The sequence below is a fragment of the Anser cygnoides genome, chromosome 6 (genome assembly GCF_040182565.1).
Source record: "Anser cygnoides isolate HZ-2024a breed goose chromosome 6, Taihu_goose_T2T_genome, whole genome shotgun sequence".
Taxonomy (NCBI): Eukaryota; Metazoa; Chordata; class Aves; order Anseriformes; family Anatidae; genus Anser; species Anser cygnoides.
The window spans coordinates 31,205,495-31,277,147 of NC_089878.1; the positions used below are offsets into that span (position 1 = coordinate 31,205,495).

The 71,653-nt window shown below is 45.0% G+C and overlaps 3 long non-coding RNA genes across 5 annotated transcripts; 2 read left to right on the forward strand and 1 right to left on the reverse strand.

Moving 5' to 3' along the window:
- Window positions 1-4,056: 4,056 nt before the first annotated feature.
- LOC106045931 (uncharacterized) lies at window positions 4,057-5,647 on the forward strand. The gene is made up of 3 exons (XR_007157910.2): window positions 4,057-4,867; window positions 5,084-5,153; window positions 5,246-5,647. It is a non-coding gene; the product is annotated as an uncharacterized lncRNA (long non-coding RNA).
- Window positions 5,648-11,006: 5,359 nt separating this feature from the next.
- Window positions 11,007-19,512, reverse strand: LOC136791110 (uncharacterized). Its single transcript, XR_010832392.1, has 3 exons — window positions 18,638-19,512; window positions 12,062-12,192; window positions 11,007-11,852 (listed from the first exon to the last, which is right to left on the reverse strand). It is a non-coding gene; the product is annotated as an uncharacterized lncRNA (long non-coding RNA).
- Window positions 19,513-19,961: 449 nt separating this feature from the next.
- LOC125179889 (uncharacterized) lies at window positions 19,962-50,436 on the forward strand. 3 transcript variants are annotated; one of them, XR_010832395.1, is made up of 5 exons: window positions 42,761-44,303; window positions 45,108-45,248; window positions 48,924-49,028; window positions 49,760-49,818; window positions 50,206-50,436. It is a non-coding gene; the product is annotated as an uncharacterized lncRNA (long non-coding RNA). The 3 variants fall into 3 exon arrangements; XR_010832394.1 differs by lacking the exons at window positions 42,761-44,303; window positions 48,924-49,028 and adding an exon at window positions 19,962-20,925; XR_010832393.1 differs by lacking the exon at window positions 48,924-49,028 and having other exon boundaries at window positions 42,762-44,303.
- The last annotated feature ends 21,217 nt before the right edge of the window (window positions 50,437-71,653 follow it).

Genomic DNA, 71,653 nt, shown 5'->3' on the forward strand with positions numbered 1-71,653 from the left:
ACGCGTCCGGACAGGGAGCAGGAGGGAGGGCTGGGCTGCTTGTAAGAACTGTGTTAGATTCCTCTTTGGAAAAGTTCGCTGTTGCTCAGGGCATGCCAGAAAACAAGGGGAATTTTGCCATGCGAAGTCCAATTTGCACGTTTTAGCTCATTCTTCTTCTGCCTCTCGCCCTGCACAAAAGTGTGTGTGTGTGGGGGGGGAGAAGTTTAAAAATAAAATAAAAAAAAGACTTTGCAGTGCTCATCCTCTGTCCTGGACAGCTTGCGGTTTGCTGCCTTTTGTTCCACCGCTGCATTCCTCAGCGTTACAGCTCTCCGGGCCCTGGTCCTTCGCACTTGCCTCCCTCAGTGCTCATTCATTGCTAGGAGTGGGGAAGCTGGAAGCGTGGCAAAGGGAATCTCCGAAATTGCCTCGTGCAGCCCGGTGGCCAGCCCAGGCAGCTGTGCGCAGGGATGTTACACCTGGAGGAGCGGCTGGGAGATCGCTCCCCAGCACAAGCCCACGGTTATCTACCGGGGAAACTGGAAGGCATCAGGCAATTCTGGGCGAGGTTCACGGGCAATTCAAGTCACCCCCCCCCTTCCACACATGCACACGCTCCTCCAGAGCCTCATATTCCCCAGGTTTCTTTTTAGATCAGGCAGCTATGCAGCTGCATTGCATGGATTTTGCCACTAGAATGCACCCTTATCTATGGTAAGAGGACGGGTGCTTGCTTAAAAACATTAACTCTTTCTTCACCAAAATTTCCCCGCTTAAGACTTTTTTTTTTTTTTTTTTTTTTTTGCACATCTCAGGTGTTCCTTGTTTTACTGCCTTCCTACCCCACGGGAGCTCTGCAGTAAGGATCAGCTCCCTGCCGTCCTTTTTTGACCCCCCTCTTTTCAAAAAAGGAGGCCACATTTCTGAACTTTTTTTTCTCTTTCTCTCAGCCAGCAGGTTTTCCAGAGGTTTTATTTGATCATACCTGAATCTCTGCTTAGATCCCAGTTAACTGCTGCAAAATAGGCACCCTAAGGTAAGAAAAGCAAACCCTTTGGATTTTATCTAGAAGCATTATTAAATGGTTTCTCCAGTTGACACTTATGACTTTTACAGCATATTAATTGCATCCTGCTGCTGATTTTTATGAGGCTCTGCTGCTGGTCTGACTGGGTGCCTTGCAGAAAATAGCACCGGGCAGAGGAGCACTCCTCACCTGGAGATTTGGAGATTTTTTTTTTGTCACTTTGCGACAGGGCAGGAGAGAATTGGCTTTCCTTTTTCTCTCCGCCACCCTGTAAGAAACAGAGTTTACCGAATAATTTCTGCTGCGGAGACTGCAAGAGCATGGAGAGGGGTGGCGGGGAGTTTTCCCTCCCACTCCAGGCTGCAGGACACGAAGCGGCGAGGCGTGTAGGGAGCTGCCTTCATGCAGCCCAGCTGCAAGCCCTGGCACAGGAGAATTGGGCACGGTTGGATCGCTACAGGGCAGGGATCCTGTGAGGCAGCCCCAGGGAAGCTGCCCTAATTTCGGGCTGCCTGGGAGCTGTCTCCCGGGCTTTCAGAGCAGGCCACATCCAAGTGGTGTGAAGTTGTCCTGAGGCCACCCTCGCTTCCCTCCTACGCTGAGTTGCGAGGCTGTGCCGGGACCTTCATCCATCACAGTGCACCTGGAAACTCTGTCAGACGCTCAACCAGGGGAAGGTAAAGTTTTAGCCATGAGACGTGCCCTGATAACAGGTTTTCTGCCAAAATATTTAAGTGGCCTTAACCATGAGGATCCATACTGCTGAGCCCACGGGTAGGGATGGAGTTGCAGATGAACGCTTGGTGTGTGCCGTCATGCTCCTCACAAGGGCTGGCTTCTTGACATTGGTGCTGATGCTCCAAAAAAACCCACTGCCCTGGGAACAAAAGACAGCAATGGGGCAGTGTACGGCTGGTCACGAGCTGTAACAGAGCCCACAGCTCATGAAGATTTCATTTCTCCTGGCTTTTTCTCTTCCAGGGGAGGTCACAATGATGTTTTATGTTTAAAAGACATGCTTTCTTATTTTGGGGGAATGAACAAGAGGAAACCAAGGTTTCTGTTAGTGTCTGCTAATATACTTCATTGCTATGGCCTCTATTTGTTACATATAGCTCCTTCTTGGAAAAAAAAAAAGAAAAAAGAAAAAAGAAGAGAAGTAGTCATTTGGAAAAGAGTTACCATTCTTTATATCTCAGATACGTCACACTTCATTATGATACTCTCTGTAATGTGCAAAAGCACTGACTTTCCTGGGCATGATAATGAAGATGAAACATGTGCTTTAATCAGTTTGGGCTAATCTGTGTGTTTTGGAGGCACTCAGAACATCAAACAAGTTCAGGCAATCTAGAAAGATTAAGGGCTGAATCACAGATACATGAATGAGATTTTTTTTTCTTCTCCCTCCAAAACCACTGTCCAGTTGGTGTAGATCTGAAACTCATTAGGAAAATAATGCTTATACAGGAGATTTTTTTTTTCATGTGCAATTATTAAAAAACACCAACAGGTTGTGAAATCAGGTGCCTCAAGCATCATTACGAAAAGAGCCGATATTTCATCCTTGGTGTAAAAAATCCCAGAGGGCAAAATGACAAGTGACAAAAGTGGAACCGATGGGGCAAGCCTTGGGGAGAAGCACAAAAAGGGAAGATGGGCAACAGCAGGCAGTGCAGATACCAACATGCTACTTCACTTCGCATGGAGACCGGGTTGAGAGTCAGGCGTAAAATCGGATTCCTTCCCAAGATGTTTGTCCATCTCTTGGATGGTGCCTCCATCCCTGCTATGCTAACCCCAAGAGGTGTTCACAGCTTCACGCCGGGAGCCCCTTTCCAGCAGGCGCGAGCAGCCCGCGCTGCAGCGGTGGGTGTAGTAGAGCTAGCGAGGGCTAGGTGGCATACTGGATTCGCTGGAGTCACCTCCAAGGACTTCCTTCCACATCCAGCAAGGGCTAGGCTGAATGAAATTATCTCTTTGCAGGCAGCTTTCTGTGTCATTAAAAAAACAAAGCAACCGATGCTTCCAGTGAAGACAGCATCAATGTTTTGCTTTCTAACATGCCTCATGGGGGTATCAATTTTAAACCGCATGTAGGAATGGAGTCTCCCCTCACCAGATCAGCGCCTGGGTGTTCTGCGTGCCTGGGTTGGCTCCGTTTCACGTTATCAAGGCTCGGCTGCCAAGATTTCCAGCGATGCCTGGTGACTGGGGTGCCTCCATCTCCCATTGCCACCCGAGTCACCTTGCAAGGTGTGGGGGACATCAGCTCCTGCGCATCGCAAGGCCCTTTCGCAAGAGCCAGAGCTTAAAGCCTGTACTGGATGTTTAAACGATAGAGGCAGAACTTGCTCAGGGGACAAATTCCTCTTGCCTGAGCACAGACAAAATTAGTTTCTTTTGCTAACAGGGAAAAGACAGATGTTTCATCACGAGCAGACAGCAGAGGTTCCCCTTTGCGCCTTCCCGGCCGGTGCAGAGAGCTGAGGCCTTTGCCTCGCTCGAAGGGCCTGAGCGGGGTCCTTGAGCGCGGGCAAGTGGCTCGGTGTCCCCCGGGCACACACGTGGGGCCATTTTCCCCCTCCCAGGCCCACGGGCACGGGCCTGCGTACGCGGTTGTGCTTGCTGGGGATGTCAGGGCAGCGCAGTTTGTCTCTGGGGAGGAGGCTGGCCTAGTTCCAGAGGCTTGGGAGGGCCGGGGAGGAGTTGCAAAAGCAGCTTCGTCTTCCCCTGTCTGCCACAGGGCCGGTGAGGCTCCTGTATATCAGAGGGAACCGGGTGGGTTCAGACGGCTGCCTTCGAAAGCGGTTGGGAATCTTCTTGTTGAGGTGCTCGGCAAGCTCAAAATATCCCCGCGATTCGCTCGCTTTCCACCTCCACCTTCCCCCGCTCCGTGCTGCCCACATTCTTTTTTTGTTATTAATTGTTTTAGATTCAGACAATGCCTCTCCTTTGGCCTCAGGCAGGCGCACTGGCTGAATCACTAGAACACTTTAACACACATCTGCTGAGGCAGCAAAAATCGGTATCTCTCCTGCTCTCCTTTTTTTTTTTTTTTTCTCTCCCTTTCTCTGCCTCTCCAGTATCACAGTCAAAAGGTGACCGAGGCACAAAGTAGAGCTGGAATTGGCTGAAAAGAGAAAGTGCTCCCAGCTGAAGGGCAGAAAACACCTGCATCTAATAAAAACAAATGAGAAACATCATCAATAACCAGTAGAAAAAAAATGGCATAAATAAAAGGAAAAGTACAAATTCAGATGGTCTCTGGGAAACTTGAACAGATGCCCCAGCCTGCTGGCTTCTGGAGGTATTGTCTAGTTATTTGCCTTGTGATGCAGTGAAATACAGAGGGTTGCCATGTCTCTCTGGCATAGAGTAAGGAGCTTTAGAAACTTTGCTGATGCCACGGTGATGGGTGGCTCATAAATAAGTCAGATTGTTTCCCTGGGGGGACAGGGGCGTCTCCTGGAAGAAGCAAGCATCCTCTGAAGGGCTTTCCTTTTGTCCCCCGTAAGGCATTGCACATTTTGCTGGGAGCATTAGGAAAAGGGTTTAGGGAAGCAAGCATGCTTGGAATTGACCAAGCAAACAGAGGTTTCTTACAGGTGTGCTCACTGTGATGTGGGGAGGCACTTTGCCTCCATGATCATGTACCTGCCGCCTGGCCCCATGAACTCGTGATAAGCGGTGGTTTACCTGCAGGAGATGACTCCTGACTGTGACCATCAGCTCCCTCCAAGCCTGCTGTGTCTGCTCACTCCTGGAGAGGTGTAATTTTCATAGAGAGCCCCGGGGTGGATATCTAGCTGCACCATTGAGAGGAGAGGCTATGGATGGTTTGGAGGCTTCCTAAAGGTGAGGAGACATGACCTTTCCAGCCGGGCTCTGAGGAGAGCTCAGAAACCAGGCTGCCTTTTCTGCTGAAGTGCTGCAGAGGTTCCCTGGGGACATCCAAAATACTTGGGGTTTTGGGGATGGGAAGAACTGCCCGTGCCTTTTCATATTCCTTCTGACTAGGGAAAACTCCTTCCTTTCTTCTCCCTTCAGTTAGCGCACCTTGATTTCTTGCAGAACCTCCTGCTGTGTGATCAGATGTCCGTGTATAGCCTCCTTTATTAAAGTTGTGCCACTCAAAGGACAGGTGAGATCCTCACCAATTTAATCCAGGCTGAGGCTTAGGCCCTCAGCCTCCATGTTGTGAAAGAAAAATATCCTGTCTCCATCCCATCCCAGAAACTCACCCGGAGCCTCATCCCTGAAGGTCTGCAGAGCGCTGTAAGGTCAGGAATACGTGTAGTCTTTTGGGGTCCTGCTGAGACGGTGGGGACAGCAGCTTCTGTGACGGGGACGTAGGCTCATGCAAGACTTGATGGAGACGGACCCAAACCAGAGGGGCCCACAAACGCTGCTTGGATACATCCTCTTCTTAGCCGCCAGTAACTGGCCTGGATGTGGGCTCATGATTATATCCCTGAAGTAATTCCCTGGACTTCCCCTTGCCCCCACTCTATAATTATTCAGAGTTATTTTCTAATGGCTGTCCTGCCACTTGTTTTCTTTCTGGCTTTCTTCTTCTTCTGAGTAATGAAAACACATCAGTGGCCTTTTTCCAAGAACAGTTATTAAAGCAATCACCCCCGCCTGTCCCCCTCCCCTCGTTTAAAGCCTATCAAGCTCCATTGGATTTGTGGCCAGCGTTTGCATCGAATTACTATTTTGGGGTTGCCAAAAAAAGCACAACCAGAAAGTTTTTGGGGAAAAAAGTAAAAAAAGTTTTTTTTTAAAAAAAAAGTGGAGTAGAGAGAAAGTTATAATCTTCCCAGATCACTATTAATTACGTTTACAATAATTACACTGTTCCGGACGGTTACACTGCTGACATGCAGGAGGATCAGCTCTTGCGGGGGAACCTGTGTGTGCATCTCATCTTTGCCTTTCCTCTAGAACAAGACTCGCAGCTGATGCTGGGATGCCTCCATCCCCAGCAGGCTGGAGAGGATGATGAGGGTGAATGGTTTCACCCACTCAGAGGCAAAGCTTGCTCCCATGAATGGGTCCCAGCTCAGCTTGCCAGTTCGCCTTCTCTGAGGCCACATTTCAGTGTGATGTTTTGTTGGCCCATTCCCCTGACACTCCTGAGCATGAAAGAGGCTGGATGCAGGACTGGGGGTAACTGTCTAAAGCTGTTGTCCAAAGCAAAGAATAATTAAGGGACACCACCACCTGGTCATGGGCTGAGGTTGCCTCTATTCAAGTCTCCCAGGAATTTGCCCTTGCATGGATGGGTCTAATGCTCAACCACAGAGATTTCGAGCAGCCCTGGCGTGTCAGACCATTGCTGATTTAGCCAGAGGGGTGTAGCGATTAGGGAAGAGAGCAGAGATGTCAAAAAGCATGAAGCTCTCCTCCAACCAGCCCCTTCTCCTGATGACTTTCTGAAGCCACCATCCTCCCCAGTCTCTTGCAGTGCTGGGATCCCTAACAAGTCTCTCTCTTGCACCGCAGTGCAAGTTATCATCTCCTCTCCTTGCCTCTGCTTGACAGTTCCTACTTGAAACCCCCCTTCTCTTGTCCCAAGACAGAGGTGTGGGGATGTAAATACGCATCAGAAGCAAAACCTCAAAGGCATTAAAATAGCACGTTTTGACAGTGACCCAGTTATCTGTGTTTTCAGAGCTGTCCCACTTCAGACCCATCAAAAGCTTTGGATCCCACATATTCTCACCTGGAATGTGATATATTTCATCCCTTACACCAAATGCCTTCCCAGAAACGGCATATCACACAGACCACTCGGTGAAGAGCACAAACACCCACTTACCAGTGGGGAAACATTTTTATACAACATCCACTTCATCTCCAGCCTGTGAATGCTGATCCTCAAGGGTAAGCTAAAATAATACTGACTCTTGAACTAAAATTCATAACTCTCCTGGCTGTGACAAATCACGGCCTCAACAAGAGATATTCATTTTATGGCATATTACAGCTTCTCTTACAATTTACCCGTCCCCCGGGATCCTAAAGGCAGTAATTATCTGTCTGTCCATCCAGGACCAACAGCCTTCCCTCCTCCCCTTTTCCAGCATCCTTTTCCACTCTCCAGTTGCCGGCTCCCTTAACGCAGGCAGCTGCAGTCATCAAAGTTCTGAGCCATGTGTGGTGTTCGTAAGCCAAGGACAGATTTCTCCTGCACTCCTGACAAATGGCTTGCAGCAGCGCTCCCAAACTGTTGCCCCACTTCTGCTGTAGTAGCAAAAGCACAGAGGTCAAGAGCTGTGGGATCTGCTAGCAGGCTGCTACCTTAACTCCCTCGCCTGGCTGGTGAAGGGAGACATTTTCACCCTGTGAACAAGACGTCCTTTGCCTTGCACTTTGCTTTCGCTAGGAAACATCCCCACTCCTGTTTCTGCCCTTCTTGCTCTCCTGGTGGAGCTGAGCGTTGCTCACGGATGATCCAGCAAGTCTTTGCCACCTTCCCAACCTCTGCGTGCCCCCTGACAAATGGCCCCTGGGACACACTGGCCCAAAGTGTTGAGAGTGGCCCATAAAACCTTGTTCGAAAACCCATAAATCATTGTTTCACTCAGTATTAAAAGAAATACTAAAAATGTGGTATTAAAACATATATATAAAATTATATTTACTAATATATATATATATATAAAGGGCACATATGCATTATATATATATATAAAGTATATATATTTTTTTCATTTACAGGTATTTCACGTTAGGCTCAGAGAGAGAGGGAAAGGCAGATGCCTGTGCACTGGGTTGATGCTGACTCCTCGGAAAAGCCATCGGGAGGGTAAGCAGAGAACACAAACGCCTTGGCCAGAGCCAGCACCCTCACGGAGCTGTGCTGGGAAATGGTTACGATTCCTGCGCTTCTGCAGCCCGGGGAAATGCGGTGACTCAACACGCTCGTGCCAGTGGGCGACATCTCCGTGTCGTGATGCGTGTGAGCGCATCAGGAATCAATTGAGTATTCCCCCCGTGCGTCAGGCTGACAGGAACTCACTCAGACCAGAGGCATGCTCCGGCACATGTGACGTCGCGTCTTTGAAGGCACTGCTCGCAATGGTTTCGGGAAAATGCCAGCCAACTGTGGGCTGCTTGGCAAGAGGACAATAACGGGAACAGGGCAAGGAAACTGAGCCCTTCTTTGATAGGAAATTCCAGGAGAGCTTCTCCATAGCAGTGGGTCTCATGACTTGCTGGGATGCATGGCCCTTTGGTCACCATCCGCCTGTCTGGAATGAGTCTGGTGTGAATGATGCCCCTAGACACTGGGCTTCCTCTAGGGCAGCTAACTTGCATTTCAGATGAGAGCCTGGGGATGAACAAGTATATGCAAAAAAGGCATCAGAGGGATATGGGCTCGAGAGGAATGAGCAGCAGCTTAACAGGGTAGACGTAAAAGAACACAGTGCCATGAGGAGCAGGCAAGTTGCGAGAGTTAGGAAGAGGAGTGGGGTTTTTTCCTTTCCAGCAGCATGAGCGAGCTGGAGAGCTCTTTCTTGGTGCTGACATGTCACATTAGGAAGCTGCACAGCAAATGAGCATCCTGGCAATGGCACCAACACTGCAGACATTCATATACCAGCATGATGGATTCTTCCTCAGAAGGACAAGAACTTAATCTATGAACAAAATGAATAAATTTCAGCCAAAGGAAAAAAAATCATGCCTCCCACTTGCCTTCATTTTTATGGCCCATTTGCATGCTTTTTCCAGAGTTTTCAGCAGCCTCCTCAATCTTCCTGCAGAAATCCCTCAGGACAGCCTGATCCAATATAAACTTTACTGTAGCTGCTTTCCCAGGTGACTGGCTCCTGTAGCTATTCTCTCTGCTCTAGCTCTGCCCAAAGCCACTACTTGCTGCCAAATCCTTGATGTTTTTCTGAGGTCCCCATGAATAGCACATGTGGCTTGATTTCCCATCTTTTCCTTTAAGCCCCCTTTGTCTGCCTCTTGCAGTCTCAGGTTTTCAAAGAGTGGGCAGAGTTTTCCAGGCTTGCACTGTATGTCTTGCAGCCCACAGGAAGCCTCCTAAATCTGAACATATTTCAAGTGCAGTGGTGCTAGATGTCGGAGGGGTCCCATCTCCATCCTTCCACCACCTCATCCTTGACTTTACTCACGCTCTTCCAAGTCAGTGTTGTAGCCCCTATGCCCTGACAAACCATGCTTGGAGACTCCACCCCAGCTCTCCGTACATACCTAAAAGTTGGCTGTCTGGCTGAACGTACCCGTTGCGCTTCTTCATGGTTGAAGACAGGCGTGAGGGATCTGGGATCCAACTTTTTTTGGATGCTGAGAAATGCTGTCCTTTCCAGGACACTTGACTGAATGGTGACTGCTCCAGTGCCCTCAGGGCTAAAGCCTTCAGTCCTTCCTCCAAAAGAGTCCGACTTTTGTGCCTCGGACTGCATGGCTTTTCCAGCAGGCTCAGGAGCCCTTTGGCCAAGGGCTGCTTGGCTTCCAAGGCCAGGCAGGGACGGATGGCTGCGGCCACCTGGGTACGGCTGCAGCCTGCATGGGATGGCTTAGGCTTGCTCATGCCCACATCCATTCCAGCTGGTGGGTGAGCCAGAAAGGCTGCTCTTGTAGCTGAAAGGGTAGCTGGAGAGTGGCCGTGGACAAAGTTTGGAACGAGGACTTCTGTTCCTGGAGCGTCCTGGACACAGTTTTAACTGAGCAGGATACATGTGGCTGCCGAGTACCAACACTAATCTTTTTCCCCTCTACCATAACCAGTTTCCATAAGCATTATGAAGCTCAGGAAAAGAAGAAACAAACAAACAAACAAACAAACAAAAAGAAGAAGAAAAAAAAAAAAAAACCCAAACACAACCCTCTGTGGAGGGAACAGATTAGTTAAGCGAATACATTTCCTGTACATCAAATGGGTGAAGACATACAGGTTTCCCGGTTTCCAGGGCACTGTAAAATGAAACACAATAGGAAGGAGGAATGAGATTAATGGGAAAAACGTCACGCTCTGCTCTCAGCCAGAGCAGCCGCACCAAAAACTGCAGGACCACGCCAGTGGAGCTACGAGCAGGATTTTGCCTTGAATCTGTTAAATGAGGACATTACCAGAGTACCAGATTACACAGCCGAGTTCTCCGAAGCAAATCCTGCTAAAGCAGAAAGGATTTGTTAGAAGGCTGCAAGGTCAGGGAAGCAAGATTATTGGTTTAGCAGCCTTCTGCTGTGCTGGGGACCCCAGGCAATGGCAAGTGTGGTTCTGCCCAGCATTTCACATCTTTTGCTTTGTCATTTAAAAACTTGTGAAAAGGAGAATGAGACGTTCTCCTTTCTTTCTCTTCAATATTTGCACAGTTGGAATCACTCTTGCTCTGTGCTTTTTTTCCCCCCCCTTCAGAAAACAAGTGCTTCAATGCCCTTATTTTCTAAATAAACTGAACATGCCCACACAAGTGCACCCACGAATATTAGCAGCCCAGAGCGCATGACCACAACAACGAACCATTTTGTCGTGCAGCGTTCATGAATATCGTGTTCATACCAGCCGAGCCCCCTGCTCATAAACAGCTCCATGGCTGCTGTTAACCAGCAGCCCTCCACTAATAATCTACCCTCTTCAGCCTCGTACCCTTGGGTGACCTCCCGTTAAAAGACCCCACTATCGCTGCACAAATTGGCCACAATTAATCAATGTAGCTCAAGGATTGCAAATTACTTTCACCTTTGCCAGCCCTTGTTTTCAAGGGACCCTACAATAACAAACCAAGTTCCACTGCTGGCAAAATAGTCACATGTATATATATACACACATACACACACACTTTTTTTTTTCAAAAACACCAAAACAGCTAAATAAAATCTTATTTTATTTTATTTTTTTTATTTTATTTTATTTTATTTTATTTTATTTTATTTTATTTTATTTTATTTTATTTTATTTTATTTTATTTATTTTATTTTATTTTATTTTATTTTATTTTATTTATTTTTTTCCCAGTCCTTTCTTCAATTGAAACTTATAGCCCGAACTTTGATTAACATTAGCACAAAGACACCATATTTTTGGGGAAAAGACAGAGATCAATTTTAACAGGCTATGCGCCCAATCAGGAAAAAAAAAAAAAAGGAACTCCCAATGACATAGCTCTGACCCTATAAAGGCTTGTGCTGCTGTCCAGTCCAGGGGGATGTCACCCGCCTTATGTGTGGACATGTCCCCTTCTGGTGTGGTGCCCACCCTAAGGACTACAAGACGTTATGACAGCCGTGACGGGGGTGCTAAGCAGTTAAATAGCATGGGCAGGCACGTGCTGGTGCTTGAGCCCCTGTCCTGTTTAATTTGCTTGTGCAGCTGCAGCCACAGCCTCTGGTTTGCAGCACCCCTTTCTCAGGTGGCTTTGCTGGTGGCTGGGTCCCTCTATCCTACAGCGGGTACTTCATTTCGGGCGCTCTCCTCTGCCTGGTCACCAGTTTTCACAAAACATGTGGAAATGTTACAACCCTGAGGACCCCGCAGTGTTGTCAGTTTTGGTTACAATGCGCCAGCGTGTTGTGAAGCTATTGCAAAGTCACGGAGTGGCAGAAGCAGAAATGCCCCTACTCCCGAGTGTCACAGCGTCGTGGTGGCGTTTTATCCTTCAGAAGCCTCCGCCAAAGCCGCAGTCTGGAATTTGTCCTGCTTCACCTTGTTTTAGCACCTGGGGTTAAAACGAATTTCAAAACCAGAGGGAAGCACAAAGAGCTGGCACACAGTGGGGTCCTGGCTCTGATCTCTCCAGAGCCACTGACTCACTCTGTGATCTTCAGCAAGACTGTTGACCTGCCTGTGCTTTGTGCTACACAGCTGGAAAATGGAGAAAAAAAAAAAAAGGAAAAAAAAAAAGCAATGGGAACTTCACTGAAAAGAGCAGATGCAGAGATTTTCTAGATAAACAAATCACCCAAACCCTGCCACTCCAATTCCCTCCCCCCCCATCCTGATGTCTTCTTTGCACCTTATAGTTCAAGCAAGAAGCAGTTTAAAGTGGAAAGTCTGGGGCTGTGTTTTCTTACATGTCCTGGATCCTCCTTTAACTGTGAAAATGTTCAAAGTGAAAACTTGACCTGGCAACAGTTTCTGCATGACCTCGCTTTGGCTGTGAAATCCACTTCAGCTTTGCAGGAGCAGATTTTTATAGTCTTCTCTGGTAAAGGAACAAAAAGATTTTTATTATTATTATTATTTTTCTTCAAGAGGAAACTTCATACAGGCTGTGTGTTATGCTTTCTCCCAGCGCTCAAGGTCAAATCAGCAGTTCTCTTCTCGCTGTTCCCCACTCACTTTATATCACCCAAAAAATAAATCCCTTCCCCTCTCTCTCCCTACAGATATTCCCCAGCAGTGGCAGCAAGAAATGACAGAAGGGCGAGCAGGCAGCGTGACATTCCTGCCATTGCAGCCGCACAGGGTAAAGCCTCACATCTAGGCAAAGGGATCTCGTAGCTTTAAGTTGCTAATTATAATGCCTAAAGGCAGTGTGACAAATGCTGCCTCCTAATTCAAAGGAGAAATGATCCACGGGATCCCTGTGCTATCCAGGGCTCCCAGGCCCAAATTCCCTATAGTGCGAGTCACGGCACTGGGGATAAGCACCACTAACCTCGAGCTCGAGGGTGGCCAAAGCCACTGCTGGTGAAGATTTGGTATGAGTGCTGTCCAGCTCAGTAGTTAGTGCAGGATCAGGAGCTGTGGCTGAACATCTGGGGCTCAGCTGGAGCTAACTCGAGCCTCCTAAAGCACCCCCATGCCAAAATGGCCTCTGCTGAACACTGCTGTAACTTGCTGCAGGCCGTGTTTGCCAGGGCACTGCATGCAGCACCAGCCATGTACTGGTCGAGAAAGCTTTATTTTTTTTTTTTTTTTTTGCAGAAAAGGCTTCCTGCTGTGTGGCAGCGGCTGTTTGCATGCACAGCTGGTATTCCTCGCAGCTTGGCCAGACCCACAAGCGCTTGCAGCTCTGCAAGTGAGGATTTATGTGCTGCGGCTCTCTTACAAAGTTGAACTTTAGGTGATAACAAATTCTGAATGATGTGCTAAAAAAGCAACAGATATGCAATAAAGGCTGATCCTAACCTGAAAAGTCTTTCCCTCCTGGTCTGACCCTTGGAAAAGACAGCCTGGTCTCTAACACTGACCTTCCCCGTGGCCGTAGGCAAGGCGTCTCAACTTCTTAGCCTCATATGGTGGGGATAATAGACATTGACTTTTACTTGGCCAGCTCACACCTGTGTTTTCTGGGCTTGGCTTGGGGCACAGCATGTGCCAGGGACTGTTCCCTGTAAGGCTTGTGAAGGTGACTACTGCAGCATGGAGGAGGGAAGGGAAGGGAATTCAGCTGCGAGCCAAGCTGAGCTGGCTTGTGCCAGTCAGACTGCAGAGCACGGTCCCCGATCTCTTAGTTACAGGGATATATATGGCCTGCATTTCCAGGACTGTAAATGAGACATCACATCATCAGGGTCAAGAGAGTAACACACTAAGGAAAGCGATACAGGCCAAGGACATATTACCGTATTATCTTATTATTCCTCTACACTCTCTTTCAATCAGACTGTGTTCCCCGTGCAGCTTTTTACACGATTATGGGCTCCTTGGGGGCAGAGACCATCTTTTAGCTACATTTGTGCAGCCGCAGAAACAATGAGGTCATGTCCTTGATGACGACTTCCACACACTAGCGATGCTAATGATGCCTGGATGCTTGTGGGGAGGACGAAGGAGGGCTCCCCTGCTGAGATACTACTCGACAGCCGAGGCAAAGGTCTGCTCGCTTGCCTCACTCATTCCAAGTAGGTGGAGGTTTGGTCGCAGCCATCCAAGGAATGCCTGTATGACATTTTGCAGCCAGACAGTTCATTTCTCTGTCAGAGATGTTCCCACGCTGGGAAATGTTCACCCACAGCTCCACCTGCTTGAGCATTGCCCCTGCCACCAGAAGGGTTTGTGCCCACATGTGACTGCGATGTGAGGTCCCGGGGAAGGCTGTCAGAAGTCTCGTTGAGGCAACTTTTTATTAGGTGTTGGATGTCATAGCAAAGGGTTACTTTCCCTATAAAAGCTAATGTAGGAAAGAATCATGCTGTCAGCTCAGCCCTCCTACAAACCGCTGGCAGATTGAGTTCATGAGGGGAGCGGAGGTGGTGGGATGAACCACGCTGCGTTACTGGGCATGGCCAGGTGAGCTGCAGAGCTTGTGAAGCCTGCTTCTTGCTAAGAGTTTGACGTGTGAGGGGGCTGATGTTGCTGATCCTCCTGCACAGCTGGGGCACCTCATCGTTGCTTTGATATTTTCTCTTCCTCCCTGCTCCATCACCGTGACACTGATGGCTTTGGGAGGACTCTCTTCTCCCCACATTTGCAAGCAAGCTCTTCTGCAACACCTGTAGCATCCATGCTTGTCTTTCTGGCCCCTAGCTAATGTGCAGTGGCCCTTCCTTCTGCCCACCATTCACCCCCCTCTGCGCTCCTGGCTGCTTTAAGCAGAAAGGGGTGAAGTGGTTTAGGGAGGGAGGGAAGCAGAGCAGGGAGAAAGGAGTTGGAGAAGCCTGAAAAGGCCATTCAGAGGTTCCCAAATGGGGTCACGTCTGTGTACAACTTACTGGGCCATGCTTTACAGGCATTGGCAGGCTCTGATGGAGAGACACTTAGGGGAGGCATAAGCTACTATGAGCAGATGCCTTCCTGTGCATTTCCCCCAGCAGAGCAAAGCAGAATGGTGCATGAGTGTTACACAGGTCTGAGAAATGGGTGATAAAAACTCATTGTGCACTGGCCTGTAGCACATGCTGGGCTTACTCACCCTTGATAGTCAGACACTTGTCAGAGGGGGTGAACTGGTAGGAGAAACATAGCCATCCCTACTCTACATCCACTTTTTTCCTTGTCATGGGGATCAGAGACTCCTTGGGTTACATTTCTGTACATCCTGCATAGCCCTGCTGCCCTGTACAGATAGGGTAAGACCCTTGAAAAGCCACAAGCGTGTTTGCACAGCTACAGACCACCTGGCGGGTCATGCACTTTAGGGCATTCATGAAAGTCTTGTTGACCAACCCTTCAGTTCTGCCTGGCAGCTTCACACAAAAACCTCTGAAATCAAAGAGAAGTGCAGGACAAGCCCCAGTGACCAGATAAAAAGGAACAATCCCCAGTTAGCACAAGGTGCTGAGCCATCTGTGCTTTCACATAATCCACTAGATGTGGACCTTGGGAGTAGAGGAGGAGCTGGTGTCAGCTTCTTGTGAAACCTACCTACTGCGGTTGGCAGGGCAGCAGGAAAAATGTATGGGATGCTTACAGCTGGACGAGTGTGGCCAGACCCACATGGGTAATGCCATGCCAGGCAAAACAGGAGGGATGGTGAGGAAGGAGGTGGTGGGGAAAATTAGGAGGTATATTGGTATGATCATGATTGTGGGAGGGAATATTTGCTCAGAACAGGAGAACAGGAGAAGCTGTCACATCTACCACATCCTGGTGACCAGGACAGGAGACTGGGTGCTGGGAAGCCCATTGAAACTGAAGACAGTGACTTTTGGGGTTATATTTAGGAGGGGTAACCTCCATCGTGAGCATTAATCCTGCAGTTCAGTGCTTCTCTTTTCCTTCCCCTAGGAATCACCTCTGGAAAAAACCTTGTCCAAGGGGGCTTTGAATTCTGTTTAAGACAGAGTTGCATGTTTCACCTGCTTTATCCAAACCAATCCACACTTTGCATGGTCTCCTTTTATAACAACATTTCTGCATCACTAATCACTGGTTTTGTTGTTGTTGTTGTTGCTCAGATCTGAACTATTTTTGCTTTTCCCAGAGGGAGAAATAAATGCATAGTATTATATTGACAAAGAGGCGAGGTTTATCCTGCATCCAGATGTGCCTAGTAGACAGTTGCACAGTGTGTTGTTTCTGTCTTGCATTATCTTTCAGGCTTTGACCCCAACGGTGCAAAGCTGAGCTCCTCAACCAGCAGCACACTTTGAAAGAGGAACAGAAAAGGAGCAGCCATAGAAAATAATGGTTTCCTGCACTGAGGGCTGGGTGATTGCATGAGACAAGCCCAGGTTTGTATGCTTTTTGTTTCCAGTAGTGCCTGGAGTCCAGGCCCATTGCAGCCACCTGCACACACCCTGATCTTGTGTGCTGCACTGATCTTGGTGCTTGCTCCAAAACCTTCCTTCCAGCATTCACATCTCCTCCTGCCTAAGGTCATGCTCAGACCTGGGTACAAATATCCCACTTGTGTTTTTCAGTGGCTGGATCTACCTGAAGGTGGCTGAACACTGTGACAGATGTCTTGCTGTGCACAGAAACACTTGTGCTGATTTTTTTTATTTTTATTTTTTTTCTGTGTGGTGCTCTATGAGACTGCAGCAGAATATGCCAACCTATGGGAGGCTGGGCTCTCATGTTGAGTGCACTGTTTGTGATTAAAGCTCATAAAATGACCAAAGGCTGTCACCTCTCTTTAGTACGAGATACACAAGCAACAAGGAAAAGGTACTGACTGCTGACCTTGCCATTTTACTAGGCTATTTGCAGCCTTCTAGCTGGCTGCTACCTCTCGCAGTCAGGTTGTTCTCCAGGCTGAGCTATTAATTTACTTGAGAGACCCAGCATCAGACACTTTATTGTAACCCAAACTTGTGACAAGTAATTCATTTTGCTTTGCTGTAATTGGTAGTAATAAAAAACAAAACAAAACAAACAAAACCACCACCAACAACAAAAAAAAAACCACCACCACCAACAGAAAAACATTTCCAGCCATCAGGTATCGATACAAGAGGCAGGCAGCTCAGTTGTGACAGCCCTTTGGAGGAGGAACTGGTGCTTAAGACTTGAAGTGCTCCTGAGTTTTGGTGGTGCCAGAGCCTGGGGCACTAGAAGCAGCACAAGATAACATAGAGAAAGAGAAGCTGACAGCTCTCTACAGAAGACTTGTAAGGAAATGGGCTGCAGCTCCTACCTGAGACGATTTCAAACAGATTTCTAGCTGTACAAGGGCTAACTCCCCCAAGACTGTCGGTCCTTTTTTCATACCTCACTCTGATGTCCATTTCTCTGTCGGGTTTCTGTGCTGTGCTTAGACTTGCTGGGTTCCCCCAAACATGTGGAGCCGAGTGATTTAGCAGCGTGCATGTGTGATTCATAGTTTTTAAGTAAGTGATGAGATTTGTAAGCTATTATAAACAGAAGGGCCCGGACAAATCTTGCTGCCTGGCTGAGCTCTCAGCATCCCCAGATGTGAAGGAGAGGCCATCCTTCCTGCATGCTTGTGTATAACACAAGGGCAAAGAGGAAAGCACAGTAAAGCTTGGTACCACATAACTTACAAGAGCGGCAGCTAATTTGCATTTTATCTAACACTCCAACAGCAAAATGCAATTGCTTTCACACACGCTCCAGGATTCCTACTACATGATCTTGGACACATGGATTTGATGGACAATGAGTTTTGCTGAAGCCCATTACAAATAAGGAAGAAATGTGATGAGCCTCCAAGGAGGTTTTGAGAGCCATGAGTGTTTGTGTGCAAAGGTTTGCATTACAAAAGACTCCTGCAAAAGGTAACCCTGTCCAAGCTCAGGATTTCTTTGCTGAAAGGTTTGTTTTTTTGGCCTTCGGGAGGTGGCCAGTCAAACAGACCACAAATGCTGAGAGATGGCCAGGAGGGAGCTGGCTGAGGAGAAGACTTGAAGAAAAGCCTGACCCTGCGATGAAGGCTCAGGCAGTCAGGGCACGGACTGTGCTCATTTTACTCTGGTGGCCCTACTTAGAAACCCTCATCTTGCTGGTCATTTTAAATCTTGCTAGTCAACAACAAGTGTTTTAAAATCCGTCTTTCCGTCATATCTAGAGAAGCTGTCACAGTACTTCCTGCTTTTTTTTTTTTTCCCCCTTATTCCTGAGGACAGAAAAACTATCCTAAAACTGAGTCCTATTTCTGGCATGTTATCAGCAAAGCGTGACAGTGGAAATCTCTGTATTTCATTATCTCCTTCACCCCCTGCTACAAGGAGCAGTCTGATCCGAGTGTGCTACTGCCAGACCAGTGGACCTGGTGCCCCTGGTCACTGGTAGCCTGTATGATACTGGCTGTTGCACTGGCCCCAGGAGCTAACTTTTCCTGCTCATGACAGCTCCTTGGGCTGAGCTTCAGGCACAAGCTCCTTCTGCTGGAACAGAGCCCTGCACCTCCATCCAAGGACCATCACTTAATTGTCCTCACCCCCAGCTTATTCCAAAAAATCTTCGTTTTTCTTCCCTCTGGGCTCTCGTGAGTGCTGCCGTGTGCAGCTCACCAGCTCTCTCTGCCACCTCTCCGAAGCAGCTGTGGCAGGGACGTGCTTCTGAGGCATGAAACCCTGCTGGAGGAGGGCAGCAATGTAGACAGGTACCAGGAGGGCAGCAACGAGGACAGGTACCAGGACCAACATCCCCGCACTGCCACGCTCACACCTCAGGCAAGCCGACAAACGCCGCTGCAGGCCTACCCTCAGGCCACGAATCCAGGTTCCGGGCTGTTCTTGCAGGCCTCCCTCCCCTTCTTCCTCTCTTGCCAGATAATATGGAACAATATCAGGACTCACGCGTCTCATGCAGGGCCAGAGCGTCCCCTTTCAGCTGCCATTCCCGGGGTGGGTTTGTGTCAAGTGTCTGTCTGTCCTGGCGGGACGCGGAGGCACACCCTGCTGAAGAAACGATACGACCAACGGGCTGCACCTGGGACCGGGACTCGTCACAGTTGGATGGGTTTCTGCTTTCAGACCAGCCTGCTCCAGCCAGCTACACACATCCTCCAGGCAATTTTAATGTTCCTGGAAAGTCCTCCCAAAAACAATCACATCATCCAGATCAGCCGAACATGTGGCCTACTGAACGGCTGCCAAAATCAAATCCATGCGCCTTTGAGAGGTGCTAGGGGAATTGCAGAGACCAAAAGGCGTCACGTTAAACTCAGAGAGTGAGACACGCTGTCTTTGGACAAGCTTCTCGATGAGTCTGCCCTTGGCAAAAACCACCGAGCCCTCTTGGAGAGGAGCACGGCTCTGCAGCGCCCAGAGCCTCCACGGTGCGGGTGAGTGCCTCGGGCAGCTCCTCTGCTTGCTCATTTCTCCTTTTGCTTTTAGCACTCGGCTGCTTGGAGAAATGCCGGCCGCTCCAGCCCGGTCTCCCCAGGAGAGACCACCCAGCGGAGGGGCTGGCTGTCAGGGAGCCCCTCTCGTGCTGGGTTTGGTTACCAGAGCTGGTCTCATCCTTGTGCTGTTAATCCAGTGCTGAGAACAATGGGACCTCAATCCCTGCTTTGAGTTTTAAAATAATGAATAGCAGCGATCGGCATCGTCAGCTGAGGCCAATGGGCCCTATTTGGTGGGGGATGCACCCTAGGAAATGGGTCTGTGGGGCAGCTCAGCTCCACACCAGCAGCCTGAATACGAAACCTGTGAAACCATAACCTGTTGAAAGCCTTCATCCCCAGTCTGCTTTCCCTTTGCATGACACCCTCTGCATTGCCTTGACACTCATGAGAGATTTTATAAGCAAGAATACCAGTGAACCCCAAGGATATTTCGGAGGATGTGTCATTTCCACCTTCCTACAAACAACAAAACCAAACCCAGAATTTCCCCTAGTTGCTTTACTGAACAGGCTTGCTGACTCCTGGGAAATGCACTTGCGTGTTTCCATTGAAGTCTTAAAAGAAAAGGATGAAAAACACATGACCTGGTGTCCTTGCAAAGAACTTATCTGATAACAGTCTTCTCCCATTGCTGGTTAGTCAGACTTAGAAGCCAAAGGAATGTTAGCAAAGGGGAAAAGGGATGAGATGTCAAATCTCCATTATCCCCGCCAACCTCCCTATCCACCTAACATCTGCCAACACAGGGCTAGTGCAGAAAAAATAGAGGCTACGCCTGCCAGATGGCTGATGGATAATGGCACCATTGTAAAAATTGGCCAGAACAGCTCAGAGAGCAGCCCTGCCACCCATCACAGCATGTGACAATGGCTCAGATGGCTGTCATTCATCTCCAGCCATAAAACTGGATCTTCCCTCCAAGACCCAAAAGACCTAATCCTGCCAGGTGCAAGGCTCTCTGCAATCTCCTAATGTAAGTGGGAGTGGAGGGTTGCTTGACGTCTCGCAGGAAGAAGCATGAATTGTTTTGGGTTTGTTGTTGCATGTCAGGGGTGTCAGGAAAGGAGCAGCTCTGATTTTGCCAGGGCAGGTTGTTGTAGAGAGAAGGTGCTGAGATACCTCCTGCAGGACCTTCTCCAGGGACGTCAGCCCTGTCACATTCCTAGCTTATTTTTCTTCCATCTCTTCTGCTCATTTGTGCTTTTTTGGATTGCTGTCAAGGAGGAAGGCTTTCATATTGGTTTGAATTTATACCTGAGTGACTCAGCACTGGGCTTAACCAGAAATTCAGTTGCCCCAGGGAGATACGGATAGAAGAAACAATTGTGTGTGTTGGCAGGGGGCAACTTCTTCCCCAGCCTCAGCTATTCACACACTTTCAGTTAGGAAAGCCTGAAGAAAGCTTTCTCACTTCCTCCCCACTCGTGCAGAACAGAAGCAGGACCAGGCATCGTGCTCCAACACGCTGAGCCGTCTCCTTCCTTCGTGCTCGGCGGCTCCTCTCCCATGCGTGTGAGGAGGTCTCAGAGAACAGCACTCCCGGCCTGTTTGCAGCTCTGAAACGCGTCAGCTGATTGCTATCTTGTCTTGCATACCTGTCTGGTGCAGAACATGTGTGGAGTATTAGCTCTGCAAAAGTGAGGCCGGAGCACTGGAGTATGCTGGCCGAGGAGCTGAGCTTTAACTCTTTCACCGCAGAGGTCCCTGCTCGCTGGTCACTGCTGCTGTACGTCAGAGGTACGGGTGAAAGGGGACCCAGAGCCACCCATGGGGGTGCCAGGGGACCGAGGTGGGCACCCATGAGGTGAGCAGCAAATGGAGCTGGGGAGGCAAGGCCAGGACCAGCCAAAGGAGGCTGGGGGGTGTCATGATGCAGGACAAACTTACAAAGGGGACTGGATGAGTTCGTGACGAAGAAATTAACTGGGGGTTGATATATACGCAGAGAGTAAACATGCTTAAGCAGTCCTGGGGGAAACAGCATTTATATTGTCCTGTTCTTACTTTCCCCAGTCTGCTGGGCTAGGTGGTCATGAGGTTAGACCCAGCACAGCTGCTTTCATGTCCTTATACAATCTTGCAGCTCCCTGGCATCTGCCTTAGGATCATCTGTCAGATTATTGGTGAGCGGCAGCCAGAAGATATTTGCTGGTAGTACCCCCAGCTATACCCTGGCTGTTAGCTGGGCAGTTAGCACTGAAATGATTTCTTTTCATACTGTCAGTACTTATGACATTTTAAAGTACCTTCCTCCTGTTCTGCAAACCCAGGTAAGATTAAACTCTGAAGTCACTTGGAAATGAGGAGGCCAAAGCCCCCTCCTAGGGCACCCTGAGAGAAAAAGCTGGTGTTTCTGCTCCCACAGAGGACTTCTGTTTTCTCCTTGCTCCAGTGGAAACCCACAAGGCTGAATCTTACATAACACATTTAGTAAATGAAGCTTTGGAGGGGTCATTGTTTTGTGACCAAATGAAGTGAAAGAGTATGGGAAAGTCCCCAGAACTCCCACAAGGAGCAACAGGGACAGATGCAGGAAGAAGAGAAGACTGCTGTTGTGGTAGCATGAAACAAGGAAATCTACCAACCTGGTGGTAGGCTGTGAGGGGAAAAATATTACATCAGGAAACAGTAAAATTGCTCTGCTGTCCTGCAGGGGTCTAGCACAGTTTTACCAGACAGGGAGCGATGAAGCAGTTCTAAAAGCAGGATAAAATGGTGAGAAAGGAGCTGGTCCAGGGTCAGTCACCTATGACTTCCAAGGTTAAGAAGGACTGACTTAGTGGTCAGTATTTTTTTGCAAGGTATAAGCCAAAAGCCAAAACAATCATTTAGTCTCATCAAAGTGGGAAGTACAAGACCATGAAAACAGGAAGTAGTAACGTTGGTAACACTGGGCAATGAGGTCTGCCTATTCAGAAAAGGAGCACTTTAATAAGGATGTAGAAGTGTTGTGCATCTCATATAATCAGGCATATAATACTTGATAAAGCAGGATTAGAGAGGCCATAGCGGGTCCTTCCTCTCTCTCATCCTCTTTCTCTCACAAACATATGTATAGTTCTTGTCTTTGGAAATGTGGGAAAGGATTGCAAATATAGAGCTGTTATAAATGAATGAATTCATCTAGGGAATGCTATGGGTAATGTTACATAGGAATTCGGTCTGAACATGGGATTGAACTCATCTAGTTTTAAACTGTCTAACATTCAGGTATTTGCAAGCTGTATAGACCCCAGTTTAGGCAATGGAGAAAGATGTGTATCTCTATGGCATATTTATCCTAACCTGTCCCAGAGGTGGAGGGTATTCCAGGTTGGAAATGTATTTTTTTCTTCATTAACTGAAGGATCTAGACAGTTGCTTGATTTAGGATCCTAATTTATAATTGGCTGAAGGTGGTGAGATGAACCTCAGTGCAGATAAGAGTGAGTCCCTCCAGCCTTAGCATCTGATTTATTACATAAATATTCTCCTGCACTACATTTTGAAAGATACAAAAGTTGTTTTCCCCATGCAAGTAACAATAAGAAGTACTTGACAACACTGCAGAGGACCCCAAGGCCTTTGTCTTGTATTGAAGACAAAAGAATTACCAAAGCAGACTATTTTCTTCTTTCCTTTGCAACTAACAGAAGAAGAAACAGATTTCCAGGAATTCTGTCTTTTTAATGCAAATGTTTCAGCATTTTTATTTTTTGGAGATGACACAGCCTTTTATGAAACCAAGATTTTAAAGGCAGTTTGCATACGGAAAGTTCTCATCAAAACCAACTTTTATGTAACTTTCTACAGCATGTGTTAAGCTCTTCTGGATACAAGTACATAGCTTCTCTGTAGAAATATTCCTCATATTAATAATGGGGATCACTGTGGGGTCTGGACCGTCTGCAGGCTTTTAGATTACTTAATATAGCACAGCTAGACAGAAACATATTCATGAGCCTAAAATGCTCTTCAGGAAAGGGCAGAGACAGACACCCCCAGGTTATACATGCTGGTTCCAATGTCATAGGGATTCAACTAATCTGAAGGAAAACCAGGCACTGGTATGAAGACACTAAGGCTTCCAAGAATGAAGGTGGGATGAGTCAGTTGCTGATTTGGGACTGGAAATCATAAGTGCTGCTTTGCTGTCCATGGAGCCCTGCTGCAGTGAGTGGGGCAGTCCTGTCCACTGGCTATTCTTCAAACCTGAGTATTGAATCAGCAACATCCTATTGCAGGTGCCAAGATTTAAACCTAATGAGTAATCCAAGGAATTCCCATGAAGATGTTACAGGAACAGCTCACATATTTCAAACTAGACATGTGCTTCAGAAGGAGGTTGAAGTCCCTCATTCTGGGAGTATGATGAGTCATGGGGGACTGCCCTGATTCAAACACAGTTTTATATTCCTCTCTAACAATTTATTTGTTTACAACCTACATCAGAAGGCTTATTTCTATGTCTTTTCTATTTGGACATCTTTCCATGTTTCGGCTCTAGATTTTTTTTTGTTTATATTATATATTTTCTGAGAGCTGGTGATTCAAACTATGTTTGAGGTCAGGGAGTGACACTGTGAACACAATGGCATTTTAGCATTTTCAGTCATGTTCTCTAGCCTTTTCCTAATAGAGTGATGTAGTCTCTGTTGGTCACCAAGACCCTGAGGCTACAAAGTAATTTGGCACAAATCTCAGGGAATAACTCTTTGAATTTCCCTTTAGAGGTGTTCTCTTCTCAGCACACCTCATTTCTGTCTCACTGAGAAGCTTGTTTGCTTTCACTGAGGTCTGCAAAACTTTTTATGGTTTCCTCAGGGATTTAAATACAAAATGCACAAAAAATATGACTATAGCTGGGACGGAAGGTGGCATGCAACAACACCACGCAAGTACTCCTGGTGTGCAAGGGATGATGCTCTGTCAATCTCAAACCACAAAAAGGATTCAGGAACAAAAATGCAATTTCTCTGCAGTAATTCAGCCAGAAAACCAAAGCTAATGGGCTTTTTCCTATGAAATGCAAGCTGGAATCCTCCACCATCACAGGCCGATGTAGTCTTTGCTTAAGCCCTCCAACTTTAGGGTGCCATCAGACAGTGTCAAGGTGTTTGGTTCCTAGCATTTAATGAAGAAATAAAGAAAAAAGTGTATTTTATCATGCTCCTGGCTCCTTGCAGCACCTGATAGATATTTGACCCTCTCTGTTTCTGGTTAGCCAAAGGAATTCAAGAAGACTTATTCTTCCGTTGGGATATTTTAACACTTTTAAGCCTCACACATGGAGGAATTGCCCTGGAATTTTCTCTTCTGGCGTGGGAGGATGTCCTATGTCCTAAGCTCACACTTGGAATTGCACTGGGAAAAGGGGGTTCCTAATTATCTCTGACTTCAAGACAGTTAGGCTTCAAAGAGATCCATTGCTCTTTGCTGGGCTGAGGAAAGCTTTGGAGTTGTGGAGCAGCCTTTTTCCTCCACTTATTTTTTACAAGGATATATATACAACTCTTTCAGAAACGCTGTGCTCTGACTCAGGCAGATTAAGTGGTGGTGCCTCTGAGGAGCTGTGATGAGGTACCATCAGGGACAGAAGATACTGACGTAGAATATTCTGAATGCAGTCAATCTGTATGACTTAAGACAAAAAGCATCATTCACACTTGCACACATCCAATTGGCAAAGCCTGCCAATACCCACAGAACAACCCATAGAGTTGAATCCTTTCTCAACCACCAAAAACATAGAAGGGAGGAAAGAATGTCACTTTTTCTTCTAGCCTAAAAACAAATGAGTTTTTGGAGGGGCTATTAGCATCCTGAACATATGGCAACTCCTTGCATTGCCTGGGGAAGTTTTTGACTTTCCAGTAGAAAAGCTGTTAAACAGTAATTGGGGACTGGGTGTATCAAGTGTTTATGAGTCTCCCATCTGTAGGCCAGACAGGAACATCTCATGATGACTGCTTCACAGTACCGTCAACCCATCTGCAGAACTGTCTAGTTGACCCCAGGTATGTGATGGACTTGGCAAGAAACAAGAAAGAAACAAGGAAGGTTGGGGGAAGGGAGAGAGGTGAGGAAAGGAAGATGGGTGGAAAAAGAAAAAAATATAAGGTGAGGAATATAAATAAGCCTGTTCAAATATCACAGAACTGACATCATTATGTTTCTTTACTCAAATCCTTCACTCTCAAACTGATAAACTAATTAAAGAGATGCATTTTGCAACTCCCACAGCCTACTGAATTAAAATCAATTTTTCAGTTGGTCTGGCCAAATTCTGAAGAGGACTCCAAACACATGTTTGCAAGGGAAAGTGTTAGTGTATGGTATGTTCATTGGAAAGACCCAATTTTTACTGGTGAAGCAGGGTGAGAGGAAATAAACAGCAAAGTCAGTCTTGTTTTTGTTTTATTTATTTCTCTTCTATTTGGCTCTGGGCAGTGCTGAACTTCCCACCCTCTGCAGTGCTGTCAGCCTGAACCATACAGACATCTGGTGTGCAAACAATTTGTAGTCCGGGCAAATTGTATCTTGTAGTTAAGCCTCTCCATCTTGCTTGCTTGCTTGCTCTCTCATTCTTTCTTTCTTGCTTCTTCTCTGCTGTCTCCAGCAGCTGTCTTTGTAATTAATTATTATTATAGGTGTCCAGCCACCTTTGATTCATCTTAGAGGGAAAGAACTGGAAGGTTACAGTGTGACGACACCCCCACGGCTAACAGCTAGACTCATAAAGAAAGCTCTCATTAAAGTATTTCACTTTTTATGATGGAAGCCAATTCATCACAGCCAGCCAAAGGGTCTTAAATACAATTTAATTTCTGCTAAAAAGGTACTGACCATGAAAGTATACGGTCAATATATTCTCAACGTGCTACATGCACTTTAAGTGGCAGGGATGTTTACAAGAGCTCATGAAATCACTCACATCTGTACATACCACACAACAGTCCTCAGTATTTTCTGATTACTGAACCAATGAATCTGGGTCTGAGAAACAGTTAGGTCCAACGGGTTTTAATTAGTCTGGACAGAATAGGCCTGGAGTTATACAGTAAGAGGACAGTTCAGAGTCCCCCTTCAGATTTCACCTTCTTTCATACTTTATTCGTGTGACACAACTATACTAAAAAGATCAGTGATGTGAGTGACCAAAGGTTTCCTTTCACTGACCTGTAGCTCCAGGGCCAATACTAATGCCTTTTAAAGGTCATTTCTGGGGAAAATACAATTGCTCGTAACCTTTCCCCCACTTGGTCTTCCCCATCTTATTCCTCATAAACCAACACTAGATTGCTTCATAAACTATGTAAACAAAAAGAGAGAGGACAGAAGAATGTCTGCTGAGATACTGAAAAATGGGAGCAATGAAACGTATTGATCACCTATCTCAGGGTAGCAGAGACATAGGCTGAGGTTGCCTTCCACGTTATAAAAAAAGGAACTGTTAAGGATGAATTTCAAGGAAGATAACATGGCAACTTTGTAGATATTCACAGGGAGCTCCTTTGAGGACTTTGGGGACAAAATATGAAAGAAGTTGTTTGAAAATGTAAAAAATGGGCTATGGAACACTAAGAACAATTTACTTGCTTTCCAAATACATGTTCAGTGTTGTCTATATTCCAACAAGGGTATAAGATACATTAGTGATACTGTGAGGGAAGCACTATCTGACTCTGAAATTATGTTTTACCATGATTAAGGGACCAGAGAATTTTCAGAGAACTTTCCATGCTATTGACCACGTTTGAATTTGAACAGATAATATTTGAACAGAAATTTCAGAGTTTCACCGCTTCATTAAAAAAAATCCCGTCCTATCCACCTTCTTTTTGTTTTCCTACTTTTTTTTTTTTTTTTTTTTTTCCCTGAACTGGGCATAATTGCATTGCTGGGTCAGTTTAAATCACAAAGATATTTCTTGGCAGAGGAAATCCCAGATGGAAAACTTTTATATAGAAGTTGATCCTCATTCTTAATTTGTTTTTTAACGTTTTTTTTTTCTTTCTTTTTTTTTTTTTTTTTCTGGCTGTGTTTTGTTAATTTGAAACCATGGTTGCTGTCAAGCACACTGCTGGCCCTCCTGCATGCCCAATGCATCACAGCAGTCTTGGCTTGGCTGTTCATTCCAGCTGAGCTGCGGAATGGTGAGAGCTGGGTGGTATGTGCAGGGTAACCAAGAGAAATACGGATTCTTATCAGCTGTCCAGATCTTCAAAGTACTGCATGAGCTGAGGTTGGTGCTGGTGATTGGTTTGGGAGCAAGTCTGAATCATTGCTAGCAGGGTTCCTGGCTGGAACCAAAGAAAGCTGGTGAAATGCAAATGTTTGGAACTGATTATTAATGGAAGAAGAACAGATGGTATCTAATTCCAAGAGGGTCAGCAACACTTGCCCTGATCTGCCTTTGCTTCAAAATTGACACTTCTATTAATTGTAACAGCAGAAGAGCTCGCTTTTGATCATGGAGAGTGAACTTTATTTGCTCTTCCTTTTGCTGACGTTCCAAGTTAAGGTCTTGTTGCCAGTGGGTGGAGTGGTGAAATTTACATTGCATCCACTATGGTTAAGCAGAGGACCTCCATTTCCAGGGCTGTCAACTGAACCTCCTTCACACTACAGAGAGAACTTTATAAATGCAAAAAAAAGTGAAATGTGATCTTGCTGGAATAGGGGTGTATCCAAAAGAACTGTGCTTTGGGTTGTACAGCCTTCCCAAGGAGTCAGAACAAATATCCAGACTTCAACGCGAGACCAAGCAGAGTTGCTCAGTCCCTGTGGAGATGAGATGTAGAACTGGAGAATGTAAACAGATGTGGAGACATTTTGCTGCATTTCTGAAAAGACAAATGACTTTTGTGTTGCTATATTTTAGAGTTTGCTCCAGTCCCCTTATCAAAAATATGATGCAAAAAGCAATAGTCACTTCATTTTCATTTCTCAATCTGTCTGGAGAGCAAAAGGCACATCTAGCAGATGAGGTAACACCAGTGCCTAACAACTGTTGAGAAAGACTCGCAGAATTTAAGAAACTGAAAAAAAAGGAAAGGATCTTCAAGAAAGTGAGAATCTGAAGGCAATCACTATGATAGCCTGAGATCTTGAAACAGCATGCATTGTTATTGTTATTATTGCAAGCAAGTTGATTAGTATCTGAGAGAGAGTCCAACACAGCCTCATCCAACTGGGATAGAAAATGCAAATTATGAACATGCATCTATCCCAGTATGGCTAAAAAGATTCCATAGAAACTAGAAACTATAAGATGCAAAAGAGGTGAAACTTCAGTTTCCTAGTCTTGTCCCCCTTCTTCTGTACAGGAGAACCACTCTGTGAAGGAGGTAAGACTGGAGCAGTGGCAGTTTGGGATATTCTCCACATCTAGGAAGCTGACTTCTGCGGGTGGACAAAGGATGAGCCAACAGCCAACAGTGGCTCTACAGCTCAGGGTTTTGAAATGGCAAGGAACGTTGTTCAAGGATATCTCAACCATTTTTAACTAACCAATGTGGCCTGCTCAGGCCAATATTATGGACAGCAATAAACAAGAGGACACTGTGTCTCATCAGTCTCATGGATATAACTTTCTGCTTACAGCTGTATTTGGCTAGGGCCTGTAGGTGGTTATGGACTTTGACTCAGTGGCTGGGCTTGGATGGGAGCCTTCTGGCTTACAGTCCTGTGCTCTAACCATCTAATCTCTCAGCCCAGAGGAAATTGCGGTGTCCCTGCGGGCCCTTGGTAAGACACCACAGCTTTGTTTGTTGAGTGCTTAGCTTTTGATGGGGATATTTGAAGGTTTCACAGATGGCATTCAGTGACTCTGTTCTCTATTTCTACCTGGAGGCTGCCAAAGGATGGCAGCAAAGAGACAGATGTGAGAGGGACATCAGGGTGTGAAAAGATGGGGTATGTGCAATAGGAGAAGTGCTGGAAGTGCTGTTGCTGTGAAAGAAAAGTACACCGTCCTGGAAAACAAACTATCTGGAATCCAGTGCTTTCTGCAGTTTGGTGCTGATAAAAAATGCTGTACTGGCATCTCTGCAATATGATACCCCAAAGCAAGAATACGGTTTGTTATTACATCTGCGGCCAGCAGGACTTCGTGGTGATGGAGGAGACATCCTCAGCTAAGGCTGAGTGTTTAGTTTCCATGTCCCTTCTGTCCTAGGATGGCAGTCAGCAATAATTACTTCAGTGGTTTCTACCCTGCAATTCTTAACCTCTAGGGACTATACACAGATCCACAAATTCATTCCATGCAAGCCCCTTCTAACAGGATGATGACTTCTAGTCTCTGCTGGACTTGATCTAGATTCACATGGGAAAGCTAGAGAAGAAATGCCAGTTTCCTGGAGCAGCCAGTGCCAGGACAGAGTTCTGTAAGGAGCTATCTGCATTTGGAAACAGTCCTGAACTGACAGAGAAAGAAGTGTAATGATCAATCTGAGACACATGATTTAATGAACTACCAGCCAAGAGATCAAGACAGGAGAGGAAAACTGATTGCTAATAACAACTATTATACACAGGAGTGTTAAGAATATCCCCTGATGACACCAGATGATAGGCTCGTATCCTTTAAATCTGTTACAAATTTCTGTTATCTAAGCATGCTTTTCTGCAGAACAAGAGTAAGAGCACTTTTTGTTTTGTTTAGTTTTGTTTTGTTGTCTTGTTTAGCAGAACTCCTGTGCCTGACATAATCTTTACACTTGCTTCCCTAGTTAAGTCTCTTTTTTCTTTTCCTTCCCTGGTGTTTGCATGAACTTGGTGAACCCTCATCACGTGTGGCAGTGTTTATATTTGCACAGGCTGTTCTGCGTGTCTCTGTTTGTGTTGCCACCACATCTATATGGCTTGGCAGCAGCCCCACGGCTGTATTTCAGCTGCATATAAATCAGCTTCCCTCCATCCCCCTGTGTTTCCATCTGTCTGTCTTCCCTGATTGCTCTGAAATGTTACAGGGCATGGGGGTTAGCCCATGGCTGAACCCTTCAAACAGAGATGGTACAAAATAAAACCTGAGCTTCTCCTCCACAAATCTAACTCATCAAAGTATGGAGGTGTGGGGTGTTTATGTTTTTGCAGGGAGAGGCCTCAAAACAGGGACTAAGCCCTGCTTCTGTAGTTTTCAAGTCTTTTGTTTCCCCAAAAAACTTGTGCAGAAGCTCTGAGGTCACCTCTACTGTGGAGCTAATCTTCCCTTAGTTCTTCACTACATGAGGATCTCTCCTTCCTCACACAAATTTAATTTCTGCTCATTCATTAGTTATTACCTCTAGTTTAATTATCATATCATTAGTTCATTTCTTTCTTGGGAGAAGGAGATGTGAAATGGGTCCAAAGACTGGTAGCACAGGGAACTGGAGGTGTATTATCATCCAGGGAGAAGGATGTCAGGCAAAAATTGTAGACCTTGATACTCTCCTTGTACAAAAACATTTCCCCAGGGATCTTCTCCTAGACGGGGTTCATAATGGGGTTAATCACATATGCAGTTGATTGAATTGCTGTGAACCCTGGAGATAAACTTCTTGGAGTATCTGTGTGTTTTACTCTTGGCCATGTCACTTCTCTCATGGAATAGATACCCAAGGGGAACAGAAAATGGATCCTGTTGCCCTTTGGCCATTGACAATATTGGCCACCTCAACAGAGATGACAAAGACTAAATGGAGTTGGGTATTAGAATTCCCTGTTTCAAGAAAACTGAGAAACATGGACAGGACAAAAAAAGGTGGGAAAAGAACAAGACTCCCTTGTTGTCCTGGTGGACTTCAGTCAGACTGCCAGAGCTGAAGAGCAACATTTTCTCACCATAACTAGGTTTAGTATTCTGGCTTCCTCCTGAGCATAAAACTGAAAACAAGCTCTTCCTTTTTATGTGTAAGTGCTGAGAGGGCTTTGCATGAACTCTCTTGTTCTAGAAGGCAGAAAATACCAAGAACTTAATCTCAGAAGCACTGTAGGCTAAGCTAGAAAAATAGTGGATAAATTTGGATTGGCCTCCCAAACCACCCAGATTCTACTTCATAAAGGAGACAGTGTGTCCTTACCTAGGACAAATGATTAAAAATCATCGGTGATTGTGGGTTCATGTCTCTTTCCAACCTTCTCTCAAACTAGGAGATATTTGGGCTTGGTTCTCTAGTTTGCCTAGTTCTTTGGCTCCAAATTTGAAACTTAAAAATATTATGTAAAGTTGGGTCTAATACTTAATTTTAATAGTTTCCAGAGAATGATGTGTAATGTCTATTTTGTTACACAGATAAATCTTTAATGACATGATCCATCTGTCTAGTAGTACTTTGCTACTAAACTTTTACTGAGGTGTGGGGGTGGCTGTGATGTCATTTTGGATGGGAGTAACTATGTTTAGAAATTCAGAAAGGGCAGATAACCCTGTGATGTGAATGTCCTCTTCTGTTGCATTTCTAGCTGAAAGAGGAAGAATTTCTAGTCATTTTCAATATTGCTGTTGTCCCAGCCACATGTCTGAGCAGATGGCATAAAAAAATCAGAGTTGTAAGAAACCTTGGACAGTATCTATCCATGGGAATCTCACAGAACCAGAGTGGTTTTAATGTTCACCAGACTATTTCCATGAAAGTTCCTAGGATGCCAGGGAAAGTGTGGACTGACCACAGAAGACAGATATGAGACAAGTGCATGACAATATTCTTTTTTTTTGTTTTTAAAGAAAAAAATGTGTATTAAGAATACAACTGAGAACTATACTGACATCCATATTTACTTAAAAAAAAAAAAGAAAGAAAAAAGAAAGAAAAAAAAAAGAGAGAGAGAGAAAGAAAGAAGGAAAACAAGCAAGCAGGATGATCAGTTTTATGTCTATGTTCTCCAGTCTGTCTGTCAGCTGTTCAAGAACAGGACATGACTTGCAGTACAAGGCTAAGTCAGTTTGGATTCCATATTTAGAGAACAGAGGAGAAGCAATCAGGTGTCAAAGGACCTAAGCAGGTTACATATCCTTCCCATCCACTGGTGACTTCTTTGCTCCTGATGGTGAGATGCAGTTGTCCAGGCCTTAAGACAGAAGAAAAAAAAATAAAAAAATAAAAAAAGCAAGACAAGATCGGTCTATATACAAATCCCTGGAAGAAATCCCTGGAAGAGACTGGTGAGGATACAAGCCTGGAGACTATTGGAGCTGCACTATAGCCAAATAGGAGCCCTATAGAAGGGATCCAGAGGTCTCTGCTCAGGTGCTGAGACTGAAGATTTTTGCCAGAGGTGGAAATAAAGTAGTTCGTGCCCCTTAGACTATCTCCAGGAACCTCACTCCTGTCTGTGTGCAGAGACTTTGTGGCTGGAGATGAGTTTATGGCTTTCACTTTTTCATGCTGATGCACTTTATAAAGCCACGATCACATTTTGTTGGGCTTTTATAGAAAGGCCTCTGAGGTCTAGCAAAATTACAGCTGAACAGTAGAGCCTGAGATAGGGAGACGTGCTGTAAGGGAGAGAAAAGAGGAGGAGCTTGAGAAACACAGGTAGATAGAGAAGGGCAGGCTTAGGGTAAAGCAGAAATAAGCTCCCCCAGAGAACTTCTTGGGCAAAGCTGAAGATTAGTCAGAGCTCTGTCAAAGCAAGTATCTGACATAGACATTTTACCTATATCCATCAGTCTAAGGGCAAATCTACAGCATGATTAGCCCCCCAGATCCCACTCAGCCAGCTCGTGTGTGGACCTAGAGCAGGATGCAATACCAATCTGACATGCCAGACAGCCTTCCAGAGGCATCTTGGTGTCAGCATTGCTGTGGCCGAGAAAAGAGGGGGAGATGACAGGAATTCACCAAACTGGGGAATTCAGCACTGCAGATAATTACAGAAACACCTTCCAAATCAGGAGAGACTATTCCTCTGTGTTCAAATATCACCGATGGTAGTGTCCCTGTTGGGATATGCTGTCTTTGCTGGGGTATGCATTAATATCTACTATGCTTAGAGAGGAATTTCCCCTCTCCTGCAGAGTTTGGCAGCAGCTATTAGATTCCTTCTCTCTCATTTAGGTCCCACAGTCCCAGTTTAGAGGAGCTGAGCTGTTCTCTAATATACTCCTAGTCTTCAGTGACTCTGAACTTCTCTTTCAGCTCACATGTGAGACCACTGGTGGGGCGTGGGTGCATCCCCATGCAGCGACACGTCAGCAGGAGGTAACCTCGTTCCAGGGAGAGGAACACCAATTCAGCTGGGTCACTGGAGCCAAACCCCTGCAAAATTAAATTTTCTCTGAGAATCGTCCCTACAGCATTCACACCATTGCATACACCCACCCCAAACTCTTCCCAAGTGCCTGGAACAAATGCAGCTCCTTTGTAGAAGAAACAACCAAATAAAAGCACACAAACCCCAAAGCACTTGCAATGTGTCAATAAACAACGGAGATCTCATGAGTAACTTTTGTCCCATGTCCTTTTCATAGAAGAAAATGTTAGGTGAAATGTTCTGGTCCTCCAAAGAAGTGGACTATGCAGCAAGGAACGGCAGCCCCTCCAGCCCCCTCATGATCCCCGAGGCTTTGGTGCTGGGATCAGCACAAGGAAGGATGCCAGAGAAAAAGTATGAGATTACCTCTCAGCAAAACCCTTTGGCCTGAATCACTGACATCTTTGATTTAAACAGTAATTTAAAACATGCATGATGAGAAGTCAGGGAAGGGATCCAGGAAGGCCTGGGGTCCAGCCAACCTGGTGTGTCTGCCAATTTGCTGTTCAGAAGGTAGGTTTGCTAGGAAGGGGCAGGACCATGTCTGAAACCTGTCACATCTCAGCTAAGCCACAGGACCCTTACTCAGTGGTTGCACATCTGCACCAGCACTGCTTTGCTGGATACCTGCAGCCCCGATCTTCGCTCAGCTGCACCAAAGCAGTATGGAGAAAGGTCTGGGGAAAAATCTTGCCATATTCTTTCCAGCTGATCAGAAAGCCCTGCTGATGTATGTCCCATGGATTCCTCCCCAGGCTTTTAAGCCACAAGGCTTTTATGGTCAGTTTAGTGATGTAGCTTGAGGGTGAGGAAGGCATGCAGGAGCAGAAAGAAAGTGAAGAAATCTGCATAAAGGAAAGGAAAAGAGGAGCACATTGCAACATGTATCTCAGGCAGCTTCTTTTCACTTTCCCATATTTCCCAGACCACTGGCTTTACTGAGGGATATTACTGGCACCCGGTTCTTGCTATGAGGAGATAAGAGAGAGCAGGGAAAATCCATTTAACCAATGTCCTCATTGCTTGGTTTCAATGGAAGAAGTTCATGGCTTTAGATAAAGGTTTCCCAGGTTGAACACTGTTGCAAAACTGATTCAATTGGGAGCCCAGCTTTAGAAATAACAGTGACTTCACTTTAGTGAAGGGAGAAGAGAGTTTTGAGCCAGCTCTGAGTCCAGTCTCTGTGGCTCTGGCCCACTGTGAATTTTGGTGACTAATTGCCTTTTGGATTTAGGTACAAAAGGTTATTCTCACACAAATTATCTTCCTCCCTGCTGTGCAATTTCAGATTCTGTTCTGATATTTCTTGTGTCACTTTTCTTCTCTTTCCTGGGTCAGGTTCAGGTTGGAAACCTATTGCTCAGGGAGGGCAGATGGAAGAGGTCTCTCTGACTTTGAATCAGATTCTGTATGATCATGACTCAATGATCATAAATCCTCCAGGGCCTGAAGCCTAACAAGGCAATAAAGGAGGAAGCTCTGTGTCTCTCAGATCAAAGGGAGAGAAAAGCTGAGATGTAAAGGAGACAAAATGAGCTGCAGGGTATGTGAAAATCAGAGCTCCCATACAGCTTGCTGAAGACTGCCAAAATAGGGTTCTCCACAGCCATCCCATACCTACGCAATACAGCGATGGGAGCGTTTTTAGATAAGATCAGGCCCAGAGAGAGCATGCCTGGCTCTGTTTCTTCCAGCAGCACAATATGGAAACCCAGTGCTGGGAAACCGTTTTTCCGCGCCAGGAAGGAGGCAGGGAATTGTTCTGTGCAACCATTCAGAAGCCTCCGCTCCCACGCATTCTCCCACTTGCTGACACCCTGCCAGGACGGCAACAGAGGAATTGATTTACGTGCAGTAAGTCAAATAAATAACTAAATAGATAAATAAGGCCCTTCCTACCTTGCTTAGCTAAAGAAAGAGAGAAGGACCGAGGGCAAATACAGCAGGAACTCATCTGCAGGTGCACTGCTGCAGTGCAGAACTGGGCACTGGGTGCTGACAGCGCTGGTAAATGTGATATTTATTCCTGGGAGAGAATTTCAGGCTGCTCTTTGTAAGACCTGTCACTCACTTTCTCCGGTTCTTGCTAGTGAAATCTCTGTGCTGTGTGAGCTCCTTGGGTTCAGACAGTGCTGGATGGGTCCTGCCTGAGTTTCCCAAATGTTTTAATTCTCATTTTGATGAGTTTCCTCCTAAAAGGTTTCAGGTTCACTGCAGGAAGATACTCGCATGTATTGAATGCAGCCTACTAGCAGTCATTTTGCTTCCTCCTTTGCCTGTGCTAGTGGGACTCCAATTACCAAGTGTTTTGTCAGAGAAGAGATGTCCTTTGCAGGTCTGCCCAGCTGAGCAGGTGCTCTTCTAATGTGGTCAGTGGCAAACTGCCTGGGGAAAAAGCGTAAGAGAGTTGCAGCACTATCCATCCTCTAGCTGGGACCTCCCAACTCCTATTAATCTGAGAAGTCTGCCGTGTAGACCACTGTGTTTAATAGGCATGATCCTCAGTAAATCCTCCCCTTTCCTGCTTCTGGCTTCCTCAGCATTCAGTGGCAAAGGAACATCCCATGGGAAGTGCGTGTAATGTGAAAAAACACCACGGCGCTTTCATTCATGCTCCTTTGAGCTTCCCCAGACTGACCATCCTTGTTTGGGAGCAGGTCTCCCACAACCGTGCACCATTCCTTCATCCTTTGTCATGCCCTCAGCTGCCCACACACCTGCAGAAATGCAGGGAAGAGGTCTGTAGTCCATGATTTGTTCTCATGATTTATCTCCCAATAAAATAAGCAGAGATCTAGTGATTGCATTAGTCCTGGGAGTTCAGAGGGGAGCTCAGTGCCTGGAACTGCCTGGGGATCAAAATGCGTGAGAGCAAAGAGGGCCTCTGCCTGCTCTCTCCAGACATTCACCTTTATTCAAATGCAAGTGACCTTTTCCTCTGTGCACCACCAGTAGCAGAACTGGGCCACCCGAGGGGACACTTGTTTTTCCCTTTGTCATATAGATTGATCAACTGACATTTTGATGGAGCTAAATTTCTCCTTGTCCTGCTACCAGGCTCCCACAGTGGGTAAGAAAAGGGCTGGGAATAGAGAAGAGTCAGGGTCAGGAGATTTTTTTGTACACCAGAGTTTTCCTGCCTTCTCCCAGAGCAGGAGGTTTGTTGCTCTTCAGTCCTGGTGTAGGATAGGAGCTAGCCCCTAGGATACCTGCAGCCAGGAATGTTCCAGAATTGCTGCAAGAGCAAAAGAATAATTAAGAAAAAAAAACAAACAGGGATACAAAAACTTTGGATAAAAAGTATGGATTCATCAGACACAGCTTTCCTGTATTTCTCCAGCTACCTGTACTTCTCTTTGTTTCACAACATTAACCTCATACCCTCTCTCCTTTCTGACATCTCTTCCCTGCCTCCCCGAGAGGCTGATTGCTCTTTGCTCAAACTCTCTAAGCAGCTGACATAGAGAAGTTAGACCAGGAACAAGTGTTTCCCACCTGTGTGCAGCTGAAATCGGTGCACTTCGGTTTCAGGCCCAAAGAAGGGCCAGTGAGCCTGAAAGCGCATCTGTTTTTCTAACTCTCCTAGTTAGTCTAAGGAGAGATATTCTCTCTCTTTGAAAAACCCACTTCTAATAAAAATAATTCATTCCACCTCTGAGTGAAACCTCGTAATGTCCAAATTCCCTGGAAGTGGGTTTCTGACCTTTCGATGTGAAAGATGAGCTGGCACATTTCCCTGGGAAACCTTGCTTTCAGGCGAAGGGTTTGACAAAGCCAACCTGTTCCCGCAGAACCTCTCCAATCTGTCCAGTGGTGTTTCCAGCCAAAAAACCCCTCCTGCCCCCTTCCAACCCTCTCCGTTACAGCCAGAGAAGAAAGCATTACTGAAACAGAAGGATCCCTTCTTGCTTTCAGAGTGGAAATGAAACCAACATTAACCTATTTACAGAGGATCTTCATGTGAAGGCTCAGGCCAAGAGCAAATGCCAAACAGGCCTGGGGTTAGCTTTTCCAAGCAGCAAAAAGCTATAAACGTGGCCCTAAAAGAAAAAAAAAAATGAGAGAGAGAGAAAGAAAAGAAGGCAGATTTAAAAAAAAAAAAAAAAGGCAGGTGCTATTTCAGCAGAGTTCCCAACTCAGCAATTTTCTTTCAAACCTTTCCAGTACCACTGTTTGCTGCGTTGCTCTGGGCTCGGCTGCGAGGCAGGCCAGAAAGTACATGTACAGGCTGCGCTGCGTGGCTTCTCCCCATCGTTGGATGGGGCTGCATTGTCTGAGCCTCCTGGCACGCTCCCAAGGGGGCTTCTTGTTTGCACTGCCACATCTGTTTGAAATCCTGGCACATCTCAGCCTGAGAAATATGGTTTGCGGTGTCATGGCAACCACTTTTTCTTGATCTGACAGGCCAGGCAAGGTTGCGGAGGCCTGGAAGTGCTCCTTGCAGATCTGGTTTCAATGGGTAGAAAGCTCTGGAGGCTGCTGATCACACGTATAACCTGTGATTCTTTTCTTTTAGCTTGCTACCTCCCACCCCACCGTACCTTAAGTCATGATACACGTGGCAGGGGGTTAGTTCAGAGGTGTGCATGAGACTGTCAAACCTGCTCTTGAAATTTCAAGGATGCCCTGCTCGGACCACAGGCACTGAACTACAAAACACAAAGACATCAAAACTGACAAGACCAAACCCATCTTGGGTACTAGGGGGCCTGGGTAGAAATTTGCATCTCTGTCCCTGTGGCAAGGACATTAATTTAGCCAAGGGAGGCCTGCAGGGCATGTCTGTCCTTTCTCCTGAGGATGGGTGCGAGGTGGAAGGTGCTGCATGTGCTCCAGCAACCTTTTCTCAGAGCTGTGTGGAAAGAGCCACCAAATTTGTCCTCAACTGTCTTCAGTGCAATCTGTACTGAAGGCAAGATCCTGAAGCTCTGACCAGAGGATAGAAAGGGAATTTAGTTAATCACTACAATTGTTAATGAATCAAAGAATCCTCTACCTTTGGGCAGCCAATCCAGCCTGCAAAAGTGTTGTTAATTAGCACCCAGTCATCTGTATAAAATGAATTGGTCGGGTCTCCTAACTGAAGCCACAAAAATCACTCATTTCTCAGTTGCTCCATGCCCCGTGCCATGTAGCTAAGGCCAGGGACCGGAGGCCAGGCTCTCCTGCCAGTGCTCCCGTGTGTGACACTTCCATCATGCGGTGTCAGCAGGAATGTAAACGTTTGGCAAAGACAAAGGGAACGAAGCCACCTGAATCTTTTCCTCTGGAAAGCAGCCTGGCAGCAACCACAGGAATGTTCCTCGAAGCAAACGGTACCGGCGAGAAACTGAAAAGGATGAAATCCTTGACACACCGGTGCCTGACTTAAGGCTTGAGGCACTGCAGAAAAAAGCGGTGCAGAGGGAGTATGGAAGGACAGCGGAGCACCAAGGAGAGGCATTTCTGAATGTCGGTACTGTTGGGATATCAGTGGGTGATTTCCCCGGGGGCAAGCACACAGCCTTTCTGCAGAAACCAGCTGCCAAGCGTGACTTTCCGCCACTCTCCTGCAGGTGTACAAATTATGGCTAAGTGCTATGGATCTGAACAGTAGTAGACTAATCTGAAAGCGTAGCATTTGTTGTATAACTGACAAGTAGGTCAGAGCCAGGTTATCCCCAAGCAATGGACTTGGCTTGGCAAGGGGGAGTGAGTATTTGCAGGGCTGTTAAAAACTTGCGCTTCCCCAAAGAAAAGCATTAGCAAGCAGGGAGAAAGCGGCAGTGGATCCAATTAAAAACACACGCCAAGGCAAAAAGAGAGAAAAAAGAAAACAGATTTCTTCAAAATGCCTTAAAAATATACAGTGGGAGAATCCAGACTTGTTTGCCATAAACGAGGAGGCAATCACAGTACAACACAGGTGTCCAGGCCCGGAGGGAAGGCAGGAGAGAGGGCAGCCAGGCAGCAAAGAGAATAATTACAGACTCCATTGAGGGTATCTGCACTTATTTTGGGATATTAGTCCAGCTTTGCTATGAGGACTCCATTTGGAGGTATGCCATGGAAGAAACACTGAGGAAATTTTGGCTATTGCTACCCACAAGGGTGAAAGGCGTTGGAGTATCTTCCCAGCTCTGACACCAGCCTCCAGGGTAGAGCATACCCCAGTAAGCCTGTGCCTCAATTTCCCCATCAAGGTTCTCCTCTGACAGTAATGCTCTTGATCAACTTTGCCAGATGCTCTGCAATCTGTGCAGGGAAAAACAAAACTTAAAAGTAGGAGAGATACCATTTTGAATATGTTAAAACAGATAGTGTTCAGATCTTCCTTTATGAAATTCTTTCCTCAAGAGGCACCTCCCTCTGATCTGATCATCCCAAAGACTTGGCAAAGCCACCAGACAGTCAGTCGTGGGCACAAATGTGCCTGTTGAGGAGAGCTGATTGCATGCATTTGTTTTAAAAATGCAAAAGTTCCCCAAACCAAGTTCAAACCAAGCTTTCTCCAGTGACTTGGCACAACACAGACCGAACAAATTTTACACCATGGGTTCTTTGCTTTTCCTCTGCTTTTATTTGTCATGCTTTCCTACAAAAATGTTTTACATGAGATATTTTACATGGTTTCTGGAATAACAATCTTCTAAGTGAAGAAAATTAGGAGCAAATAGAAGTCATTCTGTGAGCAAACATGGCAGTTGCTGGGAGATGAGAGTTAGTAGTGAGTAGGTGTTGACCGAATTCTCCTAGACAGCATGAGATAAACAAAATCTTAGACTGTTCACTGCTCCAATGCAATGAGGAGGTGAATGCAGAGAAAGAGGAAGAAGTGGAGGATTTTGCATGGGAAAAAATCTGCCCTCCTCTTGATTCAGTTAGATGCAATAAAGGACTTACCCAGCTTTATTTTAGCTTTCTGTGACGTAAAGGATGCCACTGAAACTAGTCCCTCCAGCTCCCTTTTAGGGAGGAGAAATGGGCACTTTCAGAGTACAATTAATCTGTATGAATGTAGGCAGTTACTTTTGGATGTGGCGCTCCATGCCCGTTTCTCCACTGACTCCACTGATTACATCCCAGTGGGCTGTAGAGAACATTTAACAAGATTAATTGAGATGGGTCTGTCAGCACCCCATCAGATGAGTCCCATCCAAAGCCTGTCAGTCCATGGGCTGCAAGCCAGTGCCATCCCACCACCAGCTGGGATTGTAGCTTAGGCCAGAACTGTGATGTAGCTGCAGGATGCCCTGCACTGTGGTCAGGGCAGAGCTGCAGCAAGGATGGGGAGAAAGGGGTATGCCCAAAAAAGGAGGAAAATATGACCCAGGCCTCTGCCTTCCAGTGCTGTCACGAGAGAAGTGTTGCAGTTCTGAGCCTGGAGGAATTTCTGGGGGCTGGATGTAGCTTAGGGTAGGGCAGTGCTCTGGGGAGAGCTGTGAATGGAAAGAGAACCAAGCTGGTTATGCCTTAGGGATTAAGTATCTTGCAAATGAGCTGGTTAAGAGATTTTTTTTACTTCTGAACTTGCTTGACATCAGCCACTCTCAAGATACTTGCAGGGTACTTGGCTAGAAAAAGCACAGGTGTGTTCCAGCACAGCTGTGCCCATTCTGCTCAGTTAGGGGCTTGGAAGGGTTATTACCTCTTCCAAGAAGAAAGCTGTTTGCTCTGGAATTGGAGAGATTGATGAAAGTGAGGGGGGTGTGTGGGGGGGTGATCTAGAGGGTTTCTATGGTCCAAGCTGAGCTGGGAGCCAGCAGGATTCTAGGTTTTCCAAGATCCTGACTCAGCTTTTGACCTTTGGCAAGTCATTGACCTGAGTCAGAGCAGCTGGAAAGTTGAATAAAACTTAGTCTGGCAGGAAAAGTAGAGATGCTGCGTTGAGATGATCTGTCATCTCTCTGTATTTGGGCAAATGTTGGTTTAAAGGTACACACATCCTGAACTGACGTTACTTCCTCAGGAAATTGTGCGACTTAGGATCAGCCCCCCTGTTGCTGCACTGAAGTAACATAAGGAAGGAATGGGAGATGAAATGAACTGTGATTAGTTCTGTGATCAAGACATACGCAATTTAATGAAGTGGAAATCTTGATGGATTTGTAGTTTTTCTTAACTGTCCAGTTAGGATTTCTCATGGGGAGATATAAGAAATCCTAAGAAGGGGTTGCAAAAAATAATTTAACTTTGCTTTTAAATAGTTTTTTAGAAAGGAATGTTCTGTTAAGCAGTGATGGGGTTGGAGGAGCAGTAGTGGGAATAAAGCAAGGTCAGGGATTCCATATCTGGTATTATTGCTGATTTCTTACGTGGAGTGGGGCAGGATGCCCAGTCTCTTTCCATTCCCGTACTTCAACTCTAAAATAAGGCAACCATATTTGCCTGCAGGTTTTGAGACTATCCATTTGCAGCTACAGTGTAATATAATCCATGATGTCTGATCATGTGGATGCTCTGAGGCCATTGCAAAGGGAATCAAAGGCTCTAGAGACCTCTGGGTAGAAGATAAGAATTTCTTCTCTCCTAATTATTCTTCTGTCAAGCACTGTACAAACAAGAATGAAAAGCTGGCCTTCCTACAGCCATACTACCCCGACTATTTTCCAGCTTTAAGTGAATGTTTGAGTCAGCTGTTATTTGATTCATTTTCTTGCCTTGGATTGTATGGGAATGTCAGGAACAGAAAAGCATCTGTGTACATCACTAAGTGATGCAGTCTTGAACTCTGCTGAGTTCTCCTTTCTGCTGCTCCTCGCATCATGTCTAGTTGTGTTAAACATGAGAAGTTATATCTCTCTGCAAACAAGATAATTCCCAGTTTGTGCTGGTTGCCTGCAAGGCTGTGGAATGGGATTGATGTGGAACTTTAGTCGATGGAACTGTACTTAACAGTATAGTTTGGTACAGTTACAGTATAGTGTACTATATAGTGTTTCCAATTAGAGTTCTGATAGTAAAAGAAGATTCATGGAAGAACTCAGGAATTAACAGGAAAATGCTGGCCCAATAATTCTGAGCACATTGACCCAGTGAGGCAGACATCTCCAGGCTCCCTTGGTTTCACCAGATTTCCTCACCACATGGCATTCATTAAGAAGCCCTGAAGGCAAGTGTTTGGCCCATATACTTGAGGCTGCCTTCCCTTCTTCACTGACCCTTTAAACAGTTAACAGTGCTCTATATCTTCCCTGCAGCAGAAGCAATTCCCAGACGTTGAAGCATTTCCATTGCAAAACACAGCTTGGGATTCTGGACTCGGTTATTTGTTTGGAAGACATAGACAAAATGAAAGTGTAGCAAACTCATACCAGATTGGATCCACTTCAGAAGCTGCCAAACAGCTGCCAGTGCTGTCGGGTCAGAAGAGCTTGCCAGGCTGTTCCCTGGGGCAGGGGGTAGGTTTTAATGGGGGAACCTGGGATCTGGAGATGAACTGTACAGCTAGCCTGGAATAGAATATGCTGTCTACTGCATTTTCCCACCTGCAAGGATATAAACATGCCCCTTATCCCCCTTTCCAGGCTGAAATACAGCTGATCTAGAGCACATCCACAGCAAAAGTGCCACTGGGCAATTAGCAGTTACTGCAGCATCAGTTCAGACAAAAGAGTATGCACGCACCCTTAACTTAAGGGAGAAGAACAGAAAGAAATAGATGTTTGCAGGATGCTATGTAGCTCAGCTCAGTGTCTTGATAAAGGACACCAGTTCTTAACCTGAGTGTCACCCCCCTTTCAGTCCCACCCTGCACAAAAAACATTGGAGAGTGAGTAGAAGTTGCTACTTGGTGGTCTGGTGAGAAGGAAGGTCTTGCAAGCCTGGAGAATAGGCTTCCTACCTTAGTAAGCAATGTTGATGTTGTCTTTGCGGCACAGGTTGTAAAATAAAAGTGTTCGGTAGCTTCTGAGCTATCCAGTCACTGAGGATCTGTGGCTACAACATGGAACTTTTCTACCGTTTCTGGAGCGAAAAAGACAGAAAGAGAGAGAGAGAAAGAGGAGGGGGAGAATGGAATGAGATCTAGCTCCCGCAGTTTGGCACCTTTCACCAGCCTGAAATGAGTTAAAAAGAAAGAAAAAACCAAACGAGTTAAGTGGGATACTGAGGTTCAAAAACCTTTGTAAAAAAAACATAATGAAAGAGGAGATCGTTATTTGCTGGATTTAGATCTGAAAGGATTTTTGTTTCATTGCTAATACATACAAAAGACAGGGAAACATCTTCCTCTCTTCAGGGGCTTATGAGAGCTCACCTTGTAAATCTGTCCATTTAGAAAGGTACGAACTCTTCCATATGTTGTTAGTAATGTATGTCAGCTTCTCCCGGTCTCACATTTGTTTGAAAGGGAGCTCTTCCTCTGTTATCAGAGATTAAGCAGAGACAACAGAGAAGAAGTCCAACAAAAGTGAGATTAAATTGGTAAACTGCAACGCAAAGAAGGTTGGAAAAAAATTCTTCTGGGACTACTAGAAATTTTCCATTAGAATATTTTTTTCAGTGGAAAATTTGCCTTTCAATAAAAGAAAAATTGCTTTGTGTCAAGTTACAACCAGTCTCTCAACAAGGCTTCAGAGTGTGGCAAGAGGCGTGGGGATTCAACTGGGAAATCTTTGGACAGTGTCTCCTAGAGGCTGTCACTGAAGTGCTTTGTGACCCCATCCTGCTCTTACAGCTGGGCTTGCCATGTGAACCATGTTTCTCACAAAGCACCATGGTGATATGACTTCCATGGTGCATGGCATTGTCTCTGCAAGAGAGGGGATGATGCTGCATCATGAGAGATGTGGGCAAGCCAGGAATGTCAGCTCACAGGGAAGGACAGGGACACAAAGCATACCAGCTACAACTCCCACAGGGGAGCATTTCTGAACTGAAATGGAGGGCTCTTGGCCAAACATTTTCATTGTTTGGTAAAATCTCAATATTTTCCATGGGAAAAGAAAACAAAAACACAATTAAAAAAAAAAAAAAGACATTTTTCAGCCCAGCTTTATCCAGTCAAGGTTTGAGAAACCCCAAGGACTGGGTTGCTATTAAGAGAATTCTTCCAGGACTAATCAGACCACTATAGTAGGACCACAGGAGAGGTCAGGGAAGCCCATCTATGTGTGGTTCAGGCTTGGACTGGATTATTAACTATCAAGCACCATCAGACCACATAAGGCAGGGGCAGCCAAAAACTTACAGGGGACAAGTCAATATATTTGTGTTCAAGGCAGAGATGCATGGTGGTTCTGACAAAATCCAGTGTGAAGACTGTGGCAGTAGGTGTCTTGAAATCAGAATATCTGATAATGAGTTGTATCCTCTTAGATCCTGCTGGCTCTGGGTAACTTTCCCCTCTTACCCCAGAAAGTCCTTGTTACGTTACCTATTTGAAAGACTAAGTCTTGAGCATGAACAGTTAACACTGCAAGTCCTCAGCAAACCAAGAGTGACCAAGAAAGAAAGGACGGGAGAGGGTTTTGTGTTTGTAAGTGACAAGCAGATACAATACCTACCTTGCACTTATGCTCAGTTTCAAGTTTCTGTTGAACAGCATCTGATACCTCCCATTTTCCATAGGTGAATTAGCCAAACAACAGACAGACAATAGAGACAAATTGGCTAAGTCAGTGAACATGTTCAACAGGAATGAGCTAGCTATGGGAGGGAGGGAGGGGAAAGCTTTACTAGTAAGTGATCTTTTCTTGGTTTACTTATCTGTGTTGCAGGTAGGCTTGGGAACTGAGAAATGGAGGCAGTGCCCTGGGAATTCTTCACAAGAGATTATATTTTCTACAGCCGTTTACAATTACACCCGCACTGTGTCATTTCAGTTTTCTTTGGTTGGCTGTGTGTTTTCTTCAGCACAGGTAAGTAATGACCTTTTTTCATTTTCCCTTCCCTTCCCTTCCCTTCCTTTCCCTTCCCTTCCCTCCTCCCTCCCCCCCCGGCCTTCTATTCTAAGAGGAAAAATCATAGACAGAAGCAGATCTGTTTTTGTTGACTGTCAATGTCAAGTCAAGAGTCCCCACCAAAACCCATCACCCGAAATAAAGTGTTTGCCAAAAGTTATGTAATACTCAGGCCTCATTCTAAGAATTAGGACTTAGGCCAAGAGCGATATAAAGTTCTCTTTAACTCTCCCCACAAAAAGCAAATGTGTTAAGTGTCTCCTGGAAGGTTATTCTCAAGGGACTTAATCTCATGACTGACAAAAGAGAAGGCGGAAAGGTAATGTTATGTACAACTGAAGGCTTTCGACCCAAATTGTCAGGAAAAAAAAAACAAAAACAAAAACAGTGTCCCCTTAATAGCATAAGCTGGGGGAAAGAGTGGGAATGGAGCCAAAACAAAGGGAAAAGTAAATATAATTATGTCACCAGTACCCAGAAGTTTTTGGTATATTGTTATTTTCTGGTTGGTGACATGGAGATTCATTAGTGGTGGACATGCTAGATATCTAAAAGAGAGGGATTCGTGTAGGCAACATAGAGGTAAATTTATTCAATATGAGATACAACCAGAAACCTTGTTATTTTTTGATATGAGGTAATATTCATAGGCCAGTAAATCACTGCAGTGGTCCCTCACTGCACTGAATCAGGATCTCAAAGGCAAAGAGCAGCCAGAAAAAAAGCACTGACAGCTATTTAAGCAGAAAACCCTCACCTCCAGCTCTGGAAGTCCTGAAGCTGCGGACTGTAGGAAGAATGAAACACTCCCTATTCACCCTGTTCATAATCTTTCCCCTTGACATCTGCTATTAGCTGCTGTCAGCAATGGTGTTATGGAAAAGAGGAACCCAGTCTGACATGGGTTGTCTGTTCCTATCTTCCTATGATACACTAAAATCACTGAAGTTTGCAACAGCTGGCTACATATGACAATCACAGGTGCTTTAGAAACACGTTAACCAGCTGAGAGTGTAGAAACAAGAAACAGTGGAGGCCAATTAGAATTACCTCTCTAGTCTGTTGTGCCAGATAGTCTTCACTCCAGGTCTCATCTCCATTGTGTTAATAATACACTAAAAAAACAGTGCATTTTTTCTTGTTTCTTTAGGGAGACTCTTCACTGGGGCAGTTGTCACCATAAGGCATGTTTTCGTGGTCTTTGGCTTCCTTGTTCCATCTGATAGCTATATGGCCTAGAGCAGTTTGGTGCTTCTCTCTTCTTTGTTTCAGCCATCAGACTCAGAGGTGGCACTTTATGCAGCACAGTTGTCATGGCATGGAAATCCTACCTCTCTGAGGATACAGCTGCTCTGCATCTAAAGACAGGATTGCAGCTCAAGTTGAGCAGACCTGTGACTGAATCAAACTTGTTGGGATTCTACTTTGCAGTATATCTGCCAAATTTTCTGGTCCACTTTACAGCCTGGGCTCCGACCTTAATCTCCTTACATTGCACCGATATTCCTCTTCAGAATAAAGCTACTTGAAGTGTAACTTCCACAGCCACTACCAGATTGCAGCAGGGATGTGCTCTCCAAAATGCAACTCAATACAGGGAAGCTGAGCTGGGGCATCCATCCAACAGAGTGAAATGTCCTCTCCGTTCCAGTTCATGCCTGAACAAGCTGACCTAAAACTTTCTGACCCTAGCAGAGACGTGGGGTAGATGCCTTCCAAGCCTCATTAGCTGGCAAGCAGCGTAGCCATAGGACAAAAAGTCGTTCAAGTGCCTGTTGGCATTGCTTGAGCTGACTAAGCTTGAAATTGTCTGATCGTTCAGCTGAGCTCCCCGGCCTGTCCATCTGCTTCAACTGGTCATCTCTTAACTCAGACCACAAGGGCCCCAAACTCTTGCAGCATTTTTGGCTGCAAGGTAATAACATTTCTTTGGTAGGACTCATCTGTAATTCTTGGGAAGGATCTTTTTCACCGAACTTCCTAAGGAAACTAACTAGTCTTGAGCAATTGCATTGTCTGTCTTTGTATGTGCCAATCTGTTCCTCTCCAAGCAACAGTCGAACATGTAGGCCAAGTAATAGAGATCTCAGAGATTTTCTGAGATCTAAGGAAAAATAAGCACCAAGAGATATGGAGAAATTAATGTTAGCACAAGTTCATGTGTTTAAATTAGAGTCCTGAGAACAGAAAAGTTTCAAACAGAGGTCTTCATTAATCACCAGAAACAAATCAGTGGGAAACCAGGCATCAGTAGTACTACATGAGCAAACAGTTTGTTTGTCCAGTGTTTCTTTTTTTTTTTCTCTTTCAGTCTGAATCTGTACATCACCTAGCATAGTGGTGTACAGAAATACACTTGTAATAACACAGCGGGAGAGCTGGCATGCAGGAGGGATCATGAAGAGTGAAGAAACCGCCCTAGCAGGCAGCTTCTTCATTTCACATCAGTTTCTAATGTCAGGCCAATTCACAGTGCAAGGGTGAAGAAGCAGAAAGTGAAGAAGAAAAAAGAAAATCCCACAACCCCAAGAACAAAAACCTCAAACAAACCAAGAAAACAACATCGTGTCCAGAGACTGCTTGTTCCTCAGATGAAGGGCCTGTTTTCATACCCAACTCTGTCTTGTGTCCCAGACTCACGTCGCCTCCAAGGCTGAAAGACTGGTTCCTTATTCTGAAGATTGAGTCTCCTGGGCTTTGGTAATATTTTCCAGCCTTTCTAAGGTGTCTGCTTTAATGAATAAGGAAATAAGAAGCCAGACTGACTCCATGGGCTAGGAGATTGGTTACCACTTACTTCACAGCAACTGTCCAGAGAGAATGAGAAGAAATGAAGCAGGGATTAATTGACGCAGATTGTCTTTGTAAACAAATGTGGGAGGGATCAGGTAACGATTTCCCAAGCATTGTCCAAAGAGGCAGCATAATCAGGCAGGCAGTGTGAACAGCCCACACTAGGGCTTGAAACCCTTCTCCAAAAATCCTTTGCTCTCTTGCTTTTCCTCCACTCTGTCTCAGCAGCTCCATCCTTCCCATTGCCACCTTCCCTGAGAACTGCTTGGTGTGAGGGTTTTTGCACTGCTGAAGGACATCTGGCATACCAGGAAGAAAAACTGCCCCCAAAGGCTGGACTCCAAAATGCTTCCACAGACCTTGCCTTACATGGACTCATTCGGCTCAGTTACTTCCCACTTCTTTTATTTTCTTTTTAATCCTGTTTCTCCCTTCTAGCCCTTACCCCCCTCCCTCCCACATTTATCCCCTAATCAAATTGCTATATGCTCTTCTCAGCAATTCTTCTCTAAATCCCTCAAGCGGGTTAGAAGCCCCCTGAGGAAAGATCTTTTTTGGCAACAGAGTTGAGATAGGAAAGAGGTCCTTGACAGAAGCATATTCCATCCCAGAAAGTTTTTAATCCTTCCAGATGCTTTGTCACAAACTGTGCTTTTATGCCGGTGCACTTTTAAAGGCAGCCAGGATACGTGCAGAGGTCAGATCTCAGAGCCGGGCTGGAAAACTCTAAATTGCTCTCGCCTTTGATTCTTGTGCTTTAAAACCACTCTGAAGTTTAAATAAATGGATTAGAAATGAGTTAAAGAGCAGGGTGCTTAATGCTTCTGCTTAAATCTATAGCCTCAAGCCACGGCACTTTGGGTGGTGAGATCCTGTCAAATCTCACCAGCTCAGCAGGCTCCAAACAAGTCGAGGCTTGGATGCAGATGTCTGGGGAGAAGCAAGGTGAGAGAGACCAGAGAGGTGGCAATGGTCCTACTGCATCACCACAGAAGCAACCCCCAAGGTGGCGAAACGGGCAGCTGTGCATACCTGTGACCATCTTTTGGGGAAAGCATCAGCACTACGGCTATTTGAACTAATACTAAAGTTCAGACACCACATACTTTATTTTATTTTATTTTAGGATTCATGATTTCCAGACTTCTATCCAGCTGGGGAGAAGGGGGGAGCAGTGATAATGTGGTGGGCTAGATCCTCTCGGGAGACTCAGCTGCCTTGAAAGCCCATTCTGCTTCCCGTTGTTTATTATTGTTGGATGGCGATAGCACAGCTGCTCTTACATCCTAGAGGTGACTGCACTTTCAGGGCTGGATGAAATCATTGTTGTAAATGCCAGCTTGGCAGCAGTTTTGGCCCTTGTTGGGGCAGACCTTTACCCCCTGCCTATCCCATGGCTTTGTTCTGCCAGAGAAAAGCATTTTGTAGCTGCTATTGAAAGAAGTTTCTCAACCTTTTAGGATAATCCCTGTTTTAAACAGAAGTTGATTCAGTGAGAGTAAATCACTTGTATAGAAACACAGGTGGAGCTTGCTTGTTTATTGCTGATTTTATTGATGTCTGTCCACACTGTCCTACCTACCTTCAGCATCCCCAATCATGACACCATTTTTTATTTTTATTTTTAATTAATTAATTTATTCATTTGCAATGAGGCCAATGATATTTATTTCCAGTTCACAGAAGGAGAACTGAGACACCAGGAGATGAAATGGACCTAACCACAGTGACCAAGGTAAGCCTGTAGAAGGAAGTACTGGCAGTTAAAAATCTGAAATTTTGGATGCCCAGCATACACCCCACCACATACATATGAACAGCTCAACTATGGAGGGAGCAGAGAATGGGTTAGCTCAGCTTTGAGAGCTCACGCACTTTTCTCTCTGCAGCAGACTATAAATTATGCAGCATTTAAAGATGACTTTCTAAAACCCTGGCTTTAAAGCTTTTATTTATATCTCCCACACTGATATTTTTCAGACTTGACAGCTCCCACCTTCACAAGCTGGGGACATGCCAAGCACCTGGCCTTTTCTATAATGGCCCATTCCCCCCCAACATGCTCCCCCCACCTCTTTTTTAAGCAACACTTCGGATATCTCAAGCTGCTCTTTATTTATAGGAGAGGCATAAAAATGAGTGGAAGAGAGTGAGGATGGACAAAGGGAGAAGCAGCAAGTATCCTAAATGGCTGACAAACTTCCTACGACCATTCCACACTGGAAAAATAAGGCCCTCAGAACAGCCGAGGTCTCTTGGTGACAATCAACATAAGATCTGTATGAACCTGTGTAAACTACATTAGAGTCAACCTGGCCAAGAGAGAAACTGATGAATAAAGGGAAACACCTCAGTTGTGTTCAATTCTCAGTTCTTGCTTTGGGTTCAGGCTTACATAGTCACATTTGTGTATGGCCTCTGGGATCCCCTGAATGCAACAGAAGCTAGGATACTGAATTTTAAATAGGACAACCAAAGCCCAGCATGTAGCAAAAAGCTTCGTGTCAGACTCCCTTTTCGTAGGTGAGGTTGTTTTAGACCCAAGCTGTTGCTTCCAGATTCAGGAACATATCTGGTATCACAGTGGAGAGAGATGTCTGTCCAGGCTACTGCACCAACGTGCAGAAAGATGATAGCTCCTGGCAACTCCGTATATCAGGAAGGGAACAGCACGTCATGGCAGTTGAATTCTTCAGGATTTGCTTGTAGAGGAGACCCCCAGTGCCATGGCTTCAAATTCTCACAATGTCCTTGCCCCTGGGTGCGGTAGTGAGAGGCAGAGGCCTGCACTCCTCCGGGGCTGAGGAACATTTCTGTGCCCGGGGCGGGTGTGCTTGCATTGCCAGAGGAAGACAATTCAGCTTTGCAAAATCTTTCAAGGTTTTGAATTTTTTTTTTGTCCGCCCTGGAGCAGCGTCAGCATTAAAAAAATAAAAAATTTAAAAAATCACGCATGTGAGAGGCAGAATTGTATTAGAACATCTGTTTTCAGCTTGATGCTTTTATTCAGATGTTTGCTTCTCTCTTGTCTGAGGTGACCAGGAGATATCAGAGTTCAGAAATCTGGCCAGAGGAACTTGCTTAAAATTGCTTTGTCTTGTCCACAAAAACGCCCCAGGCTTTACATGAATGGCACATTTCAACAAAAGTAAATTTAGTTGAAATGCTCTGACCACCTCCAGACTGTTCTCTGTGGCACCAGGCACTGCAGGCAAAACAGATACATCTTGGCAAAATTACACCACTGAAATTGCCGGCAGAAGAGCTCAATTTAACACCCACTAATTGTTGCACAATAGTTACAGGAATAAACGGAATTTGTTAATTAGATGCACGCCAATGAGTAATTCAAGACTGGTTTAAATAATTATTCCTATCTTCCCAATAGGCTGTGGTGGTGATTAGCTAGCTGGCTGTTTCTCTTGACTCTTCTGCTTCAAATAGAAAGGAGGTGAGACACCCATGCACTGAGCCATGGCACTCCTTAATGAAATCCCACTCCCGGGTTGCTGGGACCCGCTTGCCTGCGGCTGCTGTTGGTTGTTGCTTCTGACCACAGAAACGTCACAGACAGCGAGGTGGGCTGCCAACAAGCTCTTGGATCGACACTGTGCCAGTGAAATTAAATTAATACTTTTTAATGTGTTTAATTTCTGATGGAAGATTTAAGGGCAACAGCGCCATAGATGCAAATCCTCCATTATAACCACAGAAAAAAACCCCTGAGCTGGAAAACAAAACTCTCCTCCTTGGGACATAGCAAAGCTATTTGTCCCCTAGCCTGGAGAAATGCCCTCTGCTGGCTCAGGTAAACTCTCTCTCTTTTTTTCCCCCTCCCAGTTTCACCACAGGTTTGCCAATTTGCCACCTTCAGATCTCCCAAAAAAGGACATAAAATAAATCTAAACTTTTGCCAGACTGGGTCAGCTCCTGCTCCCCCTGTCCTGTTCCTTTTCCAACAGTTTCTCACTCTCCTGCAGTTGGCTGGCTATGTCTGTGCTGCTTGGCTCATGTCATACCTCTTTGTTGGACCATTGGGAAGAGGTACCTCAGGAAAGTATGTGAAGAGAGTAGTGGAAGAGGATCAGTTTAACTGGTCTTCTGAAAGCTAGACAGTAAAAACTGCAGCCCAAACACAACAATGAGAAAAAAAGTAAAAATGAAAGCAAACTAAGCCAAATTCTATTCAACTACACAATCTGCTTGTCTAAAAGGACTAGCCTCCTGAAGGAAGCAAGAGAAGTGCCCAAATATTATAGAATAATACAGTTTATGATGCAAACAGTATTCATTATCAAGTCATCTGAAGTCACAACTGATTAATATTTTTGCCAGGCACACTCTTCATGGACCTAGGAGAAATGTTGCTACTGAAACAGCCACCTGATGGCTGCCTAAAGGAAAACAGCAGTAGTACAAACTGGTTCTGTGTAGGAAATATTGCAATCTGTAAGATTTGTGGAGGAAATTAAGGAAGGCAGCACACAAGCAGGAGCCGGGAAGCATGAAGACTAATCTTGCCAAAATTCAGGTAAATGATCATAAGTTCCAAGACCTTAACGTTGTATCTCCCCTCATAAATCAGCACCTCTAAACACTCCAGAAATACCTTGTCCACCTTGCACTAAAGCACTTGTTCAATTGGTGGGATGACAGAGCAAGGAAAGTAAAGGACAAAGGTGCAAGAAGGCAATATTAACCATGGGCACATTAACGGTAGGGACAGCCCAGATGCCTGATATGCAGTCCCTTGCTGGAGGGGGCAATTCTTCGTTAGCAGGGATTGTAGCAGTTTGTGAAAAACATTAACACGAATCATTGTTGGTCCTCATTTTCTCATCGTTATGTTGAGATAGAGCCCCACAAATTACTTTAAAGCTCAGTACCATCCTCTGCTACTTTTTCCCCATTACCTGTTCTCTCTCTTCATATGTCTCCACTTACCTCCCATCTTGCAGCAAAAGGAGACAATGTTTGACAAATGTTCTCCCTCTTCTTGGGCCCTAAGCAGTGACAGAAGTACTTTTCCAGTTTTCTCAGTACATCTCACTGTTTTGGCAGAAGTATTTCCTCTCTCATCTAACCCTTGCTCACTTATACCCCTTACATCATGATTCCCCACAAATTTCAGCTAGTATCTGAGCTGCCTAGGTTAGGAACACAGACAAGGTAAGCTCTCTGTTTAGTCAATGGAGAGGGACCATGGTCTTCAAGCTGTGATTCAAGTCTCAGGTCACCTGTGTAACCCTCAGATAGTTTCTCTTTTTGTTAACTGTAGAGGGAGCTGAAAGCTAGCAGGATCCTAATTTATTTGCCTGAGGTGAGGTAGAGCTGGACCCTTGCATGGACCGGACTGGAGACTACAGGCCACGCTATTTAACACAGCAACATTTGAACAGCCTATAAGAATTCAACTCTTCCCAGCAAGCAGCAGAGAAGAAAACATATGAAACAGTCTCAGACAAAGTGGGGAAAAACATGTAAACAATTTCCCTTGTTGAAATTTATGCTTTTCTCCTTAGTTACATGAGGAATCTGAAGACAGCCAAGAGCACAGAAGACAGTCTCAGTTTGCAAGTCCTTGGGGAACTTCTATCTCCATTAATAAAACTTCAGGTGAAAGCTAGCCCTGAACTTATCACCACGGGTCTCAAACCTCTCATTTTCTGTCCATCCAGACTACGAGAAAAGAAGTACAATTGGCTAGTTGTCTTATGGCTCCTTGTATTTCAATCTACTGCTCCCTCACCATAACCACTGAAACACACTCAACTGGAACTACCAACGAAAACACATCAGAGTTATCACATGACACCAAAAGTTAAAAAGTTTTCTCCAGCCTAGTCTTGATACCAACCCAAAGATGGTTTTGCAGAGCCCAAAGACCAGAACTTCTTCCTCCACCCAATCAAATTAGAAAACCTATCAACAATCTGGCCCACCTCTTTTATGGGATGCTGAGAAAATCACCTATTCAAGTCAGCTATTCCAGTCCTGCCCCTGGAGAGTCTAGCCATTCCTGGATACAGCTGCAGCTTTGGTGCTGCTCAGCATTAACTCCTTGTCTCCCACCTCCCAGAACAGACCTGCTTACCCCAAAAGCATTGGGTTGCTCTAAATCCATGCTTTCCATAACACAGAAAGCAAATAAAAAGTGAGGAATATTGTCAAGTCCTGCCCTTCTTTGACAGATGAGAGGATAGGTGTGTGAATCCAATGAGGAGGAACTCAAGGAGTTTCTAGTCCTCTCTTTTTTTCTTTTTTTTATAATTTTTTTTCTGGTGCTAGAAAACCGAATGCATGAATTGTCCTGTGGTATGCCAAGAAACTCTCCCTTAAGTACCCTGCTTCCTCCACCTTCACTTAAAGTTGAAACTACATGGAACAAATTTTAAAATAAACCAGGCATTTACTACTCACTGGCCAAATAATGGCCAAATATCTCAGGCATCCTGAGAGAGACAGAAACAATATGGGTGGAAGTGAAGGATGATTGACAGAATCTGGCTAACACTAAATAGGCTAAGATATTTTGTAGACCAAATGGAGGCTGGAGATTTTTCTGCTGTGAAACAGTGCGGGAACTCTTCCATAGTCTTTAACACAATACAAACTTGGTCTAAATACTCCACAGTTTGTTTTTTTTTTCATTTCTAATTTCCACGATCTAGATGCATAAATTGGCTTCTTCTCCTCTGTTTGATCTGAGATAGTCAGCTATTTCCTGCAATGTGTGACTGTCTTGACTTTCTGCCTCCAGTTTAAGTGGCTACAATAACCCTGAACATATCTCTCTACATTTCAGCAGATACAGGTCATGCAGTTGTGACATTTTTGATAATTGTTTTTCAGTATTTTACTCTGTGGATCGGGGGATCTCAAGGGATTTTCCACCTGAGATTTCGCCTCCTTCCCCCTGATTATTTTGGAAGCAAAGGCGCAACAAAATGCAGCATAAATATAAAGCACATTTTTGGCTAACATCTGAAATGCCTTCAGATATCATCTAAAGTTACACACACATGTCCCCAGTGAAGCCTGAAACAAAGCTCTCAGAGAAGACAGGATTAATTTGAGGTCAGAAGGGCTTTGCTTTCTGTCATAACATTGCCATGATGTAGTACCAAACTCATTACTTACCGTGACATGAAGCTAAGAGGCTAAGGAATGGTTTAGAATATGTTAGTTCATTCTCCCCTTCCACCACAATATCTTCTCTTGAGGATGGCAGCAAACAATCTAAACAAGGAATTGCGTGTATGGAACAACTTAGTCCCCATGCAAACAATATGGGGACATCAGGGATTTCTGTGAGTCTTTTTTTTTTTTTTTTTTGAATCCAAATTACCCACAGATTTCTCTACATTACAGTCTTTGCTCAGAGGGGACTGTGTTCTATAATTTGTCAAGTTGATTAGACAGTTTCACAGAAGGGAAACTAGTTCACAACATGTCATCTGACCTTTTCTGTCTTTTTCCTCAGCTCTGATCAGTTGTGAAGTAATTCTGAATTTTCAGAACAATTTGTTCTTCAGTTTGGAATAATGACAGTAAATAGTTCTTTAAATAGCCTCATTTGTCAGCTGTCCACTGGGATTAGTTAACATTAAAGAGCAGATCTCCTTTAACTGGGTACTTAAGCTGTCTACTGCTGACCTTCTATATGATCCCAGGTAGATGTTCTTGGAGGGTCTTGGATTCACTGATTATAAAGTTGGAAGAGATGCCTCTAATTGTTCGGTTCTGCAACACTGAGACTTGAAGGTTTCCCTGTTTCAATCAGTGTATCAGTTAGAAAAAAAAAAAAAAGCAACAACTCATCCTCACCAAAATATTTCTAGTGCTCGGGGTTGTGCCATCAGCTAGAATTTGATTGCTTCAGGGATAAATCATACTTTTGACTGAACATTTGAACTTTGTTTCTGGCCAGGATATATCTAACTTCAACTTCTACATACAAGCTGTTTTTATCTATGAATTCTCTTTCTAGCAGTGTGAGACTAAAAAGTGCTACCAAATTCAAGTAGTTTTGAGTATGACATTCGTGTGTAATAGTTCCCCAGAAACTTCAGGACTTCTGTAGATGCCTCCGTGACTGTATCATATTTACCTAATCCATGGAGAGCTCTTCATACATTGTCTAATTAATCTGACTATACACTGCAGGTGCTTCTGACATTTTTGGAGATACAGCAGCCTCTGTTGAGCAAAAGAGGTTCAACAAAAGGCCTAAAATTCACCTAGAGTAGAAGTCCAGATGACAAAAGGGAGCATAGCCAGGAAAAAACTGTGTTTTAATTCTCTCTCTATAGAGCAACTATCTTCTATCGATGTCACTGGCCCCAAGCAAAGCTGGATGTCTTAAACAATGCCTCAGTATACTGGATACAAGCTTCATTCTCCCCCCACTTCAGCTATCCTTGATTGCACACTTCCAGGTGCTGATTTCCAGATTAAGGGAGTCTTTATTTTAGACTTTTCACACGCTATCAACGTGGTGTTTGATTACATCAATAGTGGCAAAATATCAGCACTTAGTGCAAATAAAGAAAATTTTTTAAGCAGGGAGATCTATTTTTGTCACTTCCTCCTGTGGGGCAGGTTATCAAGATGACCTGCAAACAGCATTGCAGCAGAGAACAGCTAACTGTTTGGGGAGGTGGAGAGGGGGAGACAGATGGTATTTATGGTCTGTCATAAACAGTGAAGGACTCTTTGGACAATAGCCTAATAAATACTCTAAAAAGAAACTGCTGGACTCTCATAACTCAATATACAGACTGTCATCCTTTCCCTCCTGCTTTATGATCTGGTTACAATTTTCCTTTTAGTATTGCAATAGTGAACTCAACTCTTAAGGACAAAATTTGGAAGCACAGATGAAAGATGTTGCAGGACCCCTTATGGGCAGGAGCTATGCAGAACTCCAGGGAACGGTTATGCTTGCCTTCTTAAATCTGGGTTGCCCTACCAGGCCTGCAGCTGCCTCTTAGGGACTTCTTTCCAACTGTCGTCTCAGTCTTGGGGTCAGCAGGTCCCATGTGCCCTACCTTAGAATGATGCAGTCTCTGAAAACAGAATTTGGATATAACTCTAGGTTTGATGACCTCCTGCAGGTAGAGATTGACTCTAGTGGTAAAATGTTTGCGTCCAGGTCTAGACTTCTCTCAGACTGAAAAGAGGTCTGCATTCATCTCTGCTGGGAGAGTACTGGGAGTAAGAGCGTCTGGAGGACAGCACCCATAAGGAATCCCCCAGTGATCTGGAGTCCTGTGCCCCAGCGTGTCAGCTCCTCTCTGCAGACTAGCAAGGAAGAAGGAAGGGAGAAGATGCTGGAGAGCTCACCGGAGAGAGGCAGCTAGCACCAACACATGTAAGACAAGTTGTGCTTTGCCCTGAGAAAATAGTTCCTTTCACTCAGTGCTGGGGTCTGCCTTGATCCTCCTCATTTTTGAGTGAGCCAGCAGGCTCAGGAAGGTAACTCTTTGTTGTCCCCTAAGTCACTCAGAGGGAAAGAGCATCATCATCTTCTAGAAATAGTGGTCGCCTTCCTTCAGCCCCATCAGCTCAGGGAATGGAGCCTCTGGACTGCCTTCCCACTTGGACTTTCTCCAGGAAGACCACTAGGCCAGACAGCAACTGTTGCTGCGAGCAGGGTGTTTCTACCGGGAGTGCTGACAGCCTGTTTTCATCAGCTCCAAATGGAAAAAATTGTTTGGAAAAAGGCCTGAAATGTTTATCAAAGAACCATGGCATTTAGTGTAAATGATGAAATGACGGCAAATTAATCTAAAACCCACCATCGCTGCTATCAGGAATCATGGATTGTAATAGCTGTGTGATGGTCAGTGGGAATTTCACCCTTGAGGGATGAAATTTTACCTTTCAATTCAAATTCAACTGCTTCTGGGGTGGATCACAGTCTGTGCAGTGCACCGGCTCCCCTGAAGAGTGGGGAGTTAAAAAGTGATCATTGCATTGTAGTTTTCGTGGCTGCTTCATGCTGCTGCATCTGCCCATGATCTTTAGGACCATTTTGTCTTACACTGTGAAGTTTTTCACTATAGAGACCAGCCTGCTCTTCTGTGCTGTGATGAGGATTAATAATCCCCATCATGGTTGATGATACAAACATAAGACTATCTGGGATGGAAGGATTAAACACCACAAGGAGAACAACTGCTTGAATGTCTTGTGGTAACCCCAGGGAGATCTTTCCTTTCCTTCAGCAATCAGGAGTTAAGGCTGTTCAGGCTGTTTCTCTAACAAATAATACCCTTCAGGCCTTCCTGACTCATTTGCAGAGCAATAATTAGGACAGAAGAGTTTCCTCCACTCAATCAGCATTACCATCTCTTGTGGTGCCCTGCTGGTGATGTGTGTAACTTTTATACCTAGAGAAAAGGTTTTAAACATACATGAGCTGCAACAATCACATGCAAGTCATGTAAAAAAAAAAAAAAATCTTGCATTTTTTAAAGTTGTACTTCTAGCTCTCATGGGCCAAGGCCTAACTTCCAAACTGGGAACTGAGTGTAAAGGTGTGGTGGGATTTTTACAGCAGTTTGCAGACACCCCTCAGGTATCTTTGCATTCATCTTTGGATGTCAGTCTGGTGGCAGGTCTACATACTCTGTAGGCAACACCAACCATTTTCTAGGACAGAGAGGATGGAGATGAAAACCTCTTCTGCTCAGCCCACTACCCTACACACATCTCTTCAGACCTATCTACCCTGGTGCTCATTAGGCTTCACTTCTGCTTTTCTCTTGCTGTAAAGCACTTGGCCAGCAAGAATATCCTGCGAGGTGCTGGGCCTGAGGTCGGAGGGAGGGTGGAGAGAAAGCTATTTTTGCTCTTATCGCACTGTGAGATTTGTTGCATTCCGAGGAAATCATTTGGTACTTGGCTTTCCCTGCTGCCCTGGCCACCGTGAAGATTTAGGACAATCCCTAATCTGTTCCCTTGTGAACACTGAGGGCCTTTCTTGTGGGAAACAAGTTCGCAAATTCAGTTGTTTCTATCAAAGATGAGGGAACATCCAAGCAGCGCCAGACAGTACAAGCTTCCCCCACAGGCACTCCGTCTCTGGCATCCCACACTGCTCTATCACCACCAAGCCCCACAGCACAAACCAGCATCCCTGTCCCGGGCAGCCACCTCCTCCGCCTCCCCCTGTGCTCATAGCCTGCGTTCCTGGCTGCCTACCTCTCCTCCTCCTGCACAGCTCCCGGCGGGGAGAGGCCCAGTGCAAAGCCTGGGAAAAGTTGGCACCGACCTTCCCCTCCCCTCGCCGCTGCTCTGCACAAAGGAGCGCGTGCAGGCGCTCAGCCCCGTGGGCCTCAACCTGTGACTCGGGCCATGTCCCAGCCCACGCGGAGGGCTGGAGAGCAGCGGCTGCAAGCACCGAGCCCTGAGGGACTCTGGTGGGAGCAGAAGTGGGGAGGGGAAGGAAGCCGGCCCTTGGCGAGCCGCATGAAGCCAAGGGGGTGGTGGGGATAGGATCATGATCTCCTCCTGCGGCCCTCCTTGCCCTTTCCTCCTGTCCCCCACCTGACCCTTGCTCTCCCGCCCGATTGCGCAGCATTTCGCACTCCCTTTCTGCCCCGGGGAAATGGCCACCCAAGAAGCGAGGCAGCGGGGAAGCAGGAGGAGCATCTCACTCACTCTCGCTGCCAAAATCGCACCCACGTTGCTTCAGAAGCCTTGGCTTTGGGTGCTGGCGAGCAGTGTTTGCTGGCACTGCCTCCTCAGGGACCACTTCTGCCACCAGCTGGGCCCTCACTTCTTCTTGCAGGAGTTGCTGATGACAAAACACAAATCCGAGGATTTAGGACAATTCCCATGGCCTTCCTATCTCCCCCCTCACACCTCAGTTCCTGCCTCACTTCTCAGCCCACTGCCAGAGGGCATGGGGGGAGTCTGCTGCCACCGGCCTTCAGGATACATCTTGTCCTTTCCTCCTCCACCTCCCACCTGCTGAGCAAACCTGGCCACCTCACTCAGCCTGCCTTGGAGACAAAGATCAAAGGGTCCCCATTAACTCTCTCCCCAAGGTCCCGCTGCAACACCACAAGCACATCTGGTTGTGGTTTCCCTTGGGAAGGCTCCAGAGAGTTGCTGCATTATCACTCCACCTTCCTCGTCCAGCATTGGCCTGCTCCCCTCCTCTCTACGTGTGGCCACAACACCATTAACTCTGCTCCTCTGTAACCTCCACATGCTGCAGTAGTAGCTTGCGGCCAAGGAGCGGGCAGGGGAGGTGGTGTGACTGCACATGAAGTGGGCAAACCTCCCCAGAAACTGTGCAGCAAACAACCCAAAAGTCACCTCACTCCTACATAAAAATGCTGGGGCAAAAGGATCCAGTAAATGCCTGGATCCCCAAGGTGGGTTGTATTTATCCCAAAGGTAAATGTATCACCTGCAGTGAATTTGGCAGGTGAAGTAGGAGACTTGGGTGGGTTGAAATACCATGGGGTCAAGAGGTAAGGGGAACAGTTTGTGTTTTCATCTTACCTCCCACCTGAGGCTCTCGTTGGAGGGGCTGAAGTCTTGGGGCACAGCCCCAAGCTGAATCAGTCCTTAAAGATCCCCATCAGACCATAGGATAGAAATGGCTGGGTAGAGGGAGGTGCTCCTTCTCACATCCCCCACTTCTTCTCTTCAACCTGGATCAATGGAGGCTTTTCTACATAAACGTCAGCAAGTCTTTGTGAAGCTGTGTGGGAGAGAGAAAGTGCATGCAGAGTCCCAAGCTGTGCAGTGCTGGAAAGGGGAAGGAAAGCAAACTATCAGGAGTGCATGAGGATCAGGAGAGTGGGTAGGAGTTGAATGTTTGCTGGTAAATCACAACAGGTTGGATTTCATGATGAAGCACCTAGGGCAGCCTTAAAACCCACCCATTAGTTCAGCAGGATTTAATGTTTTCCAGTGAGTAAATACCACCTCATTGCGTTAGCACAAAGTGGTCCTCATCAAAGTATTGGCACGATTGCTACATTTTTTCATAAATCTAGCAAATTGCAGTCTGCCTACAGCCATCCATTGGAGTCTTCCTTGTCTCACTTTAATTGAACTTCGTTGTAGGGCAGGGTTAGGGCATTACACTTTTTATTGCTGGGTGTGTTTTACGGGAGATCTGTCAGCTGGAATTGACAATGCCAATTAAGGCTGCATGTTTTCATGTGAGTTGCAGAGTCTTAGAAAGCATAAAAAAGAAGAGGAGGAGGAAGCAAGCCAAGCTATTTACAGTGATGGATTTGGGGAAGAGCGAGACGGGAAATATCTCCCTGTCTTCGTTGATACCTGCAGCTGTGAGACTTGCCCTTCATCCTCCTTCGCCTCTGCCAAAACACACACACACACATGCATGTTCTCTGAGATGTGCTTACAGAAGATCAGAGGCTTATTTCCCATTGCCCTAATCACACCTTTCCTTAGCTGCTCATGCGTGGCCCATGACTGCAGACATATTATTGTCTGGTCTTCTCCTGCATGCTCCCACAGGCTTGTAGCAAATGTCTCCTGAAGGGAGCTCCTTAGAACTGGTCTGCCTCGGGTTGCTCTCTGTAGGGGAAGCAATTTGAAAAGACAGTGTTTTGGGAAAGAAAGACACAAAAGCCAGAAGCAGTCCAGGCTCCCTGGTGGTGCCCCATAATGAAATTCACCTGGCAAAGGACAAAGAGTGTGATGGGAGCTTGGTTTGGGGCATCTTCATTTTAATCAGCAAAGGGGCAGGGAGGGGTCTGTATTCCCAGGCAATCTTACTCCCAAGGATTTATTCTCATGAGTGTGGTGTCCGATGGCAAAAACAGCAGCAACTTCTTACAATTCAGAGGTAAGGCTTTACTTTTTTGAGCTGTGAGCCTTCTGGGTGCTCAACAAGATCACCAACAGACTCTTCCCCTTCCCTGCCATGTCTCTCCAGTCAGCACCTCTGCCTCTCTACACAGGCACCCTCCAGACCCCTTGCATGAGGGTCCTCAGCCAGCCTTGTGGGCTAGACAGCAAAGCTAGAAAGCCAGCTCCGGCACAGGAGCAGGTGGTATGGAGATGTATGGTGTGCATTGAGAGCCAGGCTGCTCCCCGTTGAGGGAGGGATGGTTGCTTAGGATTTATGCTGCTGTACATGAAAAATAAACACTTGGTCTCCATGTGCTTTGCTAGTCGGCGTGTGCTACCCAGCTAATTCAAACATCTATCCATCAAAGTTGCCTTGACTCATCACAACATCGATGTGCACGGGGGAGTGAGCACTCCCATATGGGGATGAGAGAAGGTCCAGTCTGCCATGAGATGTCGAAATACCTCTCTGAGCCAGCTGCTAATGAAAGGCGGTTGGGTACAGCACAGTCTTGCTGTTGTGAACCATCGCTTCCAGCTTTGAGTTAACTGTTGATTTTTTATGTATTTCCCTGTGACACAGTCTATCTCCCTTGGAAGGCTCAGCTTGCTATGGGCCAGTGCAGGGGTTTGCCTTTACCAGGCAGATGGGACATTCCCCTTGTCTCATTGTCCACTGGCCATCTCAAGGGGTGGAGGGGGAGTCCCTGTTGGCAAAAAGGGGGTGATGCCAGCTCACCCATCACCTCTGGCTTGGCTGCCTCTCTGCATTTCCACTGGAGCACTCTATTAATAGCCGTGTTTCTAAACAACACTGGCATTAATAATGATTTATTGGGACTTAAATGACACATCTGACAATGACACTGACTTCTGGTATTTGAGCACCGGTGAGGAATTTTAAAAAGGAAAGGAACAGAATGAATAATGTATTAAAAGGGATATGGGTTTCCCCAGCCTTGTGTTTAAACAAGATGATGAAGAGTCTGATGAAAGCTTATCTACATGGTAAAACAAATGAATTAGCTGAACCTCTTGAAGGCCAGGTGGCCCAGGGTATTCATACTTGCTTCTTGAGACAGGACTGCTCTGAACCTCTGCCTGTGGGAAAAGTATTGGAATATGAAATGGGAAGGTAGTCTCCATCCAACAGCCTGTATCTTCAGGTGGGTGTAGGTCCTCTGATCCAGTGGCTGCATTTGTACTTAGATGTCCATAAGCCCAAACCTGCCTTGATCCTGTCTCCTCAAGGCTGCTGTGTGAACAGATGTGTGGGGAGCCAGCTTGCCATTGGACCTGGGATGCAGCAGATTTGAGGTCTAGAGGATGATGCTGGGACCACAGAGATTGCATGCAACACACACACCCCCAGTGGCACTGCTTGGTGACAGAAGATGTTCACAGACTCTTCTAGATACAGAAGATGGATGGGCAAATGGCATAACACCAGAAAGGCCAGGGAATGACGGGGGCATTGGTCTGGGAGGACTTTTGTTTTTCATGAAGCTGTTTCTGGTGGTGAAAGCACTACATTTAAGATTTGTGCAGGACTAAGATTAGTGTGGGATTTTCAGGAATGGTGGAGTGCCCCACCTGACCTCTGTTGGATATGCAGAATGAGGTGGGTGGAGATTGTTTCTCGTAGGTCCTGACCCATACCTGAAAGGTCCCTGAGGATGCTGACGATACCCTAGGAAGTCTAAAATGGGTTATGCTTAAGCAAATGGCTCCTGCCTGTGTTTCAAGACAGTGTCTCCCCGACTATCTTGTTTCAGGTCCTGCTGGATAACAGAGACAGGTCAATAGCTAGAGAAGAAATCTTTGGCCAGAAACCTAAAATACTCTTGTGACAGGAGTATTAAAGAGGGCAGACAAGAACATGCCAGGGCTCAGCTCAATCAGTATCTTGTCTCTGATGATAACAGATGATTCAGAAAAGTGTGACCCTTCCCTGGCCCTTAATCTTCTGCTTGGATTTTTTTTTTCCAAAAATTTTTCCACTCCACAAAGACTGTTCTTTGTAAATACATTGAAACAGATTCCCCAGAAAATGAGCTTATTTTTTCCCTACCTTTTGTTTTTCCCCACCCTCCATATCTATTCTCACCCAAATAAACATAGGCTTAAAAAATAAAGATTACCCAGATTTAGCAAATAAGTGAACCCAAGCACATGACTCTGGAACTGATCTTACACCAACTTCTTTGTGTTTCATGGTGCAGCTTCACAAATGAATTTCTTTTGCCTTCAGAATAACGGCATGTGCACACAGATCCCCAAACAAACATGGAGCATCTCCTTCAAAACTGCCTCTGGTAAGATTTTTCTGGAAACATTCCAGGGGCAAAATGCTTGCCTTGTGTTTCATGTCCTATGCAACATGCACGATGGAATTATTTATTTGTTGCTGCTTTGCCTTTGTTTGTGCAAACTGACGCCGCAGGGACTTCTTTTGAGGGCATTTTTCAGCCAAGAAGATTATCCCATATAAATACAGTGAAATAAATAGATTTATCACTAAAATGACTTCAGGCTGTTCTATCTATCTATCTGTCTATCTATCTAATATCTGCCTGCCTTTGTAGATAGCAGAATAACAGAGTTAAGCTCCTATCACTGACTATTAGGTTTATCTTATTTTGGGTCTACACTGAAACTGTGAGCAAGCTCTGAGCTAATTAAGCCAGGCATATTTACCTGCCTCATTTACACCTTGGAGTTATTGCCCGTAGCCCATTAGCCTGCTCCTTTGCCAAAAGTCATTACTACTTTAGCTGAGGAACAGAGGCAGATGGAACCCATACACCTTTCTGTAACAACCTCAGTCTGAAGAGGAACATGATTTAGAGACAGAATCAAAGCTAGCTCAAATGAGAATATCCTATCAGCTCTGAGACACTGTCAATTTTTGTCACAATTCCTAATCTGTTTGCAAAAGTGAGGTGGGTTCCCTTTATTTTTACGTTTTTAGCTGTTATCACAAATTATTTCTAAGGTGCACCACAGTTTCAGCTGTGGGAATAACCAGCATAAATGTTGTGAAAGCAATGTCAGGAAAGATGTTTCAGTCCTGAAGATGTTAGCATAGCCCCTGTCAAAAACTGATGCAGGAGTAAGTCCTGCTGGCATGTGACCCCAGATAAGTCATTTAGAAGAATGTTCAAAAACTTATCCATCAGAAGGTAACCTCAAAATGACTGAGAATTAAAATCAAGATGAATACACTGTTCCCCAGCTGAAATGTGCATTCCCATACATGCAAATGAGGAAGCAAAACCTGAGAAAATAAAGGTGGTAAAAAAACATGAAGTCTTGTCTTATTTCTAATGGGCTGGGATGAAAACCAAACAGTAAAACTACATGAACAGGCCTATGGATATATATATATATATTATTTCTGAACAATTACATGTTCCTTACATTTAAAAAGTTCATAAACTTTAATATGAGTGTGCGGCTACATGTGCTGAGGGAGCGATGCCATTGTTCATCAGTTGGTGCACTTGTGAATATTTGACCAGGACCTAACCATGAAGTGGAAGGGGTTACCTTAAACCTCAGAGGAAGAGGTGGTAACTTGCTAAGCTGCCATAATTAAGTGGCTGTGTCTGTGGCCTCCCAGTGTACTTGACAGCTTTACTTTCATTTGAAATGAGTGGGAGTTTTCCGCTTGAACAAGTGTCAGGTACCTAAGAAAAATCTGGGCTCAAGGAGAGCCTTAATCTGTCTGATTCCTAACAGAGTTTTCCCAGAAATGCTGGGAAAATAAATACAGGGAAGACTATGAGACACTCAGACAATTTGGCAATAAGTCTATAGGAGTATCTCAGACGAAAGACAATCCTTACTTCTGTCTGGAAACATGGACTATAGGAAGTTTCATGAGCATTTTGGGACCAATCATGGTTGAGACTGCAGTATCCTAGCTTAAGAGAGCTAGGAAATAAAGGACATTCCAGGTCTCTGGCTCCAAAAACAATAAAATCATTTTCATGCCTCTTTGCTACAGTAACTGCAAGTGTAGAAAGAAGCTAATCAGGGACTTGCATTAGAGAATGAGCAGCTGGATTCCACCTCGTAAGAGATGAAAGGTGTAAGGGAGAGAAATGGTGGTGGCTGGTACAAGTGCATGAATAAAATTAAAGATTAAGTTATTACAGATATCAATCATGCCCTTTTAAAAAAATTAAATTGCCTGAAAATGAGACAGAGACAAAATGAATGACTTAGAAGTTGCAGTGTTACTGTAGTCTATTTTTCCTTAACTGTCACTGCACTTATGAGGTAAAGTCAAAACAGTTCATTTGCCTTTGATAGACAAATACAAGTTGATGAAAGAAACTTTTCCTTCATGGATTTTTCTTTTTGAGATCTTTGAACATTTTATTCATTTTTCTTCTCTTGAATTGTTGAGAAAGATGTCAAACATGAACAATTTCTTTGGATTGACAAACTGTAACAAATCAGATTTTTGAAATGCTTTGCTTAGATTTTAAGATTTAAATAAAATTGTTCTACAGTTTGCAGTTTAAAATGGAATTTTAATTTTGAATTAAAAAAATAGAACATATGCTTCTCCAATTATGGCTTTTAAAGCAAAATTGAATAGTTCTAACTCTTTCTTTTTAACGGTTTAAGTTGCGATGAACTGCATTTTTCTACATTATAAAAAATAAAAAATCCAACCTGCTTTGCTATACTGCTCTTGTACCAGAATCTTCAGTGATCAGTATGCAAACCTCTATGAAAATTATGATGTGAAAAGAAAGAAGAATCAGATTGTTCTTTGTTTCTTGAGCTGACTACCAGGTTGGTTGTCTAGACCACTCCCACAAAGGTCACCTTAGTCCTGGCTTTGACAAGGCTGTGCTACCCCCTTCCCATGGATTCCAGGAGGATATCTGGACATGAAGAGATGATAGCTCTTGTTACAATATCCACCCCCACGGATCCCCTGAAGGTAGAGTTTGGTTGGTGATCCCAGAGATTAGCTGTTGCTGATGACGCTGAAGTACAGGAGATGCACATGGCTTATCTCGGTCATTCAGTTTGTGTCTGAGATGAGGCACCAGATAAGGATGCAGAATTTTTGCAGGCAGAGCCAAGCAACTGTATCATTAATAACCAGAGAGGAGGAGCTGACATTTATTTGCTCAAATATCCATAAACAAAGACTTTCAGAAAATGGTTGTTTTCAAATGAGTCATTGAATGGGCATGGCAGCTAGGTCTGCAGCAAATCCTCTGTGAGACGCCAGGGTTCCCAGTTAAGAACCTATTTTTCTAGGGGGAAAGAGAGGCTCCAGATTCAACACAGTGCTCTCCCATGCTGTTAGGGAATTTATTTCTCCCAGCCATAACCAGTGGAGCACTATGGGTCAGGGCTAGGATGGCCTCTCTGCTCCTAGATTCATGGTCTCTATAAGTTTTTTCAACTTAAAAAATGAAATGTTTAAAAATGGAAATGTTGGGCAGTGTTATCTCCTGACACATTTCCTGTGGTGTTTACATAGCTGCATCAGTGGACATTTAGGCTATCCCAGGATTCTATGTAGACTTTGTCATCCCACTGGCAAGATGGACACAATTTATAAAACAATCCTCTCCATTCATTCTTGGTATGATTTCATTGCAGTTTAGCGGCAGTCTCCAAAGAAGAACAGCAAGTTTTGAGGCCCAGTTTCATGACAGGTATGTTAGGAGGGACTAGCTCTTGCTGTCTGTGTGATCTTTCCTCTCATTGCCACTGTGTTTGGAACACAACCACCAAATCAATTGAACCACCACAGACTGTGCAAACATAACCCTATGGCTTTGCATGGCTGTCCAGAGAACAGGGAAAACAGTTACTCAAGAGTCTGGATCAGACCAAAGAGGGCTGGCAAGCTTAAACAAATAAATAAAAAAATAAATAAATGACTTTGATTTACTCATACTCTCTGTGTTCTGTTTCCCTCTGAAAACAAAGACAGGTATATACGGGCTCTTGGCTTCATGCAAAATATAAAAGCGTTTTCATTTCTGCAAAGCCTCTTGAAGAATTAAAGAACAGTTTCTTTGTGAGCAATTGGTTGCTACATGCTCTTAAAAACAAAGCCTTAGAGAAAACTTGTCTTCCATGAAGAATGCATAGGTCCAACAGGTCCTCATCTGTCCAGCACAGGTGAGGGGGACTGATCTGATCAGAAACGTATGAGCCTATCACTGATCCACAGAGCCTTACTGTCATTCTGCATTGACCTATCATCTTGTCCCAGAGACATGCAGGATATAAGTGACTGGAGAATTCGAACCTAAACAGATGTTTATTGCTACCGATTTTAGGGAAACAGTGTTCAGATACTACACAAACAGACAATATAGTAAGGTAAAGGTAGTTTGGAAATTTCCCAAGGAAACATCTTTTCTCTTGTAAAATAACAATGCACGGAAAGAAAAATACTCCATGCACACACGTGGATTTTGATGATTGTCTATTTCAAGATATGTTTTTAATAAGGTTAACATTTTCTGGTTAGAAAGTAAATTTTTAGGTGTTGCATTTATGAAAAATGTAACATTTTTATAAGAGATTTTATGATAGGAATATCGAAACTACAAAGAATAAGACCAATTTTATTTCCCAGAGCTGAAGTACTTCAACTGCTCTGAAAAAATAAAAAACTGCCCTAAAGACAAAAATAACCTTTCTTAGCAGCCTGGGTACACCATTATTTTGTACTCAAAGAGCAACTGCTGATTTCCCTATTACAGCAGAAGGATGACACTTCCATTGGCCTAGAAGCTTATGGTTGGATGGAGCAGGAACTGGTTTATGAAATATATGACTCGCATAATTTAAGAAGAACATGAAATATAGGAAAAGATGATGCCAACCACGGCTTCTATTTACATCTCAAATACTAGCAGAGCATACAGTTTTTCTTCAAGGAAATATGGAGAGGAAGGATATGGATGCAAACACTGTGAGAGAGGAAAGAGTTACACAGTGACACAGAATTGGACTGGGTCCAATAGGATTACCAGCAAGAAAAAGGGACTCTGGTTTAGTACTGCTATCTTTGTTCCAACTTTTCTTCTCAAAACAAAAAGAGAAAATATACAGGCTCATGGCTGTGTGCAACATATAAAAGCATTTTCACATCTGCAAAGCCCTCACTGCAGACTTAAATAATGAAGGCTTTGTGAGCAATCGGTTGGTACATGTTCTTAAAAATAGCTGCATCCCAGACAAATCAGCTTTTGTTCAGAAATCGGTCGGGCCACATGAGCAAGGCAGCCGGGGCAGGTGATGATAAGGACAGTGAGTCGTTATTGTGTTGTGAAACTTCTTGCAGTTTTACCATTCTGTGTTTTGGGACCCGAGCAAGTCTTCAGCTAAAGAGAACCAGGTACATTGGGTCAGGTCAGGTACATTACGTACATTTTTTCCCAGCACAGGAAGAGGGAGGACCAAGTCATGGCTGAATGCAGCACAGGTCCTTCCACAATAAGAATGTTTGGAGACTAAAGCACTCTTCAGTCCCTATACTTCAGCATTGCACCATCCCTTCTGCTTGTATGACAATCCATTTAAACAGTCTCATTTATAAGAGATAGTAAAATTAATCTCAAATGCCATGTCCTGCTCAGGTAGCTAATGTGCTAGCAATGATCTTAAAATCCACAGAACTACAGCTTAGATCAGAGAGGAAGGATAGTGTTAGCTCACATGCTCTTAGGAAGTAGAATTTCAAAGAGTATTCTGCCACCATAACACTACACAAGTGGGCTGGTGATTGAATGAACATTTGTCTTCTGACCACAGGAGTCTGTTCTCCATTTGATTTTCTGATGGGTAAGGTATGTTCTGGCATCTATTTGATATTTACTGAGCAGAAGAGCAGATGCCTAGCCAAATATCTGCTTTATAGAAATGCCCAGGAATGGCTGAATAAGAGTGAGCACAAGTAGCAGGGGCTACACAAGGAGTCTCCCTTTGATTTTTTTTTTTTTTTTTTTTTTTTTTTTATGATGAGAGTGTAGCTTCTGCTCTTGCCCAGTTCTTGTTGTTTGGCTTCAGTGAAGCCCATGGCCACTAACCTGCTTGTTACACAAACAAGGATTTATGATTTCTACTGATGTCTCTCCCTCCTGGGAGCATAATTTATTCTGAGGAAATAATTGGATCCTGACAGGGGATCTGTGCAGTAGTCCTAGGTTAAGATTCAGCTTCTCATTCAGAGTAGGCTATGTTCTTTAAATACCTTACTGTCCTTTTCCACTGCTACTCCTTTGCTGCAGGCTCTAACAGAGCTAAAACCGGTAGCACAGAGGGGTGTATTATATATGTGTGTATTAACACTGGTCATTTTGGCTGCTATCAAGGCTGCAAATAGAAATTTAAGAATGGTTGACCTAATATTTTTGTTGGGTTTTGCTTCTTTCTGTGAGAGTGTGTTACCAATTTTTAAATTGAATTTATTATAATTTAATTTATTAAAATTAGAAAATTCACCTTTTGCCTGACAGTAGCAATGATCTGGTCGAACATGACCCAAAAGCAATTCCTGGATAAACTATGAATGTAGATGATGCGAAATGGGGTTTCTTTGCCCAGTAACTGCTGGCTGAGGTTCTTCATTGTTTTGTCTTGTAATGGGCATTGTGAGAAGGTCAGGCAGTTTCATCAGTCTTGGTTTCCTGTATCCTGGCTCCTGTTCCACAACATGCTCTTGAGAAACTGCGCAGGATGACGCTCCAGCTTATATCTCATCTGCGTACTAGGCTACATAGGGTGGCAGGTCAGCTTGTCTGAAGAACTCCTTACCCAAAAAGCAGCTGGGCCTTTGCTCTGGGTGCCCGCTTTGCTTGACAGGAAGATGAACGAGAACATTCGTAAATTTTTGTCTCGTACAGTGTATTCCCGGCTTCCTTCCAGCCCTGATTTTGAAACTGGCATATGACTGGTTCAGTTGAGTCTTCCCATGTCTTTCTAACATTCCTTTTCAATTTGGGCATATTGTTCTGCTTGGTGATAGAGGCTCTGATAATTGCATAAGTCAGCCATTTTGCGTAGTTTGGCAATATACTGATCTATTGTTTTTTTCAGCTCCTTGGACAACGTTCCTGTTTCTGTGGGTTGAAAAGCACTTCTAGGATTTTAGAGTGTCTCTATTCTCCTCTCTTGTCCCTACCAAACACTATAAATGCATATGGTGGACTAATCTTGGAGAGCTAAAAATGTCTGCTTGCATTTCATTTTCTTCTGCATTTACTATCAGCTATTTTCAGTTCTATCTTGCAGCAAAAAGGCACTCAACTACAGACCAACCCCTTTCACATTTATCTGTCAGACCTGGGACAGTTATGCCCTTGCCTTTGCCATTCTTTTCCCCCTTCCACTTCTCTCTCTCTCTCTCTCTCTTTCTTTCTTTCTTTCTTTCTTTCTTTCTTTCTTTCTTTCTTTCTTTCAAGACATTATTAGTTTCTTCTTCTTGCAAGTCCCATTTTCTCATTCCACCACTCTCCGTGTTCTGGTACAAAAGAAGATTGCCTACAGAGGGGTGAAAGAGTTCCTCATGATTGTTTAAGAGTGTCCATCATTACTACAGAAATGCTCCTTCGAACTAAGTAATTTGCAGTTATTAATTCATCCTATTAATCTAGCCATGGTTCACGGTTATTTTGCATTCATTTGATTGGCACCTTATTTGCATGTAGGTTTTATCAAGTTTTATCTCAAGC